This window comes from Chelmon rostratus, chromosome 7, assembly GCF_017976325.1.
Source record: "Chelmon rostratus isolate fCheRos1 chromosome 7, fCheRos1.pri, whole genome shotgun sequence".
NCBI classification, from domain to species: domain Eukaryota; kingdom Metazoa; phylum Chordata; class Actinopteri; order Chaetodontiformes; family Chaetodontidae; genus Chelmon; species Chelmon rostratus.
In genome coordinates, this window is record NC_055664.1 from 26625818 (window position 1) to 26680018 (window position 54201).

Below are 54201 nucleotides of genomic sequence, written 5' to 3' on the forward strand. Positions count from 1 at the left end.
AAAATATTCACTTATTGTAATAAATTCTTGTAAAACTTATTCGTGTACTGAGTTCTTCATCTCATAAACATTTTCTTTTTTTCTCTCTGCACAACAGTTTTAACTTGGCAGTTTCATTGTCATTTGCTGTTGTTTTTTTAACCTAGACTGCCTTTTTTCGAGAAAAAACCTGCCTGCTGTCTTGTGGTTTCTTGAACGTTTGCCTTCATAAGACCAAAGAAGTCCTCCTCCTCTGACCCTGAATGGCTGCCTGGTGATGGGACTGACTCCAGATCCATGTGGACCTTGATGTAATCCATGCCTATACAAAACAATTTCTAGACAGAATAAAGGAAATGTGTGAAACCAATAAACGTGCACTGTATGTGTATACAGCAACCATATGAACATCGTGATAACTAGGCCATTGTGCTGTTTCTCCTTAGTCACTATTAACACATTTTCGGATCAACTGTTATATCTTAGTCTGATCAGGATCTGCTTTTTACTTTAATAAATTAAAAATACCCTCCCTGTACAACAGCAATTGCGGAACCATTTCAGTGACTTACCCAATTTCAGCAAGTCCGCATTGCTTGTTCACAAGGTGCAAAACTTCAGAAGCAAAATGGCAGCAGCAACAAGTTCAGGGTCAGAAAGCATGTCGCCAAATCGCCGCTCCTTCTTGAAGGGCCGTGATCAGTGCCTGGCAGAACCTAGATGAGGTTTCAGGCGGTCAAGCTTCACATTTAGAAGGGTTATAGTTGGCACTAGCCATCCCATGTGGACATCCTCCTCTGCCTGCAATATGTTCAGTGCCTTGGAAATTGGGCCCATGGTTGCAATATATTCAGTCAAGAAAGCAAGTTCTGCAGGGCTGAACCTGAAACACAGAGACAAACGCCAGAATGTAGAATGCCAATAAAAGATAAAAATAGTTGATATTAGAATATTGTCAAGTTGATGTCGCTGAAATTATGATTTGGCATTTTTAACATCAGAAAGTAGTCTATATTGAACATTTCAACATGAAGTCTTTAAGCATGAATCTGAAAACAACTTTAATTTCACCAATCATGTTTTTAGAAAATTATGTGTTTGGCTGTGCAAAATACTTAAATTATGAAACGCTAGTATTTTAAAGTAAGATCTAGTTCTACAAACACGAAACAGGTGGTTGATAAGATGATAATGTTCCAAATGATCTAAATGCAGTTAATAATACAGTTTCTTTAACAGCAGTCCCTGAAACTAGGGGAAACAATATTCACCGTCAGGGAACAGCTGGTGATATATACCAGACAGCAGATGGCGCTGTGGTGCTGAAAGCTGTGGGCCCAGACTGACCACACCTTTCACTGCTAAAGAGCTCAGAAGAAAATGTACAGCGGTGTTTGGCATCAATTGACTGGACAGTGCTGGTCCGCAACCGGACAGATAACAAGAATAGCAAGAGCTCTGCTTACCTCAATATGTTTCTTCAGATTTGACGGTGAATTTTTGAAAGCCAGTAGTTCCTGAGCGTACAGATATGTGAAAAATAAGATATGAAAAGATAAGATAAAACTTTATTTATCCCCAGGAAGAAAAACAGCAACAGAGATGATAAAGATATGAGCGAATGTTGGCATAAATGACGAGTGAAAAACAACAGGTTATTTGTTAATCAACATCAAAACAGTCTTATGTGAAGCTGGAGTTGAATAATCTGACAGCTGATGGAATGAAGGACCTGCGGTAGCGTTCCTTCTTACACGCTGGATGCAGCAGTCTGTTACTGAAGGAGCTGCTAAGGGCCCCCACTGTGTCATGCAGAGGGTGGGAGGGGTTGTCCATGATCAGCTTGGTGAACATCCTCCTCTCACCTCCATCCTTAGTGGTGTCCAGAGGGCAGTCTGGCACAAAGCCAGCTCTCCTGACCAGTTTATTAAGTCTGTTTCTGTCCCTCTCTCTGTCCCGCTCTGCAGCCCCCAGCTAACTGTGTAAAAGACTGCAGATGCGACCACAGAGTCATAGAAAGTCCTCAGTAGTAAAGGTTTTTCATTTCATATGATGTAATACAGGCTGCAGATTTACCACATACACCCTGACATCGCGGCACCTCCTGCGTCTGCTGTTGACTCACTGCTCATGTTGGGCTGTTGCTCACTGTTCCTGTTGCCCCCCACTCCACCAAAAAAACAGGAAATACAAACAGCGGGGGTTGTATACTTTGAATGGGTTGAGCTGAGGGGCATAACTGTCACAGCCTCACCAACATGCTCACCTATAATGTATGATTATGTCTTCTTTCTGAAGTCAGCCCGTGTACAAGTGCAGTACAGGCGCACCAGGTGAGCCGGGCCGAGCCGAGCCACGAAAATTTCAAAAACTGCATCTGGTATCTGTGATCTGCACCACGTCACCAAAATAGAGCCCACAAAGTCAACATTTCAGGATTTAATGAAAACAGGTTCATCTTATTATTAATGAATCTGTAGTTTTAAAACTATACAAGAGGCTATAAAGCTATGAGCGTCTTAATGAAGTGTTGGTCGGCTGTGAGCCTCCAGTTCAGATATTTCCTCATTTGATTTTGATGATGGTGTTGAAAAGCTCTCTCAAACATAGCGCTCTCACAGTGTTAAACTGAGTTGAGACCTAATGTCGTAGCATATTATTCTGATATTAAATCATTTGCATTTGTTCTGTTTCACCACTTTTTTTAGGGTTTTCCTTTAATTTTATCATTTGTTTTTCACATATTTGCACAAAACAGCTAATGTAAACCGTACAGGCTATCTGTAGCTTGTTAGCACCTTGTGTCTGCTGTGTGTGTACACTCAGTTTGTTATGTGCACCAAGCTAAAACTAATGCGGTCTAATACAAAGTCTAATACAGCCGTCCAACCTTCATGAAAGCTATATTGTTCAGTTTTTGATGAAATTCTGTTCAAGAGGTGTTGATTCAACCGATAATACGATGTTGATGTAGTTTGTGCTGCTGTTGAACTGTGTCCCATCATACTGGCAGATCTTTATATTATCAAGCCCGCACTCATTGATGTAAACGAGGTGGACAAATGCACAGCAAAACGTCCAGTGTTGAATTAACTCCCACAGAGTTGATTTCAACACTTTTTCTGGGTTTATATAGCTTCACACTCTATCTAGATTTAAATTAATACTTTTGAAATAGTTAAACATTTCACACTGTGTGAGAGTTCAACCTTTAACTCGTTGAACAGAGTTAAATTAACACTACATGATTCGACAAGTAACACTGCTGAGACACTTTTTACACCCTGGTTAGTGTTAGCTTTAGTCGCTTCAGTGTCAGGCTATCCACACAAGTGTTAAAATTATTCTAAGAATGAATGCCATTGACAAAATTTCTTTCAAAACATGACATTTATTTTGTCCTCTTACTGAACATTAAAACATTGTGAATGAAGGTAATATGTACAATCTCTCATCTGAAACATCGTACCAGCTTTGAATGTCATCAGGTTTATAAAACCTCAGCTCATATCATTTTACTGAGTAGTGCAAGATTGAAACGCCTATTAAGACTGATTTAAAATTTAATTCACTTCTATTCTAACATCCCTCATTTACACATGTAGCCAAGAAGGTGACGTGAAAAAATATTTCAATAACCTTAATAATATAATTACCTTCTGAAAGACAACGAGTCTCTCAGCTGCATCACTTGCGCTGATTTTTGGAGACTTCTGCCTGCCTGGTGGTGGCGGGAGGAGATGTATCAGCAACAACAGGGACGCCATTTCTTGGTCAAAGGCTGAATATAAAAATGTCACAAATCAACTGAAAAGTCTTCCAATTGAATTCTTTAAGTTGAAATTAAAACAGAGAGGAATCATAAGATTTGTAAGTCTTCCATCAATTGTTTATATTTATTCCAAAAGTAGATCGAGTTTCAGAGATGCACAAGAATAAACAAAGACAGCTGAGACTGTCAAAGGTACTCCTTTCTTTCATTTTTATTATATATAAGGGCTAATAAAACAACTGTCACAGCAGTTTGCAGTGACAGCAAGCAAAAACAAATGTCAAATCCCTGGAGGATGAGCCGTCATCAAACATGAGACTGAAGTCTTGGTCCACCTTTAAGAAAGGAAATAGTAAACAACTGCTACTAAATATATTTCAACTATTCAAAACAGAATTCCTAACTTCCCGGTCCTTTTGTATCCAGGAATCTTGAAAGGTAGAGAGGACATGATCACTTCTGCCTGGGTCACTGACTAGCTTCTGACGAGGCTGAAATGTCTCTTTCATCCTCTGGAAAATCACACAGTTGTCCGTGGTATGGTTGAGCAAAGACATGGCCTCCTGGTGAGCATCCCTATTCTGCCTCTAGCTTTGTACAGCTAGACAGATAGTTAACAGCTTGAAGAAGGGAAACTCCAGATATTTTGTTGAGGATTGATGTTTTATCTTGTGTTCCCTTTCCTCCCTTAGTTTTATTTCTTTTAGTTTTCCTCTTTTCAAGTCTGTAAGACTGAAACAATCAACAGAAAATAGTCATTACAAAGGTATAATGTCTGTCATATCTTTTGCACAATAAAATAAAAAGTCACAGTATTTGCATATCAACACATTTACACATGAACTACAGATGTGCTTATAGAAATGAAACACACATCCACAATATCGCCTAACTCATTGCGAGTCATCTGACTGCTCAGATGTAAACAAATCCATTTATTAACCTACGGCATAATGCCAAGGCCCCCTGCTGGGCGGATTAAACAATGCATCGGCAAAAAAATAAAAAGCCTCAACGGCGAGTGTAACCTGACCAAATCGATACAGTCACGAACGGAATCAATACATTACTGAAAGTAAACCTGTGCATCACACAACCCGACATGTAGATGTGTTATTACTTACAGACAAAGATCTGACCAAACTTCGTATTGAAGCAGATTCGCGGATGATTTTCGGCTCTGTTGCTTGAGCTGGTCCGTCACTGAAACGGGTCCTACTAGGAACTAAAAGTAAACTCCGCCGGGCGAAACAATCCCCATTGAGCTACCTTCCCACGTCAACAGTCCTTTGAAAATTTGGGCCCCCCAGAGAAACGTCCATAGGGCTACTCGGTGGCAGTGGAAATCCATGACGAATCTTTCCTTGGACAGTTTTCAGACGCCAAGACATGTATCCCGTGCTGTTCTTTGTTATTCATGTCACATGCAGATGCAATGATGATTGCTGGGTAATAAGTTGTTGTCCAATCTTAAGTCTCTATTTGATCACGTGACAAGACTCCGGCTAGGTGAAACGCAAAAGTTGACCAAGCTAGCTGTCATGCCATTTAAACACAAAAGTGGCGGTTGCTATACTCCCCTGTAGTTGTCTTTCTTTTGCTCATCAGCCTCATAGACCAACTGATCAGAACACAAACACACACACACGCACGCGCACGCACGCGCATGCACGCACGAACACCTATGCGCACGCGCACAGCACAGCACAGCAAGATCAAGGCCAATAGTGATGACGTCAGAGTCGAACTCTATGCTGATATGAATACCTGACTGCACACCAGTCAATTCATATCGAAAGAGAACAGAAAACGTGTCTAAAACAATCAAGTACAAAGTGCTAAATAGTCCACAACAGACAATTTTAGTCCACAACAGCCAAGTACAGACTACAACAGGCAGTGCAATGGCACAAAGAAACAGCCCAACTAATATGGGTCAACTTGATCCTCTGGATCAATTTGAATCCTATCAGATTGCAAATCATTCACTGAATAGTGATGTGATTCCTTATGGGAAGGCAATGAATGAATGGAATAAAGAAAGACAGAAACTTGTCCAGAGCATCAAAACTTGTCAGACCAAACATGACGATCTGCAGGAGGAGTTCAAACAGGAGCTGGCCATAACAGAACTGATGTTTGAGTCTACACTCAACGAGCTGACAATAAAGAAGCAACTGATGGATCTCTCTCTGATGGACGACATGCTACAACAGAAAGACAAAACTTGGCAGACCAAATATGGCAATATGAAGGAGAAGTTCAGAGAGAAGCTGGCCAAGAAAGAAGAGAGAGTCAAAGAGCTGGAAGAAGAAAAGAACCAGCTGGCAGAGAAAGAACAGAGCTGGGAGACAAGAGTCAAGCAGCTGGAGGAAGAAAATAAGCGACTGGAGGAACTCTCTCTGATAGCCAACACCCAACTCCGAGTGACAAATCTTGGCAGACCAAACATGACGATCTGCAGTTGAAGTTCAGAGAGGAGCTGTCCATGACAGAACTGAAGTGGGAGTCTAGACTCAACGAGCTGGCCATGAAGAAGCGACTGGAGCATCTCTCTCTGATGGATGACGCACTACTCCAGAAAGACAAAACTTGGCAGACCAAATATGACAATCTGCAGGTGGAGTTGAGAGAGGAGCTGGCCAGGAAAGAACAGAGCTGGGAGTCAAGAGTCAAGCAGCTGGAGGAAGAAAAGAACCAGCTGGCTGAGAAAGAACAGAGCTGTGAGACGAAAGTCAAAGAGCTGGAGGAAGAAAAGAACCAGCTGGCAGAGAAAGAACAGAACTGGGAGACGAGAGTTAAGCAGCTGGAGGAAGAAAATAAGCGACTGGAGGAACTCTCTCTGATAGCCAACACGCAACTGCAGAGCGACAAATCTTGGCAGACCAAACATGACGATCTGCAGTTGAAGTTCAGAGAGGAGCTGTCCATGACAGAACTGAAGTGGGAGTCTAGACTCAACGAGCTGGCCTGGAAGAAGCATCTGGAGCATCTCTCTCTGATGGATGACGCACTACTCCAGAAAGACAAAACTTGGCAGACCAAACATGACGATCTGCAGTTGAAGTTCAGAGAGGAGCTGTCCATGACAGAACTGAAGTGGGAGTCTAGACTCAACGAGCTGGCCTGGAAGAAGCATCTGGAGCATCTCTCTCTGATGGATGACGCACTACTCCAGAAAGACAAAACTTGGCAGACCAAATATGACGATCTGCAGTTGAAGTTCAGAAAGAAGCTGGCCAAGAAAGAAAAGAGCTGGGAGACAACAGTCAAGCAGCTGGAAATGAAGCACCTGGAGCAAGTCTCTTTGATGGACAAGGCGCTAGTCGAGAGCGACGAATGCTGGCTGGCCAAATGTGTTGATACGCAGGAGGAGTTCAGAGAGGAGCTTGCCAAGAAAGAACAGAGCTGGGAGACGAGAGTCAAGCAGCTGCAGGAAGAAAAGAACCAGCTGGCGGAGAAAGAACAGAACTGGGAGATGAGAGTCAAAGAGCTGGAGGAAGAAAAGAACCAGCTGGAGGAGAAAGAACAGAACTGGGAGTCCAAACTCATCCAGCTGGAAATGAAGCAACGGGAGCAACTCTCTCTGATGGACAAGGCGCTAGTCCAGAGCAACGAAACCTGGCTGGCCAAATATGACGGTCTTGAGGAGGAGTTCAGAGAGAAGCTGTCCAAGAAAGAACAGAGCTGGGAGACGAGAGTCAAAGAGCTGGAGGAAAAAAATAAGCAACTGGAGGAGCTCTCTCTGATAGCCAACACGCAACTCCAGAGCGACAAATCTTGGCAGACCAAATACAGCGATCTGCAGTTGAAGTTCAGAAAGAAGCTGGCCAAGAAAGAAAAGAGCTGGGAGACAACAATCAAGCAGCTGGAAATGAAGCACCAGGAGCAAGTCTCTTTGATGGACAAGGCGCTAGTCGAGAGCGACGAATGCTGGCTGGTCAAATGTGTTGATACGCAGGAGGAGTTCAGAGAGGAGCTTGCCAAGAAAGAACAGAGCTGGGAGACGAGAGTCAAGCAGCTGCAGGAAGAAAAGAACCAGCTGGCAGAGAAAGAACAGAACTGGGAGGTGAGAGTCAAAGAGCTGGAGGAAGAAAAGAACCAGCTGGAGGAGAAAGAACAGAACTGGGAGTCCAAACTCATTCAGCTGGAAATGAAGCAACGGGAGCAACTCTCTCTGATGGACAAGGCGCTAGTCCAGAGCGAAGAAACCTGGCTGGCCAAATATGACGGTCTTGAGGAGGAGTTCAGAGAGAAGCTGTCCAAGAAAGAACAGAGCTGGGAGATGAGAGTCAAGCAGCTGGAGGAAGAAAATAAGCAACTGGAGGAAGAAAAGAACCAGCTGGCGGAGAAAGAACAGAACTGGGAGACGAGAGTCAAGCGGCTGGAGGAAGAAAAGAACCAGCTGGCGGAGAAAGAACAGAACTTGGAGACGACAGTCAACCAGCTGGTAATGAAGCGACTGGAGTATCTCTCTCTGTAGAGACGTCCAGAATGAAAAAGCTTGACAGACCAAATATGACAATCTGCAGGAGAAGTTCAGAGAGAGGCTGGCCAAGAAAGAACAGAACTGGGAGACGAGAGTCAAGCAACTGGAGGAAGAATCAGAAGAACCAGCAGGAAGAGAAAGAACAGAACTGTGAGAGAAGAAGAGCGTTCACCCCAGGTCCCTGAACTTCTTCAAGACTGGACAGGAAATGGAGGAGAATACCACTAGTGAATGAGACAAAGCAAACCGAGTCCGGAAGTAAAAAGAAAAAGAGATAATAAAAAAAACCCTCCCAAATGGAGGTCCAACAAACAGGTCACCAAAAAAACACCCCCTTCCCCTTCCCCTTCCGCTTCCCACCCTCTAATCAATTTCCCTTTAAGGACAGCACACAGACAGACCTCCAAATTGTTTCAGTGTGTGTGCTGTGTGGGTTTTCTCCTGGTGCTCAGGTTTCCTCCCACAATGAAAAATAATAATAATAATAATAATAAATATTCACTTATTGTAATAAATTCTTGTATAAACTTATTCGTGTACTGAGTTCTTCATCTCATAAACATTTTCTTTTTTCTCTCTGCACAACAGTTTTAACTTGGCAGTTTCATTGTCATTTGCTGTTGTTTTTTTAACCTAGACTGCCTTTTTTCGAGAAAAAACCTGCCTGCTGTCTTGTGGTTTCTTGAACGTTTGCCTTCATAAGACCAAAGAAGTCCTCCTCCTCTGACCCTGAATGGCTGCCTGGTGATGGGACTGACTCCAGATCCATGTGGACCTTGATGTAATCCATGCCTATACAAAACAATTTCTAGACAGAATAAAGGAAATGTGTGAAACCAATAAACGTGCACTGTATGTGTATACAGCAACCATATGAACATCGTGATAACTAGGCCATTGTGCTGTTTCTCCTTAGTCACTATTAACACATTTTCGGATCAACTGTTATATCTTAGTCTGATCAGGATCTGCTTTTTACTTTAATAAATTAAAAATACCCTCCCTGTACAACAGCAATTGCGGAACCATTTCAGTGACTTACCCAATTTCAGCAAGTCCGCATTGCTTGTTCACAAGGTGCAAAACTTCAGAAGCAAAATGGCAGCAGCAACAAGTTCAGGGTCAGAAAGCATGTCGCCAAATCGCCGCTCCTTCTTGAAGGGCCGTGATCAGTGCCTGGCAGAACCTAGATGAGGTTTTCAGGCGGTCAAGCTTCACATTTAGAAGGGTTATAGTTGGCACTAGCCATCCCATGTGGACATCCTCCTCTGCCTGCAATATGTTCAGTGCCTTGGAAATTGGGCCCATGGTTGCAATATATTCAGTCAAGAAAGCAAGTTCTGCAGGGCTGAACCTGAAACACAGAGACAAAACGCCAGAATGTAGAATGCCAATAAAAGATAAAAATAGTTGATATTAGAATATTGTCAAGTTGATGTCGCTGAAATTATGATTTGGCATTTTTAACATCAGAAAGTAGTCTATATTGAACATTTCAACATGAAGTCTTTAAGCATGAATCTGAAAACAACTTTAATTTCACCAATCATGTTTTTAGAAAATTATGTGTTTGGCTGTGCAAAATACTTAAATTATGAAACGCTAGTATTTTAAAGTAAGATCTAGTTCTACAAACACGAAACAGGTGGTTGATAAGATGATAATGTTCCAAATGATCTAAATGCAGTTAATAATACAGTTTCTTTAACAGCAGTCCCTGAAACTAGGGGAAACAATATTCACCGTCAGGGAACAGCTGGTGATATATACCAGACAGCAGATGGCGCTGTGGTGCTGAAAGCTGTGGGCCCAGACTGACCACACCTTTCACTGCTAAAGAGCTCAGAAGAAAATGTACAGCGGTGTTTGGCATCAATTGACTGGACAGTGCTGGTCCGCAACCGGACAGATAGCCAAAATTAGTATAAGCTTAGCTAACATGTATAAGCCTGAGACAATAACTTAGAATAGCAAGAGCTCTGCTTACCTCAATATGTTTCTTCAGATTTGACGGTGAATTTTTGAAAGCCAGTAGTTCCTGAGCGTACAGATATGTGAAAATAAGATATGAAAAGATAAGATAAAACTTTATTTATCCCCAGGAAGAAAAACAGCAACAGAGATGATAAAGATATGAGCGAATGTTGGCATAAATGACGAGTGAAAAACAACAGGTTATTTGTTAATCAACATCAAAACAGTCTTATGTGAAGCTGGAGTTGAATAATCTGACAGCTGATGGAATGAAGGACCTGCGGTAGCGTTCCTTCTTACACGCTGGATGCAGCAGTCTGTTACTGAAGGAGCTGCTAAGGGCCCCCTCTGTGTCATGCAGAGGGTGGGAGGGGTTGTCCATGATCAGCTTGGTGAACATCCTCCTCTCACCTCCATCCTTAGTGGTGTCCAGAGGGCAGTCTGGCACAAAGCCAGCTCTCCTGACCAGTTTATTAAGTCAGTTTCTGTCCCTCTCAGAGCTCTGCAGCCCCCAGCTAACTGTGTAAAAGACTGCAGATGCGACCACAGAGTCATAGAAAGTCCTCAGTAGTAAAGGTTTTTCATTTCATATGATGTAATACAGGCTGCAGATTTACCACATACACCCTGACATCGCGGCACCTCCTGCGTCTGCTGTTGACTCACTGCTCATGTTGGGCTGTTGCTCACTGTTCCTGTTGCCCCCCACTCCACCAAAAAAACAGGAAATACAAACAGCGGGGGTTGTATACTTTGAATGGGTTGAGCTGAGGGGCATAACTGTCACAGCCTCACCAACATGCTCACCTATAATGTATGATTATGTCTTCTTTCTGAAGTCAGCCCGTGTACAAGTGCAGTACAGGCGCACCAGGTGAGCCGGGCCGAGCCGAGCCACGAAAATTTCAAAAACTGCATCTGGTATCGTGCTCCTGGCTGTGATCTGCACCACGTCACCAAAATAGAGCCCACAAAGTCAACATTTCAGGATTTAATGAAAACAGGTTCATCTTATTATTAATGAATCTGTAGTTTTAAAACTATACAAGAGGCTATAAAGCTATGAGCGTCTTAATGAAGTGTTGGTCGGCTGTGAGCCTCCAGTTCAGATATTTCCTCATTTGATTTTGATGATGGTGTTGAAAAGCTCTCTCAAACATAGCGCTCTCACAGTGTTAAACTGAGTTGAGACCTAAATGTCGTAGCATATTATTCTGATATTAAATCATTTGCATTTGTTCTGTTTCACCACTTTTTTTAGGGTTTTCCTTTAATTTTATCATTTATCATTTGTTTTTCACATATTTGCACAAAACAGCTAATGTAAACCGTACAGGCTATCTGTAGCTTGTTAGCACCTTGTGTCTGCTGTGTGTGTACACTCAGTTTGTTATGTGCACCAAGCTAAAACTAATGCGGTCTAATACAAAGTCTAATACAACCGTCCAACCTTCATGAAAGCTATATTGTTCAGTTTTTGATGAAATTCTGTTCAAGAGGTGTTGATTCAACCGATAATACGATGTTGATGTAGTTTGTGCTGCTGTTGAACTGTGTCCCATCATACTGGCAGATCTTTATATTATCAAGCCCGCACTCATTGATGTAAACGAGGTGGACAAATGCACAGCAAAACGTCCAGTGTTGAATTAACTCCCACAGAGTTGATTTCAACACTTTTTCTGGGTTTATATAGCTTCACACTCTATCTAGATTTAAATTAATACTTTTGAAATAGTTAAACATTTCACACTGTGTGAGAGTTCAACCTTTAACTCGTTGAACAGAGTTAAATTAACACTACATGATTCGACAAGTAACACTGCTGAGACACTTTTTACACCCTGGTTAGTGTTAGCTTTAGTCGCTTCAGTGTCAGGCTATCCACACAAGTGTTAAAATTATTCTAAGAATGAATGCCATTGACAAAATTTCTTTCAAAACATGACATTTATTTTGTCCTCTTACTGAACATTAAAACATTGTGAATGAAGGTAATATGTACAATCTCTCATCTGAAACATCGTACCAGCTTTGAATGTCATCAGGTTTATAAAACCTCAGCTCATATCATTTTACTGAGTAGTGCAAGATTGAAACGCCTATTAAGACTGATTTAAAATTTAATTCACTTCTATTCTAACATCCCTCATTTACACATGTAGCCAAGAAGGTGACGTGAAAAAATATTTCAATAACCTTAATAATATAATTACCTTCTGAAAGACAACGAGTCTCTCAGCTGCATCACTTGCGCTGATTTTTGGAGACTTCTGCCTGCCTGGTGGTGGCGGGAGGAGATGTATCAGCAACAACAGGGACGCCATTTCTTGGTCAAAGGCTGAATATAAAAATGTCACAAATCAACTGAAAAGTCTTCCAATTGAATTCTTTAAGTTGAAATTAAAACAGAGAGGAATCATAAGATTTGTAAGTCTTCCATCAATTGTTTATATTTATTCCAAAAGTAGATCGAGTTTCAGAGATGCACAAGAATAAACAAAGACAGCTGAGACTGTCAAAGGTACTCCTTTCTTTCATTTTTATTATATATAAGGGCTAATAAAACAACTGTCACAGCAGTTTGCAGTGACAGCAAGCAAAAACAAATGTCAAATCCCTGGAGGATGAGCCGTCATCAAACATGAGACTGAAGTCTTGGTCCACCTTTAAGAAAGGAAATATTAAACAACTGCTACTAAATATATTTCAACTATTCAAAACAGAATTCCTAACTTCCCGGTCCTTTTGTATCCAGGAATCTTGAAAGGTAGAGAGGACATGATCACTTCTGCCTGGGTCACTGACTAGCTTCTGACGAGGCTGAAATGTCTCTTTCATCCTCTGGAAAATCACACAGTTGTCCGTGGTATGGTTGAGCAAAGACATGGCCTCCTGGTGAGCATCCCTATTCTGCCTCTAGCTTTGTACAGCTAGACAGATAGTTAACAGCTTGAAGATGGGAAACTCCAGATATTTTGTTGAGGATTGATGTTTTATCTTGTGTTCCCTTTCCTCCCTTAGTTTTATTTCTTTTAGTTTTCCTCTTTTCAAGTCTGTAAGACTGAAACAATCAACAGAAAATAGTCATTACAAAAGTATAATGTCTGTCATATCTTTTGCACAATAAAATAAAAAAGTCACAGTATTTGCATATCAACACATTTACACATGAACTACAGATGTGCTTATAGAAATGAAACACACACCCACAATATCGCCTAACTCATTGCGAGTCATCTGACTGCTCAGATGTAAACAAATCCATTTATTAACCTACGGCATAATGCCAAGGCCCCCTGCTGGGCGGATTAAACAATGCATCGGCAAAAAAATAAAAAGCCTCAACGGCGAGTGTAACCTGACCAAATCGATACAGTCACGAACGGAATCAATACATTACTGAAAGTAAACCTGTGCATCACACAACCCGACATGTAGATGTGTTATTACTTACAGACAAAGATCTGACCAAACTTCGTATTGAAGCAGATTCGCGGATGATTTTCGGCTCTGTTGCTTGAGCTGGTCCGTCACTGAAACGGGTCCTACTAGGAACTAAAAGTAAACTCCGCCGGGCGAAACAATCCCCATTGAGCTACCTTCCCACGTCAACAGTCCTTTGAAAATTTGGGCCCCCCAGAGAAACGTCCATAGGGCTACTCGGTGGCAGTGGAAATCCATGACGAATCTTTCCTTGGACAGTTTTCAGACGCCAAGACATGTATCCCGTGCTGTTCTTTGTTATTCATGTCACATGCAGATGCAATGATGATTGCTGGGTAATATGTTGTTGTCCAATCTTAAGTCTCTATTTGATCACGTGACAAGACTCCGGCTAGGTGAAACGCAAAAGTTGACCAAGGTAGCTGTCATGCCATTTAAACACAAAAGTGGCGGTTGCTATACTCCCCTGTAGTTGTCTTTCTTTTGCTCATCAGCCTCATAGACCAACTGATCAGAACACAAACACACACACACGCACGCACGCGCACGCACGCACGAACACCTATGCGCACGCGCACAGCACAGCACAGCAAGATCAAGGCCAATAGTGATGACGTCAGAGTCGAACTCTATGCTGATATGAATACCTGACTGCACACCAGTCAATTCATATCGAAAGAGAACAGAAAACGTGTCTAAAACAATCAAGTACAAAGTGCTAAATAGTCCACAACAGACAATTTTAGTCCACAACAGCCAAGTACAGACTACAACAGGCAGTGCAATGGCACAAAGAAACAGCCCAACTAATATGGGTCAACTTGATCCTCTGGATCAATTTGAATCCTATCAGATTGCAAATCATTCACTGAATAGTGATGTGATTCCTTATGGGAAGGCAATGAATGAATGGAATAAAGAAAGACAGAAACTTGTCCAGAGCATCAAAACTTGTCAGACCAAACATGACGATCTGCAGGAGGAGTTCAAACAGGAGCTGGCCATAACAGAACTGATGTTTGAGTCTACACTCAACGAGCTGACAATAAAGAAGCAACTGATGGATCTCTCTCTGATGGACGACATGCTACAACAGAAAGACAAAACTTGGCAGACCAAATATGGCAATATGAAGGAGAAGTTCAGAGAGAAGCTGGCCAAGAAAGAAGAGAGAGTCAAAGAGCTGGAAGAAGAAAAGAACCAGCTGGCAGAGAAAGAACAGAGCTGGGAGACAAGAGTAAAGCAGCTGGAGGAAGAAAATAAGCGACTGGAGGAACTCTCTCTGATAGCCAACACCCAACTCCGGAGTGACAAATCTTGGCAGACCAAACATGACGATCTGCAGTTGAAGTTCAGAGAGGAGCTGTCCATGACAGAACTGAAGTGGGAGTCTAGACTCAACGAGCTGGCCATGAAGAAGCGACTGGAGCATCTCTCTCTGATGGATGACGCACTACTCCAGAAAGACAAAACTTGGCAGACCAAATATGACAATCTGCAGGTGGAGTTGAGAGAGGAGCTGGCCAGGAAAGAACAGAGCTGGGAGTCAAGAGTCAAGCAGCTGGAGGAAGAAAAGAACCAGCTGGCTGAGAAAGAACAGAGCTGTGAGACGAAAGTCAAAGAGCTGGAGGAAGAAAAGAACCAGCTGGCAGAGAAAGAACAGAACTGGGAGACGAGAGTTAAGCAGCTGGAGGAAGAAAATAAGCGACTGGAGGAACTCTCTCTGATAGCCAACACGCAACTGCAGAGCGACAAATCTTGGCAGACCAAACATGACGATCTGCAGTTGAAGTTCAGAGAGGAGCTGTCCATGACAGAACTGAAGTGGGAGTCTAGACTCAACGAGCTGGCCTGGAAGAAGCATCTGGAGCATCTCTCTCTGATGGATGACGCACTACTCCAGAAAGACAAAACTTGGCAGACCAAATATGACGATCTGCAGTTGAAGTTCAGAAAGAAGCTGGCCAAGAAAGAAAAGAGCTGGGAGACAACAGTCAAGCAGCTGGAAATGAAGCACCTGGAGCAAGTCTCTTTGATGGACAAGGCGCTAGTCGAGAGCGACGAATGCTGGCTGGCCAAATGTGTTGATACGCAGGAGGAGTTCAGAGAGGAGCTTGCCAAGAAAGAACAGAGCTGGGAGACGAGAGTCAAGCAGCTGCAGGAAGAAAAGAACCAGCTGGCGGAGAAAGAACAGAACTGGGAGATGAGAGTCAAAGAGCTGGAGGAAGAAAAGAACCAGCTGGAGGAGAAAGAACAGAACTGGGAGTCCAAACTCATCCAGCTGGAAATGAAGCAACGGGAGCAACTCTCTCTGATGGACAAGGCGCTAGTCCAGAGCGACGAAACCTGGCTGGCCAAATATGACGGTCTTGAGGAGGAGTTCAGAGAGAAGCTGTCCAAGAAAGAACAGAGCTGGGAGACGAGAGTCAAAGAGCTGGAGGAAAAAAATAAGCAACTGGAGGAGCTCTCTCTGATAGCCAACACGCAACTCCAGAGCGACAAATCTTGGCAGACCAAATACAGCGATCTGCAGTTGAAGTTCAGAAAGAAGCTGGCCAAGAAAGAAAAGAGCTGGGAGACAACAATCAAGCAGCTGGAAATGAAGCACCAGGAGCAAGTCTCTTTGATGGACAAGGCGCTAGTCGAGAGCGACGAATGCTGGCTGGTCAAATGTGTTGATACGCAGGAGGAGTTCAGAGAGGAGCTTGCCAAGAAAGAACAGAGCTGGGAGACGAGAGTCAAGCAGCTGCAGGAAGAAAAGAACCAGCTGGCGGAGAAAGAACAGAACTGGGAGGTGAGAGTCAAAGAGCTGGAGGAAGAAAGAACCAGCTGGAGGAGAAAGAACAGAACTGGGACTCCAAACTCATTCAGCTGGAAATGAAGCAACGGGAGCAACTCTCTCTGATGGACAAGGCGCTAGTCCAGAGCGAAGAAACCTGGCTGGCCAAATATGACGGTCTTGAGGAGGAGTTCAGAGAGAAGCTGTCCAAGAAAGAACAGAGCTGGGAGATGAGAGTCAAGCAGCTGGAGGAAGAAAATAAGCAACTGGAGGAAGAAAAGAACCAGCTGGCGGAGAAAGAACAGAACTGGGAGACGAGAGTCAAGCGGCTGGAGGAAGAAAAGAACCAGCTGGCGGAGAAAGAACAGAACTTGGAGACGACAGTCAACCAGCTGGTAATGAAGCGACTGGAGTATCTCTCTCTGTAGAGACGTCCAGAATGAAAAAGCTTGACAGACCAAATATGACAATCTGCAGGAGAAGTTCAGAGAGAGGCTGGCCAAGAAAGAACAGAACTGGGAGACGAGAGTCAAGCAACTGGAGGAAGAATCAGAAGAACCAGCAGGAAGAGAAAGAACAGAACTGTGAGAGAAGAAGAGCGTTCACCCCAGGTCCCTGAACTTCTTCAAGACTGGACAGGAAATGGAGGAGAATACCACTAGTGAATGAGACAAAGCAAACCGAGTCCGGAAGTAAAAAGAAAAAGAGATAATAAAAAAAACCCTCCCAAATGGAGGTCCAACAAACAGGTCACCAAAAAAACACCCCCTTCCCCTTCCCCTTCCGCTTCCCACCCTCTAATCAATTTCCCTTTAAGGACAGCACACAGACAGACCTCCAAATTGTTTCAGTGTGTGTGCTGTGTGGGTTTTCTCCTGGTGCTCAGGTTTCCTCCCACAATGAAAAATAATAATAATAATAATAAAAAATATTCACTTATTGTAATAAATTCTTGTATAAACTTATTCGTGTACTGAGTTCTTCATCTCATAAACATTTTCTTTTTTTCTCTCTGCACAACAGTTTTAACTTGGCAGTTTCATTGTCATTTGCTGTTGTTTTTTTAACCTAGACTGCCTTTTTTCGAGAAAAAACCTGCCTGCTGTCTTGTGGTTTCTTGAACGTTTGCCTTCATAAGACCAAAGAAGTCCTCCTCCTCTGACCCTGAATGGCTGCCTGGTGATGGGACTGACTCCAGATCCATGTGGACCTTGATGTAATCCATGCCTATACAAAACAATTTCTAGACAGAATAAAGGAAATGTGTGAAACCAATAAACGTGCACTGTATGTGTATACAGCAACCATATGAACATCGTGATAACTAGGCCATTGTGCTGTTTCTCCTTAGTCACTATTAACACATTTTCGGATCAACTGTTATATCTTAGTCTGATCAGGATCTGCTTTTTACTTTAATAAATTAAAAATACCCTCCCTGTACAACAGCAATTGCGGAACCATTTCAGTGACTTACCCAATTTCAGCAAGTCCGCATTGCTTGTTCACAAGGTGCAAAACTTCAGAAGCAAAATGGCAGCAGCAACAAGTTCAGGGTCAGAAAGCATGTCGCCAAATCGCCGCTCCTTCTTGAAGGGCCGTGATCAGTGCCTGGCAGAACCTAGATGAGGTTTTCAGGCGGTCAAGCTTCACATTTAGAAGGGTTATAGTTGGCACTAGCCATCCCATGTGGACATCCTCCTCTGCCTGCAATATGTTCAGTGCCTTGGAAATTGGGCCCATGGTTGCAATATATTCAGTCAAGAAAGCAAGTTCTGCAGGGCTGAACCTGAAACACAGAGACAAAACGCCAGAATGTAGAATGCCAATAAAAGATAAAAATAGTTGATATTAGAATATTGTCAAGTTGATGTCGCTGAAATTATGATTTGGCATTTTTAACATCAGAAAGTAGTCTATATTGAACATTTCAACATGAAGTCTTTAAGCATGAATCTGAAAACAACTTTAATTTCACCAATCATGTTTTTAGAAAATTATGTGTTTGGCTGTGCAAAATACTTAAATTATGAAACGCTAGTATTTTAAAGTAAGATCTAGTTCTACAAACACGAAACAGGTGGTTGATAAGATGATAATGTTCCAAATGATCTAAATGCAGTTAATAATACAGTTTCTTTAACAGCAGTCCCTGAAACTAGGGGAAACAATATTCACCGTCAGGGAACAGCTGGTGATATATACCAGACAGCAGATGGCGCTGTGGTGCTGAAAGCTGTGGGCCCAGACTGACCACACCTTTCACTGCTAAAGAGCTCAGAAGAAAATGTACAGCGGTGTTTGGCATCAATTGACTGGACAGTGCTGGTCCGCAACCGGACAGATAACAAGAATAGCAAGAGCTCTGCTTACCTCAATATGTTTCTTCAGATTTGACGGTGAATTTTTGAAAGCCAGTAGTTCCTGAGCGTACAGATATGTGAAAAATAAGATATGAAAAGATAAGATAAAACTTTATTTATCCCCAGGAAGAAAAACAGCAACAGAGATGATAAAGATATGAGCGAATGTTGGCATAAATGACGAGTGAAAAACAACAGGTTATTTGTTAATCAACATCAAAACAGTCTTATGTGAAGCTGGAGTTGAATAATCTGACAGCTGATGGAATGAAGGACCTGCGGTAGCGTTCCTTCTTACACGCTGGATGCAGCAGTCTGTTACTGAAGGAGCTGCTAAGGGCCCCCACTGTGTCATGCAGAGGGTGGGAGGGGTTGTCCATGATCAGCTTGGTGAACATCCTCCTCTCACCTCCATCCTTAGTGGTGTCCAGAGGGCAGTCTGGCACAAAGCCAGCTCTCCTGACCAGTTTATTAAGTCAGTTTCTGTCCCTCTCAGAGCTCTGCAGCCCCCAGCTAACTGTGTAAAAGACTGCAGATGCGACCACAGAGTCATAGAAAGTCCTCAGTAGTAAAGGTTTTTCATTTCATATGATGTAATACAGGCTGCAGATTTACCACATACACCCTGACATCGCGGCACCTCCTGCGTCTGCTGTTGACTCACTGCTCATGTTGGGCTGTTGCTCACTGTTCCTGTTGCCCCCCACTCCACCAAAAAAACAGGAAATACAAACAGCGGGGGTTGTATACTTTGAATGGGTTGAGCTGAGGGGCATAACTGTCACAGCCTCACCAACATGCTCACCTATAATGTATGATTATGTCTTCTTTCTGAAGTCAGCCCGTGTACAAGTGCAGTACAGGCGCACCAGGTGAGCCGGGCCGAGCGGAGCCACGAAAATTTCAAAAACTGCATCTGGTATCGTGCTCCTGGCTGTGATCTGCACCACGTCACCAAAATAGAGCCCACAAAGTCAACATTTCAGGATTTAATGAAAACAGGTTCATCTTATTATTAATGAATCTGTAGTTTTAAAACTATACAAGAGGCTATAAAGCTATGAGCGTCTTAATGAAGTGTTGGTCGGCTGTGAGCCTCCAGTTCAGATATTTCCTCATTTGATTTTGATGATGGTGTTGAAAAGCTCTCTCAAACATAGCGCTCTCACAGTGTTAAACTGAGTTGAGACCTAAATGTCGTAGCATATTATTCTGATATTAAATCATTTGCATTTGTTCTGTTTCACCACTTTTTTTAGGGTTTTCCTTTAATTTTATCATTTGTTTTTCACATATTTGCACAAAACAGCTAATGTAAACCGTACAGGCTATCTGTAGCTTGTTAGCACCTTGTGTCTGCTGTGTGTGTACACTCAGTTTGTTATGTGCACCAAGCTAAAACTAATGCGGTCTAATACAAAGTCTAATACAACCGTCCAACCTTCATGAAAGCTATATTGTTCAGTTTTTGATGAAATTCTGTTCAAGAGGTGTTGATTCAACCGATAATACGATGTTGATGTAGTTTGTGCTGCTGTTGAACTGTGTCCCATCATACTGGCAGATCTTTATATTATCAAGCCCGCACTCATTGATGTAAACGAGGTGGACAAATGCACAGCAAAACGTCCAGTGTTGAATTAACTCCCACAGAGTTGATTTCAACACTTTTTCTGGGTTTATATAGCTTCACACTCTATCTAGATTTAAATTAATACTTTTGAAATAGTTAAACATTTCACACTGTGTGAGAGTTCAACCTTTAACTCGTTGAACAGAGTTAAATTAACACTACATGATTCGACAAGTAACACTGCTGAGACACTTTTTACACCCTGGTTAGTGTTAGCTTTAGTCGCTTCAGTGTCAGGCTATCCACACAAGTGTTAAAATTATTCTAAGAATGAATGCCATTGACAAAATTTCTTTCAAAACATGACATTTATTTTGTCCTCTTACTGAACATTAAAACATTGTGAATGAAGGTAATATGTACAATCTCTCATCTGAAACATCGTACCAGCTTTGAATGTCATCAGGTTTATAAAACCTCAGCTCATATCATTTTACTGAGTAGTGCAAGATTGAAACGCCTATTAAGACTGATTTAAAATTTAATTCACTTCTATTCTAACATCCCTCATTTACACATGTAGCCAAGAAGGTGACGTGAAAAAATATTTCAATAACCTTAATAATATAATTACCTTCTGAAAGACAACGAGTCTCTCAGCTGCATCACTTGCGCTGATTTTTGGAGACTTCTGCCTGCCTGGTGGTGGCGGGAGGAGATGTATCAGCAACAACAGGGACGCCATTTCTTGGTCAAAGGCTGAATATAAAAATGTCACAAATCAACTGAAAAGTCTTCCAATTGAATTCTTTAAGTTGAAATTAAAACAGAGAGGAATCATAAGATTTGTAAGTCTTCCATCAATTGTTTATATTTATTCCAAAAGTAGATCGAGTTTCAGAGATGCACAAGAATAAACAAAGACAGCTGAGACTGTCAAAGGTACTCCTTTCTTTCATTTTTATTATATATAAGGGCTAATAAAACAACTGTCACAGCAGTTTGCAGTGACAGCAAGCAAAAACAAATGTCAAATCCCTGGAGGATGAGCCGTCATCAAACATGAGACTGAAGTCTTGGTCCACCTTTAAGAAAGGAAATAGTAAACAACTGCTACTAAATATATTTCAACTATTCAAAACAGAATTCCTAACTTCCCGGTCCTTTTGTATCCAGGAATCTTGAAAGGTAGAGAGGACATGATCACTTCTGCCTGGGTCACTGACTAGCTTCTGACGAGGCTGAAATGTCTCTTTCATCCTCTGGAAAATCACACAGTTGTCCGTGGTATGGTTGAGCAAAGACATGGCCTCCTGGTGAGCATCCCTATTCTGCCTCTAGCTTTGTACAGCTAGACAGATAGTTAACAGCTTGAAGATGGGAAACTCCAGATATTTTGTTGAGGATTGATGTTTTATCTTGTGTTCCCTTTCCTCCCTTAGTTTTATTTCTTTTAGTTTTCCTCTTTTCAAGTCTGTAAGACTGAAACAATCAACAGAAAATAGTCATTACAAAAGTATAATGTCTGTCATATCTTTTGCACAATAAAATAAAAAAGTCACAGTATTTGCATATCAACACATTTACACATGAACTACAGATGTGCTTATAGAAATGAAACACACATCCACAATATCGCCTAACTCATTGCGAGTCATCTGACTGCTCAGATGTAAACAAATCCATTAATTAACCTACGGCATAATGCCAAGGCCCCCTGCTGGGCGGATTAAACAATGCATCGGCAAAAAAATAAAAAGCCTCAACGGCGAGTGTAACCTGACCAAATCGATACAGTCACGAACGGAATCAATACATTACTGAAAGTAAACCTGTGCATCACACAACCCGACATGTAGATGTGTTATTACTTACAGACAAAGATCTGACCAAACTTCGTATTGAAGCAGATTCGCGGATGATTTTCGGCTCTGTTGCTTGAGCTGGTCCGTCACTGAAACGGGTCCTACTAGGAACTAAAAGTAAACTCCGCCGGGCGAAACAATCCCCATTGAGCTACCTTCCCACGTCAACAGTCCTTTGAAAATTTGGGCCCCCCAGAGAAACGTCCATAGGGCTACTCGGTGGCAGTGGAAATCCATGACGAATCTTTCCTTGGACAGTTTTCAGACGCCAAGACATGTATCCCGTGCTGTTCTTTGTTATTCATGTCACATGCAGATGCAATGATGATTGCTGGGTAATAAGTTGTTGTCCAATCTTAAGTCTCTATTTGATCACGTGACAAGACTCCGGCTAGGTGAAACGCAAAAGTTGACCAAGGTAGCTGTCATGCCATTTAAACACAAAAGTGGCGGTTGCTATACTCCCCTGTAGTTGTCTTTCTTTTGCTCATCAGCCTCATAGACCAACTGATCAGAACACAAACACACACGCACGCACGCACGCGCACGCACGCACGAACACCTATGCGCACGCGCACAGCACAGCACAGCAAGATCAAGGCCAATAGTGATGACGTCAGAGTCGAACTCTATGCTGATATGAATACCTGACTGCACACCAGTCAATTCATATCGAAAGAGAACAGAAAACGTGTCTAAAACAATCAAGTACAAAGTGCTAAATAGTCCACAACAGACAATTTTAGTCCACAACAGCCAAGTACAGACTACAACAGGCAGTGCAATGGCACAAAGAAACAGCCCAACTAATATGGGTCAACTTGATCCTCTGGATCAATTTGAATCCTATCAGATTGCAAATCATTCACTGAATAGTGATGTGATTCCTTATGGGAAGGCAATGAATGAATGGAATAAAGAAAGACAGAAACTTGTCCAGAGCATCAAAACTTGTCAGACCAAACATGACGATCTGCAGGAGGAGTTCAAACAGGAGCTGGCCATAACAGAACTGATGTTTGAGTCTACACTCAACGAGCTGACAATAAAGAAGCAACTGATGGATCTCTCTCTGATGGACGACATGCTACAACAGAAAGACAAAACTTGGCAGACCAAATATGGCAATATGAAGGAGAAGTTCAGAGAGAAGCTGGCCAAGAAAGAAGAGAGAGTCAAAGAGCTGGAAGAAGAAAAGAACCAGCTGGCAGAGAAAGAACAGAGCTGGGAGACAAGAGTCAAGCAGCTGGAGGAAGAAAATAAGCGACTGGAGGAACTCTCTCTGATAGCCAACACCCAACTCCGGAGTGACAAATCTTGGCAGACCAAACATGACGATCTGCAGTTGAAGTTCAGAGAGGAGCTGTCCATGACAGAACTGAAGTGGGAGTCTAGACTCAACGAGCTGGCCATGAAGAAGCGACTGGAGCATCTCTCTCTGATGGATGACGCACTACTCCAGAAAGACAAAACTTGGCAGACCAAATATGACAATCTGCAGGTGGAGTTGAGAGAGGAGCTGGCCAGGAAAGAACAGAGCTGGGAGTCAAGAGTCAAGCAGCTGGAGGAAGAAAAGAACCAGCTGGCTGAGAAAGAACAGAGCTGTGAGACGAAAGTCAAAGAGCTGGAGGAAGAAAAGAACCAGCTAGCAGAGAAAGAACAGAACTGGGAGACGAGAGTTAAGCAGCTGGAGGAAGAAAATAAGCGACTGGAGGAACTCTCTCTGATAGCCAACACGCAACTGCAGAGCGACAAATCTTGGCAGACCAAACATGACGATCTGCAGTTGAAGTTCAGAGAGGAGCTGTCCATGACAGAACTGAAGTGGGAGTCTAGACTCAACGAGCTGGCCTGGAAGAAGCATCTGGAGCATCTCTCTCTGATGGATGACGCACTACTCCAGAAAGACAAAACTTGGCAGACCAAATATGACGATCTGCAGTTGAAGTTCAGAAAGAAGCTGGCCAAGAAAGAAAAGAGCTGGGAGACAACAGTCAAGCAGCTGGAAATGAAGCACCTGGAGCAAGTCTCTTTGATGGACAAGGCGCTAGTCGAGAGCGACGAATGCTGGCTGGCCAAATGTGTTGATACGCAGGAGGAGTTCAGAGAGGAGCTTGCCAAGAAAGAACAGAGCTGGGAGACGAGAGTCAAGCAGCTGCAGGAAGAAAAGAACCAGCTGGCGGAGAAAGAACAGAACTGGGAGATGAGAGTCAAAGAGCTGGAGGAAGAAAAGAACCAGCTGGAGGAGAAAGAACAGAACTGGGAGTCCAAACTCATCCAGCTGGAAATGAAGCAACGGGAGCAACTCTCTCTGATGGACAAGGCGCTAGTCCAGAGCAACGAAACCTGGCTGGCCAAATATGACGGTCTTGAGGAGGAGTTCAGAGAGAAGCTGTCCAAGAAAGAACAGAGCTGGGAGACGAGAGTCAAAGAGCTGGAGGAAAAAAATAAGCAACTGGAGGAGCTCTCTCTGATAGCCAACACGCAACTCCAGAGCGACAAATCTTGGCAGACCAAATACAGCGATCTGCAGTTGAAGTTCAGAAAGAAGCTGGCCAAGAAAGAAAAGAGCTGGGAGACAACAATCAAGCAGCTGGAAATGAAGCACCAGGAGCAAGTCTCTTTGATGGACAAGGCGCTAGTCGAGAGCGACGAATGCTGGCTGGTCAAATGTGTTGATACGCAGGAGGAGTTCAGAGAGGAGCTTGCCAAGAAAGAACAGAGCTGGGAGACGAGAGTCAAGCAGCTGCAGGAAGAAAAGAACCAGCTGGCGGAGAAAGAACAGAACTGGGAGGTGAGAGTCAAAGAGCTGGAGGAAGAAAAGAACCAGCTGGAGGAGAAAGAACAGAACTGGGAGTCCAAACTCATTCAGCTGGAAATGAAGCAACGGGAGCAACTCTCTCTGATGGACAAGGCGCTAGTCCAGAGCGAAGAAACCTGGCTGGCCAAATATGACGGTCTTGAGGAGGAGTTCAGAGAGAAGCTGTCCAAGAAAGAACAGAGCTGGGAGATGAGAGTCAAGCAGCTGGAGGAAGAAAATAAGCAACTGGAGGAAGAAAAGAACCAGCTGGCGGAGAAAGAACAGAACTGGGAGACGAGAGTCAAGCGGCTGGAGGAAGAAAAGAACCAGCTGGCGGAGAAAGAACAGAACTTGGAGACGACAGTCAACCAGCTGGTAATGAAGCGACTGGAGTATCTCTCTCTGTAGAGACGTCCAGAATGAAAAAGCTTGACAGACCAAATATGACAATCTGCAGGAGAAGTTCAGAGAGAGGCTGGCCAAGAAAGAACAGAACTGGGAGACGAGAGTCAAGCAACTGGAGGAAGAATCAGAAGAACCAGCAGGAAGAGAAAGAACAGAACTGTGAGAGAAGAAGAGCGTTCACCCCAGGTCCCTGAACTTCTTCAAGACTGGACAGGAAATGGAGGAGAATACCACTAGTGAATGAGACAAAGCAAACCAAGTCCGGAAGTAAAAAGAAAAAGAGATAATAAAAAAAACCCTCCCAAATGGAGGTCCAACAAACAGGTCACCAAAAAAACACCCCCTTCCCCTTCCCCTTCCGCTTCCCACCATCTAATCAATTTCCCTTTAAGGACAGCACACAGACAGACCTCCAAATTGTTTCAGTGTGTGTGCTGTGTGGGTTTTCTCCTGGTGCTCAGGTTTCCTCCCACAATTAAAAATAATAATAATAATAATAAAAAATATTCACTTATTGTAATAAATTCTTGTATAAACTTATTCGTGTACTGAGTTCTTCATCTCATAAACATTTTCTTTTTTTCTCTCTGCACAACAGTTTTAACTTGGCAGTTTCATTGTCATTTGCTGTTGTTTTTTTAACCTAGACTGCCTTTTTTCGAGAAAAAACCTGCCTGGTGTCTTGTGGTTTCTTGAACGTTTGCCTTCATAAGACCAAAGAAGTCCTCCTCCTCTGACCCTGAATGGCTGCCTGGTGATGGGACTGACTCCAGATCCATGTGGACCTTGATGTAATCCATGCCTATACAAAACAATTTCTAGACAGAATAAAGGAAATGTGTGAAACCAATAAACGTGCACTGTATGTGTATACAGCAACCATATGAACATCGTGATAACTAGGCCATTGTGCTGTTTCTCCTTAGTCACTATTAACACATTTTCGGATCAACTGTTATATCTTAGTCTGATCAGGATCTGCTTTTTACTTTAATAAATTAAAAATACCCTCCCTGTACAACAGCAATTGCGGAACCATTTCAGTGACTTACCCAATTTCAGCAAGTCCGCATTGCTTGTTCACAAGGTGCAAAACTTCAGAAGCAAAATGGCAGCAGCAACAAGTTCAGGGTCAGAAAGCATGTCGCCAAATCGCCGCTCCTTCTTGAAGGGCCGTGATCAGTGCCTGGCAGAACCTAGATGAGGTTTTCAGGCGGTCAAGCTTCACATTTAGAAGGGTTATAGTTGGCACTAGCCATCCCATGTGGACATCCTCCTCTGCCTGCAATATGTTCAGTGCCTTGGAAATTGGGCCCATGGTTGCAATATATTCAGTCAAGAAAGCAAGTTCTGCAGGGCTGAACCTGAAACACAGAGACAAAACGCCAGAATGTAGAATGCCAATAAAAGATAAAAATAGTTGATATTAGAATATTGTCAAGTTGATGTCGCTGAAATTATGATTTGGCATTTTTAACATCAGAAAGTAGTCTATATTGAACATTTCAACATGAAGTCTTTAAGCATGAATCTGAAAACAACTTTAATTTCACCAATCATGTTTTTAGAAAATTATGTGTTTGGCTGTGCAAAATACTTAAATTATGAAACGCTAGTATTTTAAAGTAAGATCTAGTTCTACAAACACGAAACAGGTGGTTGATAAGATGATAATGTTCCAAATGATCTAGATGCAGTTAATAATACAGTTTCTTTAACAGCAGTCCCTGAAACTAGGGGAAACAATATTCACCGTCAGTGAACAGCTGGTGCCAGACCAGTACCAGACAGCAGATGGTGCTGTGGTTTTTAGTCTGTCTGGAAAACCGATGACGGAGCGGAGTGGTGCTGAAAGCAGTGGGCCCAGACTGACCACACCTTTCACTGCTAAAGAGCTCAGAAGAAAATGAACAACAGTGTTTGGCATCAATTGACTGGACAGTGCTGGTCCGCAACCTGACTACTTAAAAGAAAAAAAATGTATTGCCCCAATAACTGTGGAAAATTAATGCTGCCTTCAGATTAAAATAGTAATAATTATAAATAGTGTTTATACTATTGTACAGAAGAATAAAATATACAAAACAGTAAAAAATATGGAACATTGCACAACATGTACAGGAAATATGTAATATTGCACAAAATGTAAGGATATGAGCGTATGTTGGCATAAATGACGATTGAAAAACAACAGATTATTTGTTAAACAACATCAACACAGTCTTACGTGAAGCTGCAGTTGAATAATCTGACATCTGATGGAATGAAGGACCTGCGGTAGCGTTCCTTCTTACACACTGGTGCAAAAGCACCTTTGCATCAAGTTTCCATGACCTTTAGCTGCGTATGAGAGTTCTGCTTCACCTGGAAAATGTCACTGAAAGAAAAAGACGGGGCTGCTCTTATGTAGGAGCGGTGGGGGCTTTTTCATGTCTGTGCCCAGGGGCCCATTGTGTCCTGATCCGTCCATGATCATCCTTTGAGACCTGCCAACAGAAACTACTGTTCCTGAACTAAAATCATAACAGAAATATGATGACCATCACACCCAGCCTTAATAAATCATCTTCTTTAGGAAACTGACAAACTGCTGCTGACTCGATGATGTGCTACGAATACTGCTGGACCTCAGAATACTATGATTAGTTTGGTAGAAATAATCATTTTATGGTACGAAATCACCATCAATGAGCAGGACACAGTTCTCTTAGCAGCTTCAAGGGGGTTCAGACTTGTTACAGTCCAAGGTTTAAAAGGGGGGCTTAGTTCAGTCTGGAATGAGACAGTCAATGAAGTCTTCACCTCCCAGTGTATCAGAGCCATAATTTATCAGTTCAAGTCATTTTGATTATTTGAAACAACTCAAAAAAGGAAGGGAATAAAACTGGACAAAAACTGAAATCTGGTCTGCTTTTTTTTTTTTTTTAACTGTACCTGATTTGACTGACTGTTCTATTTTACACCAACTATTGATTCGGACTGACTTTATTCTGATTAGAATTATTGGACTTAACTGATCCAGGTGAGTGTACTGTTCACCAACCGTCAGTGCAGAGATGGCAGAATCCCTACAGCAGGCATCACCTCCTTTTAATGTCAGGTCTTTGGCTCCTTTATGGTTAATAATCTGATAAGAGAATAAAATTTGCATGCTAATGTTTAGAGTTGATGCACTGATAGAATGTCCTCCAAATTATAACTTTTATCGTCAGACAAAACAGGTCAGGAGGAGGATTTCTCTACACAATTTGTGTGTAATGACATTGACCTGAGTAAATCTCCATCATATAAATATCTTACTCTTGAGCTCATAGCAGAATTATGAGGGCTCATCATTACATTGATTCGGCCACATTCATTACTGTTTGTGCAGGAAATGTCATAATATTCTCATAATATAAATAAAGAAATACGTGGGGATAAAAGGGAAGTGTTTGAAGTGAGTGATTCAGAGATCCACCCCTCCCTCCTGCTGAGGAGGACCCTGTGAGGCTCCCGGCGCTCTGAGCCAGTTGGTAACAACACGAGCAGCAGGACGGTAGGTTAACCTTGATGTTAAACTTGGCAGATTTATTTTTGTTCACATAAATGTTGTAATCACTGTTCCGTTCCTGGATTCTGTAAACTGGATCTTTCTGCCTCGTTGTTGCCTTGAATCAGGGCTGTCAACAGACTTGCTGGGGCCCGGGGACAAGAGACCCCGATCGGCTTGTCACGACAACATACGCAGTACTTTTAACGCTTTGCAAGCAATGACAGTGTAAAATTATTTAATTGGAGATGTACAGTTAACAGACAGTAATGTGATGTGACACAATATAAACAAACCATTTCCATCTATTGTCCTATGTAGGCTACAATACAATACAACTGAGAGTGCTATGCCTGCCTGCTAAGCAACAAAACAGTATAACTAAACATCCTATGCCTGCCCCCTCCACATCCCTGGGGTTATCAAGCCCTCAAACACTGATGCGCCTAGATTTTTTGACAGCAAAGTCATTTATAACATCAGTGAAATCCAGTTTTTGAGCAAGCTCACGCTCAATGGAGAGCATGGCTAGGTTGTTAAGCCTGCCCTGTGACATGGTGGAGCGTAGGTAGTTTTTTAATATTTTCATTTTGCTGAAGGCTCGCTCTCCTCCAGCTACAGTCACTGGCAAAGACAAGAAAATGCATAGCATTGTGCAGAGATCAACATAAATACTTTGTAGACCCATGCCATAGATGACATTAAGCAGGTCTAGTGGTCCCAGTTGCTCCTCAAATGTTGCAGCATATATTTTTTTCAGGTGACAAACCTGGTCTTCAAGTGACTCTGAAAAGTCAGAAAAAGTATTTTTCTGACAGTTTTGTGCATGCTGATTTGATGCTTTCAGTGGTAAAAGATAGGCCTTCATTACTACTAATACAGCAACAACATCAACAACCGCATCCATGATGAATGCAGACTCTGACTGACACACGCTCCCTGCTGATCTGTGGCTGCTGCGCTGGGTGGGACCCGGGACACACCCCCTCCTCAGCTCTGACTGTGGGCTGCCTGACAGCTCCCTGTCTCTCCCTGACAGGCTCCTCTGCTGTTCCACTGCTGCTAGTTTGTGCTGTTTTGGTGATGGGTTCGTATTAGCGTTTGCTATAATACACAGTGGGTTGTAAACACAAGATAAATCCAGCCGCCGGACCCGAGTCTGTTCACCCTCGCGCACCTGCTCCCCACAGACTAACATTACCTCCCTGATCTCCCATCACCTTCTCTCTCCTCCGCTCAACGCGGGCAGCATGTCTTGTCATAACGCAGCTCATTAGGCTACAAGCGGCCGGTGACAGATTCGAATCGGGCTTTGGTCACGGTGATCGCGCAAATTTACGTAAATTTAATGACAGATTTACGTAAATTTCCCGCTTCAGGGCACGTATGTAGCGTAGCCTTAAATGCGCCAGAGCGGGGTCAAACCATTCTCTGGTAAGACGGGGGGTAGCGGTGTTGTGCAAAAAAAGGAAAATATATATATTTGAAATATTGAATATGTTAAAGTTTTTAATTATATGTTGATTGGAAAATAATATGGGCCCGGGACATACCCGGTTGCCCCCCCCCCTGTTGAAGGGCTTGCCTTGAATGTTTCTAGTTAGCTATGACCCGCTAGCTAGAGTGTGTTTCGGTTAGGTTAGCTAAACAGCTATCTTATGTTGGTATCGCACGCCATCCAACTTGTGCTAGCTAACGATGTGGCTAAGTCACGCTAGCTAACGCTGGTATTAGCTAAGTCTGTCTCAGTTTATTTAGCTAATTAAAATATTATAATTTTATAACAGCACATCCTCAAGTTTATTACTAACCCCAGTTGAGGTCGTGTAGAAGCAAGCAACATAATGTACAGGATAATGTGTACATTATTGTGACTATTCTGATCCATTTTCAGCCCTACAGGAACTAGCATTGATTTTTGACCGTATCGAGCAATCTTTCTCCTTTGATTGGGAACTTAACACTTCAGCGAAACGTGGATGTGCGATTTATTTCTGAAATAAATTCAAATCAAAAGGGACAGCAGGAAGCAGTGATCAAACACAAACTGACAGATTAAAACTTTCTACTCCAACAAAGTTAAAACAACAACATTAGTAACTAGTATAAAACCGCAGTAAATCTACACATAACATTAATTCCATATACTTGCCAAGTTTTCTCTGATTCTCTGATATTTTGAATAAAATATTTAGTGCAGTTCCAGCATTTAGCCCTCTCAGGTTGTCCATCATATACTGAAAAGCTAAAACCCGGCTTACCTGCCAGACTTTACCAGATTTAGCCAAACTAAAATGAAATGATGAAAAATGTTCATTCCAGGTTCCCCAAGCCTAATTGAACATTTTCCCAGGTTTTGTTTTGTCCAACCAGCAGTCCAAAGGCCAAATATATTTAGTTTACAACAACAACAAAAAAGCAGCAAATGTTCACATTGGAGAAGCTGCAACCAGAGATTGGTCGTTGCTTTTGTAAGGAAAAAATACTTAAATGAGTAATCAAAATAGTGGCCTAATTGTTTCAACTCTAGTTATGTTACTTGCATATGCATACTTAACTGATTACAAATATTGTCACATAAGTTGTAGTCTTTTAATTGGTGACTTAAAAACACTCCAACTAAACCTAATCTACTCGACGATTGTCAATTATGCAATATTAATTTCTGCTTTGATTACATACAACTGCAAATAATTCAGCAACAACTGCTGCTGCTTGCTGCTTATTAAACTTATTGTAAGAAAATATGAGTTGCTAAATGCTTTTTTCAGGACATTGGATGGGACGGTTTTATATTCAGAGCGCATCACATGGATATTCTGTGACGAAATTTCTTAAAGAGATATTTTACACAGAAGAGAGGAAGCTGTTTGATGGCAAAAAGCAGATTAAAAAAAGTTGGATTTTATTTTGCATTGAACTACGTTTTTTTTTTTTGTTCTGTCGTGATTTTTTGAGTTTCTACGTGAATCTCCTGATAAAAACACAGTATATGATACACATTTACAAACTGCTACATCTGTACATTTTAAGCTCTTTTAAATATGGCTGCTGTATTTGTTGCCTGATAAATTCTGTGAGCAAAATCTTAACAAAAACAGTGATGAACAGTCAGTCCGAATCCCGGGGCTCGATGCCAGCAGCAGATGTTTTGGCCCTCTTATGGTCTCCTCCCCGTGTGATGAGTCCCACTATGATCACCATGACTGGCAGAGACAGACAGAGCATGATGCGGCTGATGGGCAGGTGGACTGGACAATCAGTGGTAGCTGAAGGATTTCGGTTCTGGGCAGTGGGAGGATTTTCAAACAAAAAGGTGGACGTGAAGTCTATAAACGCTACCCTCCTGTTTTCTTTGGTGTTCACCTGACACCTCCACTTCCTGTTGTTGTCTTCCCTCTGAAGGTTTGCAACCAGAGTGATATTGCAGCGGGTGTGGCCAGTCAGCTTGTACCTGTGTGAGATCATCAGATAAGCATCACAGAAGTTCATGTTTTATTGTGTATTTCGCTGTTTTTGAGTAGTGTAGTAGTTACCGGACGTTCCTTCATTACAGTGAACGACTCAGTCCCACACACACTGTCCTACTGCCCCAAATACTCACTCGAGATCCAAACACGGATTAATCCACTGCTGGAAATAGTCCTCGGCTATTTCATCATGTTTGAGTAACTTTAGTAAAAACTACAGTACAGTGACCAGCTGTTTTAGGAAATTACTGAGCCTTTTTAATGAAACTAGGCATCGTGTATTTTTAATCTGTTTATTCTTTTCCTGGCAGAAATGGGGTTTCATAGAATGGGTGTTAATATATTTTTAAATAAGTCAGTTAAAAAAAAAGAATAGACTTTATAGAATTTAAATAAAATGTTCACTAGTTTTATTGTTGAAAAACTAATCAAGAAAAAAAATAATTTTCCTCAAATCTAATTTTCACTCAACACAGTTCAAAGGTAGCAGTGACCGTTGACAGAAAAATAACTGAAAACCTGTTGTCGTTGGGCAGCACAGTACTATCTTCGGCAGTGAAGCTGAGGTTGAACACACTGGAGTATGACTTGCAGCTCCCAGCATCATAGTAAGTGAAGAGGATGCAGTTCAGGGTGAGGTTTCCTCCAGGCTGCAGTTCAGTGATGGTGGAAAATGAAGTGATGGTGAGGAGAGAGACGTAGATGTCACTGATGGCGTTTCCATTATCCAGGCAGACGTAGGAGCCGGCGTCGTCGACCCGGAGGTCACGGAGATGGAGAGAACAATTGGATGTGATGGACATGCGGCTGAATTTGTCCGAGTCCACCCTCACCTGACCCCCGCTGACCTCCTGAGTGAGCCGTACCTGGCCGACTTTGAAGAAAGTCCAGGAGATGAGGGAGCAGTCTGAGGAAACCAGGTTGGCACATGGCAGGAGAACATCACCTCGCAGTGTGCTGTACACAAACACTGCTTCTTTTTTGCACCGTCCACCTGGAAACATGAAAGTCTGTCAGAAGCACAGCAAAGAGAGACTTTAACTATCTAACTATAACACTAACTATAGCAGTGTTACATTAAAATCTGGGATCTTTTAGATTTTGGGACACTGCAGCACTGGTTCTCAGTCTTTTGTGTAATTTGTGAGCAGTTCAATCAAAGAATGTCTTTCCATTCTCAGACCCTTCCAGTTATTTTTGAGGCCTTTAGAGGAGCTTTTATACCCCATTCGGTTTTATTCGTGTTTATATAATTGTCATTTTTCAACTAAAAAAATCTCCTGCAGCTCTTGGCAACACTCAGGAGCTGAAGCAGCAAAAGAGTGCGAGTCAGTGGGTCTAAATTTCTGAGAGGGCTGGATATGTTCACAGTGGCAGATTGTATGATTTATACAGGTATGAAAAGATAAATGGAAAAGTCATTCTTTGACTGCAGCCCAGAAACAAAGATATCAGGAACAAACACAGAAACTGAACTGAGTCCATTGGTGTAAAGTGACAAAGTGCATTTACTTAAGTAGAGTTTTTACGTACGTGCACTTTAGTATGTCCATGCTGTCTTGATTTATTCCTCTAAACTTTCAGCTGAAAATATGTTCCTCTGCACTACATTTTTTGACAGCTATCGTTGTACTTTTCAGATTGAGGTTTTACATAAAAAACATTAAATTAGCTTTTGAAACAGAATATATTGTTAACGATCCAACCAGTGGTTCCCAACGTTTGGCTTGGGACCCCTTCGATCACAGACAGCAGGGTCTACCAAGACCATCCTGACTTCTCTGGGGCTCTTGTAATCATCTGGACTTGACACTTAAATTGGGAACCACTGGACCAAACTAACTGTAGATAAAGTGCTGAAAAAATTGTTCCACTTGGAGCAGCTACAACAGTAAAATGCTGCTCTAACATTGATGCACCGGTATTAATCTAATAATGCGATATATAAGTCACAGGTCTCGTTTCTGCAGATTCTGCAGAACCAAATCAAATCCAACCCTAAATGGAGCAAATTAAATCATACCTATTAGAAGTAGACAGGTGAGCAGCAGAACTCTCATCAGGTATTTTATGCCCGTCATGTCAACTCGACAGCTCTGTTGTCTCTCTGCTGCTGTTGCTGCTCTCTCTAGATGACTGTCTTCATTTCCTGTGTTGAAGTGAACAGGACACACACGAGCCTTCATTGCTACTGTCATAAGGGAAGCATTTTAATATTCAGTATGTATTCGGATATTACTAAACATCACGTCCTGCCGGAATACAGCATACAGTGTGTGTAGCTTATTATAGGATGCACGTATACAAAGTAATGAGAACTTCTGTTTGATTAATGCAAAAATATTACATTCATTGCTAAATTATTTGCTTGTCAGAGCTCCATTCCCACTGCACCCCCCAGCAACCAAACAGACTCAACTTCACAATCACACCAATTCAATGTGACAAAAATCAGAGAAACAAATGAAATTAAAAAAAATACAATAAAAGATCAAAAATTGCTCATGATAAATGAGTAGTAAAAAAAACCTACAAAAAATAAAATGTGAAAGTTCAGAGTAAATAAGTAAATTATGGAGCGATAATCTGCTGTGTTAACATTGCCGGTGTAGCATGCCTTCAGATGTTCAGGTTTTCTCTTATTCCAAATAAATCCAGATATCACTTTGTCCGTGGACAAAAAAGGTTTTGGTAAAACACAATAATTTGTTGAAATCTAAAAGTATGGGCAGCACGTTCATTTTGATTGTTCTGATGAAGTTAGTAAACTCCAACTTTCCAAATCGGCTTTCCAGCCAAGTAGCAGTGTGGAAAAAGCTCTAAATAGGTCATTTATGTCACGTGTGACCCAGATTCTTGAGAACTTAAATTTGTGTGTTTTTACTTTGCGCAAAAATTAATTAAATGCAAACAACTTGTCTGCAGCATTCACCAGCAGGATCGCTTGTTAATTAACTTTCTATCTATGATCAGCTTTCTCTATATATTTGCTGATTGAGGGGTCAGGTAGGTGTAAAGCATTTCATCAGCATAAAGGAATACTGTATGGTTCGAACAATTCCTCTGTCTTCCCTCGATGTCGGCAGAAAAGGATTTTGATAAAAAGTAAAAAGGAATTCATTGAAACCCAAAAATTTGGGCAGCACGTTCATTTTGATTGTACTGATGAAGGTAGTAACCTCCAATGTTCTAAATCTGGTTTCCGCTGAAGTAGCAGTGTGAGAAATTAGCTTTAAATAGGTCATTTAAGACACGTGTGACACACATTCTCAAGTACCTAAATTTGTGTGTATTTACTTGAAGAAAAAATAAATGAAATGCAAGCCGCTTGGCTTGGCATTCACCAGCAGGATCTCACTTATATTTTGCTGATTAAGGGGTCAGATTTCTCTGTCTTCAATGTCGGCTTCACCACAAATTAAAATAGCAAATAGAGATGAGCAACAAATACCAAATTATTTAATCAACAGACCAATGTCGCTTTCTATTGTTAAAGGTTCATTCTTGTACTTGGAAACAGAAGGTAAGCAACAAATCTTAGCTCAGCTTACCATGTTTCTTTAGAGCTTTCAGCAGCATCTCAGGGTGTTTAATACAGTTAAAAGCACTCGGTGCAAATGAAAGTAATGTATGGCTTCTGCTTTGTTTACACTGTGTCACGAAACCTGCTGCCTTACATTTACATTTAAAAAGAACCTGACTCGTGCTGTTCAAACTGTACATTTTATTACTATTTATCATTTATTCCTGTCTTTGAAAAGAATGCATGACATTTGAATTATCTCGTCATTCCTTGTCATGTTTGAAGTATTCCCACAACTTGTTTCAAGTTACTAACTCTCATTACACAAGAGGAATCGTGAATTGCCGTTTAGGTTTCAGATGACATCTCATGAATCTTTACAATAGTGTTTTTGATCACTGGATTTTATCACTTAAGTTTTGTGCTTAATATCTGCATAAATGATCCTGGGTGTTGAGGCTCCAGCTATGAATTGTAATGTCCTGTTTGACTCCAGTGAGGCACATTTGTTGCATGTCCTTCCTCATCTGTCATCTTAAATAAAGGCATAACGACGCCACAAAAATATTTTTAAAATTGAATAATTGTACAAAAACAAAACAAAAAACAAAACACCAGTGCCAGTCTGCTTGTACTGTAAATGAGGTAGACTGAATACATGCTGGGGGAAATCTTCCGGTTAAAGGAAGATAAAACCATCCAACATGTCACTGTTTTTATTCTAACAAGTCACTCACCATTTTTCTTATAATATACAAGGTGTGAAATGCAACACTGTGGCATTTTTCTCCATCTGGGGGTTTTAAGAGGAAGTGTGATTGTGACACACTGTGGTAACAATACTGTAGGCTGTGTGTCCACACCTGCCGTTTCTTTGAACAAAGGAAGGAAAGTCGCTTTGGCCTCATTTTTAGTAAGGAACCAAACTTATCTTTCAAACCTTTCCAAGCTGCACGTGTTTTGTTTTGTACAACACAGTTCTGTTGAAATTAAAATATGTTGTTTAGGAGTCCGAGAGCACCCACGTTGACAATGTTCAGAAGAGTACATGATCTGCAAAACAATGAAAAACAAGAGTCTATGGCCATGCTGGCTGCTCTGTGAGATACCTGCTGATGTCAGCATGCAAACATGCTCACAATGACGATGCTAACATGCTGATGTTCAGCAGGCATGCCACGACTCCGCTGGCTAGTCAGATTTAAAAACAGCTGACCTAATTACTGCAGGTATTCAGTCATAAACTAAACAAAGTATTGGATAAATTGAAATTTGAATCTGATGGTGGCACCAGAGGAAAAGTCAGTCACCAAAGTTCTTACAATTCAACCTGAGCGGGACATGAATGTGTGTATCAAATTTCATGGAAATCCTTTGCACAGTTGTTGAGACTCAAAGCCAAAAGTGTCAGCCTCATGGTGGTGCTCAGAAGATGTCAGTAGGTTTCATCCTGAGAGGATCACGAGTATAAAAATACATGTCAAAACCATTCAGTAGACTTTGAGATATTTCAGTCTGGACCAAAGTCCGTCTTACCCATCCAGTAGCTTCAGTAAGGATACAAAAAGTATTGATGGGAAAGTGCAATGTTCAGTTTTCTCACATTAGTGCTGTCACACAACTAGAACATTTTTTCAGAAAAAACAGCAGAAAACCCTTAATTAGACCTCAGAGGGTGAAGTATCAAGGTTTAAGATTAGGGTTTGTAAAGGTTATATTAGACATCACAGTTTATTAAGTAGATAATGAATATTAGCCAGAATAAAGCCGTCCACCTGACAAACCGACAGCGAAAGTGTGTCTCTGTCACATCGAGTTGTTGAGTCACTCTGCTGCTTGCTCTGAAAAGTCATCAGTTTGGGTCAGTTTCAGTATGACTGTTAAATGCTCTCAATCAATTCCAGACACTTTCTTACTGTGAACATTCAGGATTTAACAGAGGACACGTCTAATTTTACCTTTTAAAAATAAAAAAATAACAGTCAAAGTATCGTCAAATGTAAAAATTGTCCAATGAACTTCTGTTTTTGTATTTATTATCAGACACTGAGCTGACGCTGCCATCATCCTCAGAGAGCAGGTCAGGGGCTGGAGGACACACCAGCAGGACACTGATGGACGTGATGACCACACACTGCGTCAGTCTCTGGCCTCTCTAACACGTGACTGGATTTGTACTCACTGTTTGTTGTTTTTCACACACTGATCATACAGGAAGTGGTCTGACATGAAGACACGGTGGCTGTTGGGTACTCTGCACTGCTCTGTGGTGAACACTGCGGCAGCTGTCCCCCTCTCTGCTGATATGCTGCTTCAGCTTTTGTCTTCTATGACCTTTGTGTTCCTTTTAATCTGGGTAGTGGGTTGCCCAATGTTGTGTATATGACGCAGTGCTTTCCTCAGTGACTGAGTTTCCCCTGGTACAATGTATTATCCAGAACTGTCAAGTATTTCACACCAAACGTATTTTCAAGGGGGAGACTCAATATATGAATGTCATCAAATCTAACACAACAAACTTTGGCCTTACACTTGACTGTAGCGTGGACGTCAACGCAAACTGGACGTCATGGCCTTGCAGTGCTGTTGATGTGTATTGCATTATATTGTCCAGCTGTTCATGGTAATAAGTCCATTCCCCTGTAGCTGCTCGGTGACAAAAGCAAGAAATTATGACTGTGTAGTTTATTAAAATGTAACAGCAGCACAACGTGGTTTCCTTGACATTACACAGGATATTAAACTATATTCATATTTCTAAGAAGCTAAATTAATTTTAAGATAAAGCTCTTTGTTGTAAGCATCTATAAAGGCGTTGCTGGACCTGTCACTTTACCTCAAACCACTGCTACCTCTGGAATTTATTATACAGATGCTGTACTGACCCCTTGTGTTCAAAATCAAGACTCCTTTTTTCATGGGTGCAGAAACAAGTTTTTAAGTACATGGAACTTTTAACAAATCCTTCTTTTCTTTTTAGGATCGGTATGTACAGTTCTCACTTCTGCTCTGAATAAAAACAGAAGAGGAGCCCTCTCATCACCACCAGGTGAATATGAGTTTGTAGAAGTAGTCGTAGCTCCTGGACAGGAAGCTCTTCTCCATGAGGTGAGGCTGGATGCTCACCCTGTAGCCCTGACTCTCGATGTCCATTTGCACGCAGTCCAGCAGGTCTTTAACCGAGGGGACGGCCTTCCAGGGTCCGAACGTCACCACCGACTCCTTATTCGCCTCCAGGCTGTTGATGGCGTTGTCGTAAAAACCCAAATCCTCCTCTGTGCGCAGCACGCAGATCATGATGATGGAATGGCGGGCGGCGATGGCCTCGGCTCTGGCGATGCGAATCAGCACCTGGAAGGAAGGTAAAATTACTTAATTTGTCAACAAACAGATTACCTGTGGATTGTGGAAAAATGACTCAAATCAACACATTCAGCGCTCTCTGGTCATTGGTTACGTCTCAAGAACACAACTGACTGAACGATGAAGTAAAACAAAATGGCAGTTCAGTGTGATTAACACTTCAGTACACATGATCCTTGGTGCTGGACAACGGATGTAAATTAACGAGTGTAGAAACACGACGGGAGCTGAGCTGGAGACAAATATAGCTGATTTCTGTTAATGGTTAAAGATGCAGTCTCTGTCTATTGATAGAAATGTTATATAATAATCATATTTCTGTTATCTTCATATCTACAGAGGGAGAGGGACCTCTTCCACAGAGCACGCCATGTTGCACTGCCATGTTTCTACAGTAGCCCAGAACGGACAGACAAAACACTGACTCTAGAGAGGGCCTTTCACATTTTCAGCTGTCACTGTAGCTTCTCCCACATGCTTGGAAGGGGAGAGTGAGGCCTTCAGGTCTCCAGTTGGTTGCAATCTGCAGCCTCACCAAATTCTACACACTGGACCTTTAAAAGTTTTTGCATTGTTATTAGTGACCAGTGAGTGTCGCTGACCTCGATGTTTTCTTGGTAGTGAGGGACTCTGGAGAGGAACTGCTGCCTTCCCACCAGCTCTCCAAACAGCCGAGGAGTTTCCTCCAGACGTTTGATCAGTGGTTTGATGTTGTAGTACACTGCCTCCCTGTGAACCTGCAGACAGCGAACAGTGTGACAAACATCTCTTTGACTGGAGTCCTGTTTAAATACCAGTAAACTGCATCAGGCTGATCACTTATTATAAAACCAGCGACCTCACACCTCCTGGATGTTCTCTGTGGGCAGCCAGTCTGATCTGAGGAACTCGAGGACGGCTCCAAAGTGGGAACCATCACGGTCGACGAAGTATCGTCCCTTTTCATCGATGCACAGTTTGGGCTGCCCGCTGAACAGCTCGGCCAGCTTGGAGTCGGGGTATTTCCTGAGCGTGCTCAGCGAGGTGCTGAACAGGTGACCTCCGACATTTAACTGCACGACTGGAGGGTGCTGCGGGGAAAAATCAGTAATTTTATTTCAACTTAATGAAACTGTTGTCTCCCTTTTGTTGCCTGTCAACTGGGGGTGTGTGCACTGCTGCTGGAGAGACAGTTGTTAGTGGCAACGGTTTGGTTTAAACATGTCCTGTAGAAGATGTGACCATAGCAGAGAAGACCAGTTTAATTTGTAGTTGCTCATAAAGTAAATCAAAAATAACTTTAAAAAGAAAAGGAAAAGATGAAGTTTGAGCAGTCTCTCAAGAAGGAGCAACAACTGTGTGGTTTTTATTCTGAAAAATGAAAAATGTTTGTGGCAACTAATGTAAGAGATGCTGTAGTAAAGGTACAGCAGCTGCTCAGTATCCAGTTTACAGGTGTCATCTTCCAGATATTAGATTATTAGATACGACTGTCATTGTGTGATGATTATTTTCATTATTGATGACTTTGATTCTCACTTTTTTTTAATGCTTATAACTCTTTTTTCAAATCCCAGGTTGACATCTTCAGATCTCTTTTGTTTGACCAGCAGGCCGAAACTTCAAAGATATGAAGTTTAACATCATAAAAGACTAATATTCACACGTGCGCAATATCTGTTTCATGTCAATCTGAAATGAATAGTCTGTTTTGATTTGGATGCTGATTAAACTGAAGGAGAAAACTTTGGGATTTGGGAACTTGTGATGTGTATTTCATATTATTTTGCCTCTGTGTGAGATCCAGAGAACAGGGCGGATGCTGGGGGGGATTTTTAACATCCTCGCCACTGATCGCCACATTCTCGTTGGGTGAGTTTATAAAAAGCGGATACTGCAGACTGAATATGTTTGAGGTCGATGTCCGTGCGTCTGTGGTTTTAGATGTATTACATTAATTATTTACTCTTGTCTCACGTCGAGTACCGTTACTTTGACTTCACCTGTCTCTCCTCTCCTGCAGAGTAACAGTAAGACGATGTTCAGTACTGCATTGGAAGCTAACTAGGCTAGGTTGACACTTAAAGAGGCTAACTTCCGCACAAGGTAGTGAAACGAGGCTTTACCGTCATTGCATCGGTACACTAAATACACTTAACACCGACTTAACCGTGCAACATCATGGAAAACAAAGATAATCGAGTTGTTGTGCTCCTTATGACCTTGTAGTAATAACATTAGAATTGAAATCGCCAGTGACAAAACGTTAGCAGTGAGGAAAGTCAAGCGGCAATAAGGAACCGGAAATGAACACACGATTTCAAAATAAAGGTCGGCCACTCTGCAGAGCAATGGAAGGGGAAACACGTTTACTAACTAAGGAGACATTGTATTTTTTAGGTCACATTTAATTTATTTTAAATGTACACTTCCCTCTGATACACAAGTAAGGAGTTAATCCTCCAACACAAACTTTTACTTCGGTCTCTGCACATTAACTCGGGAGTGTCCTCGAAGTTGGATTTCAAATTCCTGCGGAGCTGGGGGGCTGTTTGACCGCTTTAAAACAAGCTTTTAAACCTTCAAAACGCCACAAGGCAAGGAAATAATAATAAGCTCATTAAGCAGGCAAATGGAAACTTTTTTTATCCGCAGTGCTTGCAGCCACCTGTTCAGTCAGCTAACAGGTAGAAAGTTCAGTTTAGCTGTCACTGCTCCACTAAATATCCAAATTGTGATGTTAAAGTGAGTTTTTTCTTACATGAACTGCGGCTGAAGACTGTTTTTCAGAAGATTTGTAGTCCGGCAGACTCATCCTGACTTCAGCGTTTGTCCAGGTGGAAAATGGGACTTGTTGAACAGGTAGGAGCCAGGGGGCGTGGCCTAACCCGGACATGATGTGTTAGTGCTGAGAAGATTACTCAGAAGTAAAGTTTTCTTGGCCATCTTAGAATCACATGCGGGGTTATATTATTTAATTATGCTAATTAGACAATGGGAACGTTTCAGACTTACCTAATATTACCTGTACAGACCTATAATTATAACTCACTGTTGTATGTTGTATGTAATGCATTGTTATAATCTGCATGTTTTGACCATAGATCATTGAGGACAGTGAATAGAGCACCATGAGACTCACGTCCTGTCAGGTACCTTCGTACAAATGCTCTTTCGAGGCAGATTATGTTGAAATCTGAGTCACTTTGACCCAGTGCAAACAAAGCAAAAGAAAAACCTCTTCAGTTTCCAACACATTCTGTTAAGGGTTCAGAAATTTAACAGAAGGCAATAAGAGCATATCAGAATGTATTAACTCTTTGGTCACCACTATACATGGATGGAAAATGATGCCTCTGATAGTTTTTTTTTAGATCACTTTAAAGAATAAAGTACTTGGGTGCAAGTGGCTGTAGCAAAAACAACGCAAGACTGAAAACTTTCCTGCAGGCAAAACTTAATATTTTGCCTCATTAGGCTGAACAGTAAAAGCTACACAGCCAAAAGATGCAGTCCAGTTAAACACCTTGTAGGCATGTGTTTTAGGGTCAGTCCTGTACAGTAACTGCTGTCCTGCTTAAACATGATGCTTTATTTTTACTGTGCAAAACCCATCAACTCTGAAGGGCTGGTCACATTTCAGCTGTCTCTTGCGTTTTGCTCATTTGTTCATGCATCTGTTTTGAAGGGCAGCAAGATCGGCTTCACATTTAATCAAATGTTTGCACACCGAGCAGACTAACTTTGTATCAACTTTACAAGACTGAAAAATAAAGTGACCACAACATGTTATATGTATTTTCCAGATTTTATTGTTTTTGTACACAAAAAACGAGGGTCCTGCTTCCATCTGGCGGAACACATGAAAACCTGTAAAAGACAAAAATCAGAATTAAAAATCAGCTTCCAACACTTACTTTGTCTTAACAAAACCAATTTATGGCTTTAGCCAAAAGTAAAAATGCAACAAATATTTATTTTCTCTTGACTCTACACTGACTTTTAGAACAGACAAACCATTTTGTTAATTATAATTATTGTATATTATAACTGATTTGACACTTAACATGTTCAGTTTCATTTCAGGCTTCAACAATTATACAATTTATTCTTGGTTTGAAGTAAGCTTGTGTTAGAAAGGTGCTATTTTAGTTATTTTAAAAACAGGCCTGTGTACTGCTTCAACCCTTCTCAGACAAATGCCTCGATGTCTTCAACTGTAAAGGACTCCCTGCTCTGAGGAACTGGAGCAAAACCACAGAACGTGACTCTGCACCAGGAACCACCAGAACCAGATCAGAGTCCTGTTCCGACTCGTCATCGGATCGTCACTGAAGGGACTAAAACAGACTATAGTTTGTTTATTGCCTGCCTAATGTTTTTGGATGTATGTCCTAAAATTAAGTGGACATATTACCCATAATTTAGCACCATCTACATCACAGTTAAGGCCTGATTCTAAACATGCAGCTCACTGTCATGACAACAAAGCACAAGCTTCAGTCATGTAGTCATCGAAAAAGGTATTAAACAGTATGGAGGCAGCTGTGGCGGCTCAGTTTGTATTCTAATTATTTTGTGACTGTTGTCTCATAACATTGAGCTGTTTTTGCCACGTTTCCAAAGCACAGTACAGCTCAGCATGGTTTAGGTACTTTTCTCAATTTAATTTTCCAGTACAGCTGGTGCTGCCCACAATGTAGGCGGGAATCACGCCGGGTAAAACCCCCACGACATTTTCAAAGCACACTGGAAAGACAGGATATCCTTTCCTTGACAACGAACTGAAAACTAAAAACAATGCAAATCTCCACTAGTTGCATCTAGCTGTGGGGAGGAGACCTCCGCCGTCATGCTCTCTAAATATTACCAGCCATTGAAAAACCCATATCAGTCAACCACTAACCATACACCCAGCCTGCTGCTGCCTCTTACCCTCTTATGCAGTGGGTACAGGTGTTCCCTGGGGCATGACGGGCACCTCTGGCTTGGCCCCCTTCTGCTCAGAAATGGGTGTGGTGGGCAGGGTCTCCTCCTTGGGCTCCACAATGCTGACGTGGTCGGGTAGGGGCTTCTTGGGGCCGATCTTACCGCTGGGGTCCCAGGGCAGCATGATCTTCACCTTGATGCCCAGCACACCTGAGGATGACCAACAAGCACATCAACATGTACTAGCGCCTACAAAAAAAGCTACGACACAAAGTTAAAATAAAAATGCATCCTCCTCAGAGATTTCCGATGAGCCCCAGCAGAAACCTTCAGTTGTTGTGTCTTTTGTATTGTTGCTGTGTCCCTGGTCGATCTGTACTCACCCTGCCTCAGCAGGACGTGGCGAACTGCTGTGTCGACGTAGTAGTTGACGGGGTCTCCGCTGTGGATCATCAGGCCGTCCACAAACTTCATGGACTTGGCCCTCTGACCCCTCAGCTTTCCGGACACCACAACCTCGCAGCCCTTGGCGCCGCTCTCCATGATGAACCTCAGAACACCGTAGCATGCCCTGGAAGAAAAGAGGGTAAGAACATTGTTAACATACAACAGTTTATCCAGAGTTGCTGTCAGTGTTTCCATATTCTTTTGGTGAAAATGAACAAAGTGTGTAAAGAGTCCAAGAACTATATTTACTGCTCTGATAGACGAGTTTAAACTGGGTTGAAACTTAACAGAAGGAATCAACAGCAGTGTTGCTGTAACATTTTCTAATTCACATTAAACATTTAACAATTTGTGTAATTCCATTTTATTGCACATGACTGACTGGAATGTTACAATTTTTACTAGTTATTACTACTGTCTGGTATCAGTACGTGTATATTTCTGTGATTTAAAAACTCTTGCAAATCAATGAAAGCAAGTATTGTTATGTAAGTTTGGGTAGAACTGAGCTTCATCTGATCTTTAAAAATTATCTTCCATTATAAGCACAATTATGTTGTGTCTGTTGGCTTGCTGACAGGCCTTTACAAAGACAGTCAGGTACTTTAAGCAGGTAGCAGTGTGTGCTCCTTCAACCCTTCTCAGACAAATGCCTCTATGTCTTCATATAATACGGACTCCCTGCTCTGAGGAACTGGAGCCGAACCACAGAACGTGGACCTGAACCAGTAACCTGCAGAATCAGAATGAGTCCTGTTCCGACTCGTCATCGTATCATCACTGAAGGGACAAAAACTCAGACACTGAACAAACACCTCACCTTGAGAGCAAACACAAGGGTCATGTCTCATATAAAGTTTTTATTATGATATATATTTCCTATTTATAATTTTTTACTAAATTTTTATTCCAATCAAACCAAATGTGGTTTACACCACTATGAGCTATGTAGTAAATCTAATTTACACACCTGACATCCAGTTCACTACCATTATTGGGAAAAACAGCACTAAAAGCTGTTTTATCCAAATCTTGAAGGTAACAGACAGCCTGATAACAGTCCTCCTATAACGTCGTTATAGCTGCCGAAGCCCCGACATGAAGTTGCATCTTTGAGTAGCTAAACTCAGCCATTTGTGCAGGCTTGAATAAATGTTTTTGGAAATGGGGTTGCACTTCTTTCATACTGCCTTCCCTGATCTCATGTTTCTAGTTTAGTTAGTTGTGCAAGTGACAGTAAATCCTACTAGTTCTTGTACACCAGTGCTTACCTACGCACAGCCAGACCTCCAAGCAGCTTGTAGCGCAGAGACTCTGCCTGAGCGATGGCACACAGACCACGAGTGGCAACTTTCTCAGCATACAGCTATCAGAGAGAGAGAGGAGAGAGTTCAGTCAAACGCCCAGCATGCTGCCAGTGAAAAACTACAGGTTAGGGCCAAACTGGGTCCTAGGACCATTGGTGAGACAGTACCAGTACTTTACATTTGACTAAATGAGGATATATGAACTTGCTGTTTACTACTTAATGTGCATCCTTTCAATAACGTCCGTGAACAGAAAACCTCGTCACAGCTGTCAGAAATGCTAATCTTTCTTGGATCTGTTTCTGGAAATGCTATACACTGCTTCAAACCCTTCTCAGACAAATGCCTCTGTGTCTTCACGTGAAACAGACTCCCTGCTCTGAGGAACTGGAGCAGAACCACAGAACGTGGACCTGAACCAGTAACCCACAGTACCAGAATGAGTCCTGTTCTGTCTCGTCATCGTATCATCACTGAAGGGAGGACAATCAAGAATCTGAAGCCTTTGCGCCTGCATTCATTTTAATTTTAACAGGATGTCTTCCATATTAAACTCCACTTAAAGAATATTAAATGTAGTCAAGTGTTGCGCCCTGTGTTGAGCAAACAAACAAGAAAATAGAAATCTAAATTGAGCATTTTAATCAGTTTGAAATCAAATTCAGTGTGGACTAACATGCTCAAGATATCTGTGCAACTCTTGCAGGGATAAAAACGGAGGGGTGAAAAGGTTAAGCATGTAACAACAGTTTCTTCTACTATTGACAAATTCATCCTGATGTCCTTACCTCCACGCTGCCCTCAGGGAAACCAAACCTCTTCTGGACCACAGCGGTCAGCTCTCTGATCCGACGGCCCTTCTCTCCCAGAACATTCTGGGTTCTAAAGACAGTTATAGACGTGTAAGATTAAACAGTGCTGCTGGGCAAAAAAAAGTCAACAGCATCACACTAAAAGTTCACTCTCATATTCCGTTCATTTTAGTTGTATGATGGCAGAGCTGTTATAACAGTTATTTTCATTATTGGGTAATCTGATGATTGTTTTCACAATTGACCGTTTGATCTAAGATGTGAACAATGCTCATCACAATCTCCCAGATACCAAAGCAATAAAGTCCAGACATTCACCTTGTGGCCAGGATGATGATCTCGGTCCTGGTTGGAGTCACACGCACCTCCACACCAGAGTAGCCATCCTCAGCAAGCTCACGAGTCAGGAACTCGTTCAGCTCAGCTTTGAAGATACCGTCTGAGACGAACTAAGAAGAGGACACAGAGTCAGCTTTCGGACGAGTGATTATCAACCAGAAGAAAAACATGGGACTCTGCATTGTTGTAAGAATTAGGGGGGTAGGACGAATCAACAGCAGTTATAACGGCAGCACTTCCACAGGAACAGATTTATTTACAAAGTTTCTGTTGGAGGTGGCTTGGATTTGAAAAATAAATCAAGGAATGACTCTTCACTAATGTAAAGAATGAGCTGCAGAGGTGCTTAATTCATCACTTTGAAATCACCTTCACAAAAGTGAAGTCCAACCTTAAACACTTCTCATGCCCTTTTTCAATACTTGTTAACATTTAGATCTTGTGATGCTTGTCCCGTTGTCTAAGCAAACTGTACTTAGACGTGTTCACAGGTGTAGTTATTCCTTAAATTGCCAGAAAATGCTGTAACCGCATGTCGAAACAGTTTTCTGGTGTATTTATCTCCCACATATCCAGATACGATGCTACTGTAAATCGTTTAGCAATTTAAAATGAACTGCACTGTCCAGCCATTAGATGTTTTCATTAAACGTTACGAACATATCAAATGTTAGTGATGACACCCACAAATATCTGTCGGTTAGCTGGTTAGCTGCCGTTCCGTCCCCGTTCATGAAACAAACGCACCAGTGTAACTATATAAGGAGACTTCAAACTACGCTTAAGAGGAGACGAGCAGAGATAGTTCGCACATTTTAAAGTCTGCCATAATGGCTTCGCACACAATCGAATTAAAAGTACTAAATGAGTGTGGGGTTAATGTCTGTAAAACCCGGTTTTATTACTGATAGCCGGCTGCGGCGGACATGGCCATGTTAGCTAGCCGAATGAGGGGGACGCGGCGCAGGCAGCATCTGGATCAATCCTCTCCGGACCGAAGGTGAACAAGCTCAATTCACACCGGGGCGAACACGATGCGGTTGTATCCTAACCAACATGCCTTCATTTTTACACAAACCCGATGCCTAAGTGCGTAAAACGAGGATAAAAATCTCCTCACCTTCCTCTTCTTTGAGATTGGCACCGCCATCTTTCGACAGGCCGTAGACAGGAAAGGACCGCTGGTAGACGCGGAAATGAATTTATACCAAAATGTCTAACTTCCGGTAACGTCATGTCCATCTGCCGCTGGAGAAGGGTCCGTCACCTCATTTACACCTGCTATTAAAATAGGATCTGTTAATGGATACGATCTCCGAATAATAAACGAAACGACCTTGCTTTTGTGTTCAACACTTGTGTTTTTTTAACCGTTGTTCTCAATGAGATCAGATCTCAGCAACTCAGCTCCAGACTCCCTTCAGAAATCGCAGAGTTTTGTGAGTTGTTGAGTTAGGGGAAACTTTGTTCATTTTGTGAAACGATGTCTACGACAAATTCTTCATTATTTGTCCCCTCTTGTAACTTCGGCAAATGTAATACGTTACGTTATTCCTTTTTTTTTTGTATAAAAAGCATCGTGTCGGTATTCCCGGTGTGTCGCAGCAGTGGTGTCATGGCAGACTAGATGAACCATTTGAGTCGAGTAGTCGAGCAACGAGTTTGATATTATTTTTGAAACTCTCTACAATTTGTTTTGTAGAGAATTTCCTTATTTTCCTAATGAAATGTGTTTTAGTTGAGAAGTTATGGTTACATATGAGAGACCGAGCCAAAAGCATCTGCCTCTGAAAGTTTGATAACTTGATTGAGATCTTACTAATATTGTAATTGCACAATAAAAGAAATCTCCCAATTTACGGAAACACATAATTTGGGCTGAAATTTCACAAAGATGGTGGGTTATTAATGAATTGTCTAAGCCAATGAATTTCAATGTACTGTGTAGAGTTGGAATGCCCAGAAAATTACATTTTAATTTTCAAATTTTTAATTCTTTAAGATATAGATAGAAGCAAAATTAAACTTTTGTCATTAACAACATCACTATGATCTAATAAATTCAATATCCGTCTAATATTGTTTGTTGTATGTCATTTCCTCATGAAACCAGATTGTGAAGGTTTTACACAGCAGACATTTGTTGAACACCAACATACTGCAGCAGCCACAGCAGCCAGCGAGAGATGTGACCCATGATGCAGTGCAGTGAGGATACAGATGTTTCATGGAGGAGGCGAGCATATATGTATCTGACTGTTAACAGAGACTCCAGTCTGCAGTGGAGTTCATACACTTCACTGATAACCCTCAGAACTGCAGAGTAACTTTAGGTTTCACAATCAACACAATTTTTTATTCAAATCAACACTTCTGTCCACATTCTCATACTTTATTTCCATTCCAACCTCGGTAATGAAGTAATATTTTTCGCAGCAAAGTTAAACATACTGCAGCAGGGGCAGAATATTTAAAGAGAAAGAAATGAAAAGCAAGGGAAGAAGGGGAGTTAGAACAAAAGAACAACAAGAATACTGATAATTCTCTGTAGGTTCATCTCTGTGAGCACAAAACTATGCATGTGTTTTGACATTTATGTGAGAGCCAAGTTGAGTTTTTTATACCTTCAGAGTGAGGACATGTTTAGAAAATTATGTCCTTTTGTCTGTAGATACACCATTCAGTTTATGATAGGCTCACTGTTACCTCATCTTAACTTTTAATAAAAATGTAGTTTCTAGCATTATATAACAATAGAGTCCAGTGGGGCCATTGTTTGGGGCTTAAAAATTCCTACATTATCACTACCACGTCAATAAAACTGCTTTTAGTAAACAAATGTTCATCTTACCTGAATCATCACATGAAGCAGGAATTTGTGCAAAGAAAACTGATGATGATGGACACTATACCACTTTTTAGTACAAGATATAATACGATTATAATCAATTTGTTGTTTTAGGGTTGAAACTAGAGTTAAGAGCATGTTGTTGTGATGGTTGCTGCAAAATGTTGTCGATGAAGGTCCTCACAAGTGTCAGAGTACACAATCCTGTGTTTGTTTGTGTGTTGCGGGCCTCAGGGTCAGCATGAGCTACTGGCTTGATCAATGCCTGCTGACGTGCTCAGAGCAGCACAAATCACTAGCTGTGGCACACACACACACACACACACACACACACACACACACACACACACACACACACACACACCACCCCAAATGTAGAAATCAACTGAATCAGACTCACCATACACCCCCACCCCTTTCCATAGTCCATTAGATGTATTGATGATTCCACATCCAGTGTTTTTTCCCACTAATTGGTTTATACACAGCTGACCGGACAGTGATATCAATGGTGCCGGTGTACTCTGTAACACAGTGTTCAGAACTGGCTCTGCAATCCATGGAAATATGGACTGCTGCTCTCGGTATTCTTTCCAGCATCGATTCTTTCCCCGTTTCAGCAGCAGCACTCTGCTCTGCTGGTAAAACTCGTTCTTTCTTTCTCTGCCTCTGTTCTTCAGGGGAGACAGTGAATCTGCTTGTGTGTTACTCACCTGCTTGTTCCAGCGTCAGCCTCTTAATCTGCAGGGATTCAGGTCACTGAAGGTCTCCGACATAACCAGGAAGTAGAGGTGCGAGGGAAGGATGAGGCCCTGGGTTCGCTCCAACAGGTCCAGATCAGTCCAGGTAAGACTTGTTTCTAATCTGTATGTCAGTCATGAATAAAATAAGTCAGACATTTATGAATCCAAATACCCAAGGATGTGAGTTGCCGTGCTCTTAAGATGTTTTTAGGGTTTTCAATTCTCAAATCAGATTTAATGCTATGTGAAGTGATGAATTAGAAAATAAATGAGACAGTTCTGGTGTTTGTTGATCAGATGTATATCATCTGTAACTGTGTATATGAGTGGACCTCTTTCATATTCAGTCTAAACCTGGAGTTTCACAGTCAGGAGGACCAAAGGAAACCTGTCAGATTTCAAAGCATTCAGTGGAACTTATGATGGAGGGGCAGAAGTTGAGATCAGCTGTAGCTCACCGTCAGTAGAGATCGACCATGTTGAGTTTTAGGGTTCTCCTTTCTCCCCCTTGTTGTGAGATGTGAGAGGACAGGTGAGCCAGCTGAGAGTTAGCAAAAGTAGGAATGTGCATTTCCTGAAGAAAATGAGAGCTGGAAGCTGCTTTCTGCTGCTGCTGCAGCAGCAACTTTTCAAACGTTTTAGTGCCACCTACAGGTGAATTACAGCAACCCCATCTGTACAGCTTTGCTGAATTTGCTTACTGTGGAATGTGACATTGCAGAGATACAACGGTTAATAAGTAATATGGTGATGTTTTACTAATGGCCACGAGGGAGGGGCGTTGGTGCCCTCAAAAGTTTGGTAACCAATGAGAAACAAACGGTGAGTGACACCCAAAAACTCATACTCATAAGTATTGTATATGTTATGTTCTGAGTTTGGTGACGATTAGATGAAAAAAGTGCCAAAAGAAGCATTAAAATGTCTTTATCAAAAATTCCAAAATGCCAAATGAATTTGTTGCACAAATGAGCGTGGCCTATATAACTCTAATCTGTGTTATCCAATGACCACACTGCAATTTTTTTTTTGATTCACCTCAGGATGCATGAGTTATTAGCCTATTAGCAATACCTCAAATCTGTCACAAATGTTCACTTGAATTCAAGGATGAAGTGGTTAGATTTTGGTGGTCAGAGGATAAAATGAAGTGATGACAGGTCCCCTTCACTGTGACATCATATTGTTCTGCATAAACTCTTTGGCCATTATTCAGCAGCATAACTCAGGAACAGAAGGCAGATTGTGACCATATTCACATTTGCTCAGATACTGACTTGGTGATGCTATCACGGGCATCCACCTTGAAATGGTGCTGATTGTAAAGATCTTCTGTGCTGCTCGATAGAAGATGTGTGTGAAGCATCCATGTTTCACAGTTTGTAGCTTCTTTGCAGCAGGATCCATATTTGAAGAACTGTAGTCCAGCACAAGCTGATTGGTTCTGCTGATAATGAGCTTAAAGTGACTGTTGTTGTAACATGTGAAGAAGCTCAAACAGCTGCAAGACCGTAATTCTAGTTTAACAAAAACAAAGTAAAACAAAAGTTCTGGCCTGTAGTTCAATCCAAAGCTGCCACTCTTACAGACAGTGATCTTTTGAGACAGTAAAGGATCAATATAATGCTAGAAAGGACAGCTTTGTAGGTTTATAATTTTGCTATATAAACAAAATGTAGAGATCTTCACATTTTACTGTCTAGAATTTAGAACCTGCAGAGTACATACTTATAGCATTCATATTTGTTGTAAAAAATAAATTTTCCAGGCTTCTGTCATCAAAATGATCTTTTAAGAATTTAATGCAGGTTGTCACAACTTTTTAAGATTCTAACAACAACAACAACAATAATAAACTATAATATTGTTATATTATGTTATATATTGTAATGGTATATTATACTATAATATTGAATATTATAATAACTGGGATTGTCCTGTCCCGGTGTGCTGTTTCTGTGAGACTGTGGCCAAAATCTACAGAGGGTCCCTCACAAAGCTTTCTTGAGGTATTGCCCTAAACCTCACAGAGATAAGTGATTGGCATGTAGTGAAATTTGTGATACTTAAAAATACAAACAAATGAATTGGCGGTATCCTTCAAATTTTGACCAAAAAAAGGTACATTTTTCTGTCATATTCGGAGGAGCCTTTAAAATAGAACAGACTTATTGACCCACAATGCTGTATTTGAATCAGTATCAGGTTTGTTGTCATGTAGAACATCCAGATTGTAATGTGCCTAACAATTTTCCTTGCAAAAAGCTAATCTAAATCTAAATCTAATCTAGGTTTTCACATACAAGGAATTTTCCTTGATATTTTGGTGCATAGCAGTAAACACTTCAACTGTGATGAAGGACTTGTGCATTTTAGTAGTTTAGTCCCTGTGTTGGGTGGCAGGGATCTGCCAGTCAGGGCAAAAACTTGCAGGTCACCAGCTGGAGTGGAAAGTGTATGAGAGGAAAATGCATCTGATGTATATGTTGGAATTAATTTGCCATCCATAAGCCATCATGCATGTGTACATTCAGAAACAGGTTAGTAGAACTGTCTTGAGGTGGTGGTATAAATGTGTTTGGTTTGAATCAACTGCATAAGCATAAAGTCCACTGGCCGCATGCCAACACTTGCAATAGTAGTGGTAAATCATTGGCTGCCATAGTGGAAATTCAAGTGCTCACATTTGTACTCCGAACGTCATTCTGTGCGTGTTGTGACACACTGACACTGTCATGATTATTATTGCAGTGCATTATAATGACAGTGGTCTTAGGCTAATGTGTATGTTGCTTTGTAATAGTAGTGACATGCTAATTAGCAGCTTACCTTCTAGGCTGAGTAATATAGAGTCATGAGATATGTTATTAGCATTGCTTAGCACTAGCACCACTTAATGCTTCCTGTTAACATTTTAGTGTGTGTTTTATTATAGAAGCCCACACCTACCGGTTGTTATTAACAAACATTATTTAAGATAATGTCCCAGCATCCCTGCATTCTTGCTGATTCATTACAGTCATTACATATTACCAGCTAGCAGCAGTTACAGTAAGCTATCTTCTTTCTTCATTACGGTGATAATTAAAGCTGCAAGCAGCATTGAATGGGCCCTCACCCCTTTGTGCAAAACGTGTAAGTCACATGATGACTGTCACACAAGGCTTTCTTCCTGTGGCCAGTAAGTGGCACATTGTGAAACAAGGAAATTCGTTGCCACGCTGCTGACATGCCATTAGTATAACACTTGTATTTCCTGTTGGGTTTATGTCATGTCACAAAGAGATTTTTTTTGTAGATCTAGACATGAAACACATGCCAACCACTTTTTGTACAGTGAAACGTGAAACTTTCTAGAGAGCTCTTTTGAACCATCTTACCACAGCCAAACCTCAGACCCATATCAGATTGCAAATTTTGATTCTGACCACTTGTGTCACCGCTTCTCACACGTGTGCCAGTT

At 41.6% G+C, this 54201-nt stretch overlaps 3 protein-coding genes and 3 non-coding genes across 6 annotated transcripts; all 6 read right to left on the bottom strand.

Moving 5' to 3' along the window:
* Positions 1-31841: 31841 nt before the first annotated feature.
* Positions 31842-34602, bottom strand: LOC121609609. Its single transcript, XM_041941288.1, has 3 exons — positions 34472-34602; positions 32968-33442; positions 31842-32432 (listed from the first exon to the last, which is right to left on the bottom strand). The coding sequence occupies exons 1-3, from the start codon at positions 34527-34529 to the stop codon at positions 32090-32092; spliced, it is 876 nt and encodes a 291-aa protein (XP_041797222.1). The 5' UTR covers positions 34530-34602; the 3' UTR covers positions 31842-32089.
* A 2458-nt stretch (positions 34603-37060) lies between these two features.
* kctd14 (potassium channel tetramerization domain containing 14) lies at positions 37061-42176 on the bottom strand. The gene is made up of 4 exons (XM_041941108.1): positions 42075-42176; positions 40180-40404; positions 39937-40071; positions 37061-39322 (listed from the first exon to the last, which is right to left on the bottom strand). The coding sequence occupies exons 1-4, from the start codon at positions 42126-42128 to the stop codon at positions 39011-39013; spliced, it is 726 nt and encodes a 241-aa protein (XP_041797042.1). The 5' UTR covers positions 42129-42176; the 3' UTR covers positions 37061-39010.
* A 931-nt stretch (positions 42177-43107) lies between these two features.
* rps3 (ribosomal protein S3) lies at positions 43108-48342 on the bottom strand. The gene is made up of 7 exons (XM_041940212.1): positions 48268-48342; positions 47127-47257; positions 46785-46878; positions 45961-46055; positions 44626-44813; positions 44249-44452; positions 43108-43183 (listed from the first exon to the last, which is right to left on the bottom strand). The coding sequence occupies exons 1-6, from the start codon at positions 48295-48297 to the stop codon at positions 44253-44255; spliced, it is 738 nt and encodes a 245-aa protein (XP_041796146.1). The 5' UTR covers positions 48298-48342; the 3' UTR covers positions 43108-43183; positions 44249-44252.
* Positions 43500-43650, bottom strand: LOC121609788. The gene has a single exon (XR_006007020.1). It is a non-coding gene; the product is annotated as a small nucleolar RNA SNORD15 (small nucleolar RNA).
* LOC121609786 lies at positions 45326-45475 on the bottom strand. The gene has a single exon (XR_006007018.1). It is a non-coding gene; the product is annotated as a small nucleolar RNA SNORD15 (small nucleolar RNA).
* Positions 46326-46475, bottom strand: LOC121609787. Its single transcript, XR_006007019.1, has one exon. It is a non-coding gene; the product is annotated as a small nucleolar RNA SNORD15 (small nucleolar RNA).
* Positions 48343-54201: the final 5859 nt, after the last annotated feature.

Bases quoted from the DNA above. Each gene is read 5' to 3' on its own strand.
- LOC121609609 (XM_041941288.1), bottom strand. From the start codon at position 34,529: ATGACGGGCATAAAATACCTGATGAGAGTTCTGCTGCTCACCTGTCTA. The intron at 33,443-34,471 runs GTATGATTTAAT...TCATGTTTCCAG, and splicing joins CACCTGTCTACTTCTAATAG to GTGGACGGTGCAAAAAAGAA. The intron at 32,433-32,967 runs GTTTTCAGTTAT...GATCTCACACAG, and splicing joins GTGCTGCCCAACGACAACAG to GTACAAGCTGACTGGCCACA.
- kctd14 (XM_041941108.1), bottom strand. From the start codon at position 42,128: ATGAGTCTGCCGGACTACAAATCTTCTGAAAAACAGTCTTCAGCCGCA. The intron at 40,405-42,074 runs GTAAGAAAAAAC...TTTTCCCCGCAG, and splicing joins AGTCTTCAGCCGCAGTTCAT to CACCCTCCAGTCGTGCAGTT. The intron at 40,072-40,179 runs GTGTGAGGTCGC...CGCTGTCTGCAG, and splicing joins CCACAGAGAACATCCAGGAG to GTTCACAGGGAGGCAGTGTA.
- rps3 (XM_041940212.1), bottom strand. From the start codon at position 48,297: ATGGCGGTGCCAATCTCAAAGAAGAGGAAG. The intron at 47,258-48,267 runs GTGAGGAGATTT...TCCTCTTCTTAG, and splicing joins CAATCTCAAAGAAGAGGAAG to TTCGTCTCAGACGGTATCTT. The intron at 44,453-44,625 runs GTGAGTACAGAT...GGTCATCCTCAG, and splicing joins CCACGTCCTGCTGAGGCAGG to GTGTGCTGGGCATCAAGGTG.